General features: G+C 37.5%; 2 long non-coding RNA genes and 1 other non-coding gene across 4 annotated transcripts; 1 reads left to right on the top strand and 2 right to left on the bottom strand.

The window, feature by feature from the left end:
- Positions 1-29,209: 29,209 nt before the first annotated feature.
- Positions 29,210-42,898, bottom strand: LOC145075196 (uncharacterized). 2 transcript variants are annotated; one of them, XR_013692372.1, is made up of 3 exons: positions 42,778-42,898; positions 42,475-42,695; positions 29,210-29,404 (listed from the first exon to the last, which is right to left on the bottom strand). It is a non-coding gene; the product is annotated as an uncharacterized LOC145075196 (long non-coding RNA). The 2 variants fall into 2 exon arrangements; XR_013692371.1 differs by lacking the exon at positions 29,210-29,404 and adding an exon at positions 40,199-40,361.
- On the bottom strand, positions 32,589-32,695 carry LOC145077325 (small nucleolar RNA R71). Its single transcript, XR_013693107.1, has one exon. It is a non-coding gene; the product is annotated as a small nucleolar RNA R71 (small nucleolar RNA).
- A 28-nt stretch (positions 42,899-42,926) lies between the features above and the next one.
- On the top strand, positions 42,927-43,679 carry LOC145075195 (uncharacterized). The gene is made up of 2 exons (XR_013692370.1): positions 42,927-43,064; positions 43,249-43,679. It is a non-coding gene; the product is annotated as an uncharacterized LOC145075195 (long non-coding RNA).
- The last annotated feature ends 28,410 nt before the right edge of the window (positions 43,680-72,089 follow it).

Below are 72,089 nucleotides of genomic sequence, written 5' to 3'. Positions count from 1 at the left end.
AAAGACCATGCATGGAAGGAAAGCACGGAACTTTACGTACCCACCAGATGATAAAAGCCTAGATCTAGTATATTGTGACTTAGTTTAGGGTGTTATGGCCTGTGGACCAAGATTTATGTCTTAAAGGAGTTAGGGTTTGGGTTAAACCCATTAAGAAGGACTAAGGACAGGTAAAGTTGGAAACTTTACCCTTAAGAGTGTATTCCCAGTATGTAGATGAAGTTTGGAGCATAGATCTGAAAGGTAGCCGCTTAATCCTTTAGGATGGCTCATTCAGATAGGGGAACTCGGCGAGTCTAGGGAAGGACCCGACGAGTTGAAGCGGGTTGTCCTGATTATTATGACAGGAAGAACTTGACGAGTCTATAAAGGGACTCGACGAGTTGACTCAGTCAACCACGAGTTTAAGCGTTACAAGGAATCGCCGAGTTGGGAGATAACTCGACGAGTTGGGTTGACTGGGAGTTGTCCTTGACTTTGACTTTGACCAGGACGTTGACTTTGACCAGGGGTAAAATGGTCATTTTACCGTAAGGAGGATTATCAGATCTTGACTAAGTATTATTGTGATTTTGATAGCCAGGGAGACGTTAGAGCAGCTATCAGATATTCCTCACCGTGAGATTTCACAGACAGCTTTGCGAGGTTAGTTTTCCTCCAGTATGAATGAGTCGAAGGCACCAATGTTGGCATGTTTATTTATTTAGAGTATGTTGGACTTCAGTCCGATGTCGGGGTTAGCCTGATGCAGATTATATGTTTTTGGACTTTGGTCTGATGTCGAGGAGGTCTCGAGAAGAGTATATGTATGCTTGTTGTCTTTGTGAAGCATGCATGTTATGTGTTTTGTGTTCCCATGCAAGCCTAATGCCGAGGCGAGCCCGATGCATGTTAGTTAGATGACATATGTTATGTTATGTGTTATGTGTTCCAGTGCAAGGCTGATGAATGTTAGTTATATGTTATATGTTACGTTATTTTATGTGTATATGATATATGATATGTTGTGTATGTGTCGGGGTAAGCTCAATGCCGAGGTGAGCCCAATGCCAGACGTAGTCTGATGCTGGGGTGAGCCCGATGTTGAGAAGGAGTCCGATGTTGGGTTCGTCCTGATGCAGTTGGGCGGTGTCCCATAGTTGTATTATATGTTATTTGATGTATGTGTATGGTATGTGGTAGTTTGTGGGATCTGACTAAGCTTCATGCTTATAGATTTTAGTTTGGTTTCAGGTACTTCAGCTATTAAAGGGAAGGGCTTAGGGTGATCACATAGCACACACCACAGTTTCTATCCTGGGATATGTCCTCTAATAGTTGATACATTGACAGATTTTTATGATCTTTCGAGTTACATGACTTATGTTTTGATGTGAAGTATGATATTCATGGTTTTCGGTAATGATTAAAAATGAAATTTTTGGACCATATTTTTGGGATATTTCAAGTTGGTATCAGAGCCTTGGTTTAGGGATTCAGGCACACTTTCGGGTGTGTCTGAACTCAAACTAAGGAAGTGGTATGCAAATTTCAAGAGAAAACCCATTTTTATAAAAGGATATTTGAGAAAAGAAAAGAGTTTTAGAAAAAGCAAAAAGAATTTTGAAAAAGGAGAAAAGGGTGTGGTGCATGCAATCAGCCGAGCTCAAGTATGTCTCCCAAATTACCCATACAAGTTTATGATATGATATGCTTATCAGTTATATGAGAAATGTGTGTTAGATTAGGACTAAGGATCTAGGAAGGATGCCTTATGTGCCTGTTATATATGTATCAGCTATATGAGAACTGCATGCTAGTACGGATTAGTCAGCATGATAGCCTGATTAGTATATGCTTGATTATGTGTACTCAATGCTCGAATGCTCCTTGCTTTGTGCGTTTAGGAGTTCTAGCTATCTTTTACTCACTAGTAAACGAATACGTTAAGTTACATATTGCAAAGGGTAAATAATTTCAGAAGGTTAGGTCTAGCTCTATTTCGCAGCTCTTGTTTGAGTCCAATCTGTGACAACCCGAAATTTCTTCCGTTCATACCGTTAAAAATAAATCAACTCGGAATTTATTTCTGCTCAGTACAATCGAAGTTTGGGTCCAAGAACGAGTTTTTCCAAGTCAAAGCATAGCATCCGAGTCAAACACGCCTTCGAGAGGAGTGTAAGACCGCAAAATCGAGTTTACGGTTGTACACCCCCACCCCACCCCCATTGACCGAAAACTCTATCCTATATATAGGGCACATGGCCTTCATTTGTCACTTTACATACTTCAAAGGCTTTCTCTCTCTACTCTCTCTCTCTCTCTCTACAACTATCAAGTTTGCTCAAGGAATCCTCAAGAAAGTAAGTGATTCCTTCCTTTGGGTGTTAATCCTTTCCTATATCCATGATTCACTCTTGATTCATCCATGGGTTTCACCTTTTTATCTAGATCTTCAAGAATCCTCAAGAACACCTTAGTGTTTTGGACTGAAAACACCTTTCTTTGCCTTCAAATCGTAAGTATCATCCTCTTATACTTATATCTAGTTAGGATTCTTGTGTTTTGCCTTGAAATCGTCAATTTTCCATGAAGAAAATGTGTTTACGGTCTAGTGTATCTCCTTAGACCGTACACCCTTCAATGACCGTAAACCCATGGACTGTAAACCCTATGACCGTAAACATATGGGACCGTGAAACCATGGAACCGTAAACCCATGGACCGTAAACACATGACCGTACACTCCTGATTACGGCCGCAAACTCCCCATCTTCAATCACGTGTGTTTCTAACACTTAGTTTGAAGTGTTTCCTAGTCCCTAAGGTGGTTTCCTTCCATAACAAATAGTGTTATATCGTCATCTAATACGTGTATGTGGTACCATATGTTAATAGGGTCCACTTGAGTACGAAACATTAGTTGACACTCAACACTCATCACAATCGTACACTGAAATCCTACGTTAAACAGTGAGTTCATACCCCTACGCTTTTTCCGAGTCTTCCATGTTTCAAGGAGGAATACAAGCAAAAGTACAAGAAAACTTGTGCTCAAAGTAAATTATTTTATGTTTAGAATGCTTTTAACACAGAAAATAGTTTTACAAAACAGTTAAGAAATCAACTCGTAGAAACAGTTTTCAAAACTAAAGCAATGAACTCATGAATCCTATCGTAAAATCTGTTATTTTATAAAGGATTCATAAAGATCATAAACAGGATTTTCAATATTATTACTTGTAAATTGTTAGTCTAAAGTTGGAGACACGTCCTTGGTAACACCCCCATAGAATCATGGTGTAGGATTAGCACTTGTAACCAAAATCTCTTGGAGGGAGAACGTGAATATTATGTAGAGGTCTATATGGGACCGACAATCCCGCACCTTACTGCTAGCTACAATTGGATCAACAAGTCCAGGGGTGATAAAGTCATAAAACGATATTGGTCCCGTTACCTTCCATATCAAGTCTAAGTACGGTTATGACACTCGCAACCTAGATAACAGTAATTTACTTTTGTAATAATGAAACAAGTGAACTAACCTCAATGTAATAACTGATTTGATTACTAGAGGGTATTAATAATACCCTTAGGATTTAGTTCACCACGTATTTATTAGTTTTATTTATGTAATAAGGCTAATACACCTCACTTGGAGCAAGAGAGCGCTAAAGAAACATTCAAACATCTTCTCAAACATAAACCCCAACCTTCAACCGAAAGATTTACCATTGAAATGGCTAACAGTGAGAAAGAGAGCACTAACGACGTATTCATAGGCTGTACCCTTACCCAGAAAGATCATTCTTTTCCCATCAATCTTATGTCGGTTTCCATAAAGATTTTCGATGTCATCATCGGCATGGATTGGTTGATCCCCAATCGTGCTAATATCTTTTGCTACGAAAAAGCTATCTGCCTCAATCTTCCCTCTGGTGAAGCCCTCATGATTTATGGTGATAAACTCAGTTCAAACCTCCGCATCATCTTGTGCATCAAAGCCCAGAAACTTCTACGAAAGGAGTGTCATGCATTCCTAGCCCATGTCATTAACGAGAAGCGGAAAGTTAAAGACCTTGAGAGCATCCCCGAAGTTTGTAACTTTCCTGATGTCTTTCCCGAAGAGCTTCCGGGAATTCCTCTTGAACACCAAGTCGAGTTCTGCATCGACTTAATCCCCGGAGCTACCCTCGCAGCTATGTCCCCATACTGCTTAGCGCTAGCAGAAATGCAGGAGTTATCCAGTCACCTCAATGAGCTGCTCAGCAAAGGATTCATCAGATCGAGTTCCTCACCCTGGGGAGCCCCGGTTTTATTTGTGAAAAAGAAGGATGGATCTTTTCGGATGTGCACCGACTACTGCGAACTGAACAAACTCACCGTTAAGAAACGTTATCCTCTTCCTCGAATCGATGATCTCTTTGACCAATTTCAAGGAGCCAGCCACTTCTCAAAAATAGACCTAAGATCAGGGTACCATCAACTGCGAGTCCACGAGAGTGATGTTCCTAAGACAGCATTTCGGACTCGGTATGGTCACTAAGAGTTCGTAGTAATGCCTTTCGGTCTAACCAACGCACCGACAGTATTCATGGACCTGATGAATCGGGTGTGTCGTCCTTTCCTGGACAAGTTCGTTATCGTATTCATCGACGATATACTTGTTGATTCCAGAAGCGAGGAAGATCACAGACAACACTTGAGATTGGTGCTGGAAACTCTAAGGACGGAGAAGCTATATGCGAAATTCTCCAAGTGCGAATTCTGGATTCGAAAGGTAAATTTCCTAGGTCAAGTGGTAAGCGAGGACGGCATATACATGGACCCCCTCCAAAATCAAAGCGATAGAGAACTGGTCAGCACCGAAGACGCCCAGAAAAATCCGTCAATTCTTGGGTCTCGCTGGCTATTATCGTAGGTTTATCTAGAATTTCTTTAGAATTGCCAAACCCCTAACCACTCTGACTCAGAAAGGTGTACCTTTTTATTGGAGTGAAAAGCAAGACACTGCGTTCCAGATATTAAAGCAGTCCCTATGCAATGCTCCTATCCTGTCTTTGCCCGAATGGACGGAGGACTTCGTTTTTTACTGCGATGCATCCAATCAGGGTTTAGGTTGTGTGCTCATGCAGCAGGGAAAGGTTATCACCTATGCCTCAAGACAGTTGAAAGCATACGAAGTCAACTACACAACTCAGGACTTAGAGTTGGGAGCAGTAGTCTTCTCATTGAAGCTATGGAGACATTATCTCTACGGAACCAAGTGCACGATCTTCACTGATCATAAATTCCTGCAGCACATCTTCGACCAGAAGGAGTTGAACATGAGACAACGACGATGGGTAGAGCTAATCAGCGATTATGAGTGCAAAATACGCTACCATCCCGGCAAGGCCAATGTGGTGGCAGATGCCCTTAGCTGGAAGGAATGCTCAGGTCGTATGGTGAAGGCACTGACAATGACCATCCATTCCCACTTATCCGTACAAATCAAAGAGGCTCAGTAGGAAGCCTTAAAACCAGAGAACATGTCGGATGAAGCCTTGAGAGGAATGGAGAAGAACTTAGAGATCAAGGGAGAAAGAGTATATTATTTCATGAACTGGATCTGGACCCCAAAGTTCGGTGGTTACAGAGAGGTTGTCATGAACGAAGCTCACAAGACCAGATACTCCGTTCATCCAGGTTCAGACAAGATGTACCTTGATCTCAAGAAACTGTATTGGTAGCCAAACATGAAAGCAGAGATCGCTACCTTCGTGGGCAAGTACCTGACTTGCGCCAAGGTAAAGGTCGAGTATCAGAAGCCTTCATGTCTGCTCCAGCAGCCAGAGATACTTGAGTGGAAGTGGGAGAGGATTACCATGGATTTTATCTCCAAATCACCCAAATATCCGAGTGGGTGCAATACCATCTGGGTAATAGTCGACCGATTGACAAAATACGCTTACTTTCTGCCAATCAAAGAAACCTTCAAGATGGAAAGGCTCACACGAATCTACATTCAATAGATAGTTCGAATACACGGTGTTCCTATGTCCATTATCTCCGATCAAGGTAGCAGGTTCACTTCGAGCTTTTGGCAGTCACTACAGAAAGATCTTGGAACTAAGTTGGACATGAGTACAACTTACCATCCTCAGACGGACGGGAAGAGTGAGAGAACCATCCAAACTTTGGGAGACATGTTGAGAGCATGTGTTATCGACTTCGGTAAGTCGTGGGACACCCATTTTGCCCTTGGTCGAGTTTTCCTACAACAACAGTTATCATACCAGCATCAAGACTACACGGTTCGAAGCTCTCTATGGCCGCAAGTGCAAATCCCCTATGTGTGCTGGGCTGAGGTGGGTGACACGCAACTATCCAAGGTACAAGTCCTTGACAGCACTCTCACAGGCCCAGAAATCATCCGCGAAACCACTGAAAAAGATCATACAAATCTGTGAACGACTGAAAGCCTCACGAGACCGACAAAAGAGCTACGCCGATAAACGACAAAAACCCTTGTAGTTCCAGACCGGAGACCGTGTTGTATTGAAGGTCTCACCCTAGAAAGGCATGATACGCGTTGGAAAGCATGGAAAGCTAAATCCAAGATACATAGGACCCTTTGAGATCCTTGCTAGGATCGGTCCCGTAGCCTATAAACTTCGGATACCCCGAGAACTTAACAACATTCATCCTGTCTTCCACGTTTCAAATCTTAAGAAATGCTTATCCGACGAAACTCTTGTGGTCACTCTCGATAAGATTGAAATCAACGAGAACCTAAACTTAGTGGAAGAACCAGTTGAAATCATGGATAGAGATATTAAACGAACGAAACAAAGTCGCATCCCAATAGTGAAGGTTCACTGGAATGCCAAGCAGGGACCCGAATTCACTTGGGAGCGCGAAGATCAAATGAAGCAGAAGTATCCGCATCTCTTTCCAAATCCATCATTTGTATTCTATGTTAAAATTTCGGGACGAAATTCCCTCTAACGGGGGGATGATGTGACAACCCGAAATTTCTTCCGTTCATACCGTTAAGAATAAATCAATTCAAAATTTATTTCTGCTCTTGTCAGCATTATCTCGGGTCTAATTAAATATTCTAAACTCAGTACAATCGAGGTTTGGGTCCAAGAACGAGTTTTTCCAAGTCAAAGCATAGCATCTGAGTCAAACACCCCTTTGAGAGGAGTGTACGACCGCAAACTCGAGTTTACAGTCATACACCCCCACCCCACCCCCTTGACTGAAAACGCTACCCTATATATGGCACATGGCCTTCATTTATCACTTTACATACTTCAAAGGCTTTCTCTCTCTACTCCCTCTCTACAACTATCAAGTTTACTCAAGGAATCCTCAAGAAAGTAAGTGATTCCTTCCTTTGGGTGTTAATCCTTTCCTGTATCCATCATTCACTCTTGATTCATCCATGGATTAAACCTTTTTATCTAGATCTTCAAGACTCCTCAAGAACACCTTAGTGTTTTGGACCAAAAACACCTTTCTTTGCATTCAAATCATAAGTATCATCCTCTTATACTTATATCTAGTTAGGATTCTTGTGTTTGCCTTGAAATCATCACTTTTCCATGAACAAAAGGTGTTTACGGTCTAGTGTATCTCCTTAGACCATACACCCTTCAATGACCGTAAACCCATGGACCATAAACCCTATGACCGTAAGGTCGTTAGACCATAAACGTATGGGACCGTGAACCCATGGAACCATAATCCCATGGACTGTAAACCCATAGACCGTAAACCCATGACCGTACACTCCTGATTACGGCCGCAAACACCCCATCTTCAATCACGTGTGATTCTAACACTTAGTTTCAAGTGTTTCCTAGTCCTTAAGGTGGTTTCCTTCCATAACAAATAGTGTTATGTACTCATCTAATACGTGTATGTGGTACCACATGTTAATAGGGTCCACTTGAGTACGAAACATCAGTTGACACTCAGCACTCATCCCAATCATACACTGAAATCCTACGTTAAACAGTGAGTTCATACCCCTACACTTTTTCTGAGTTTTCCATGTTTTCAGGGGGGAATACAAGCAAAAGTAGAAGAAAACTTGTGCTCAGAGTATATTATTTTATGTTCATAATGCTTTTAACACAAAAAACAGTTTTACCAAACGATTAAGAAATCCACTCGTAGAAATAGTTTTCAAAACTAAAGCAATGAACTTGTGAATCATATCGTAAAAGGTGTTATTTTATAAAGGATTCATACAGATCATAAACTGGATTTTTAGTATTATTAATTGTAAAGTGTTAGTCTAAAGTTGGAGACACGTCCTTGGTAACACCCCCACAGAATCAGGGTGTAGGATTAGCACTTGTAACCAGAATCTCTTGGAGGGAGAACGTGACTGTTGTGTATAGATCTATATGGGACCGACTATCCCGCACCTTATTGCTAGCTATATTTGGACAGACAATTCCAGGGGTGACAAAGTCATAAAGAGATATTGGCCTCGTTACGTGCCATCTCAAGTCTAAGTACGGTTATGACACTCGCAACCTAGATAACAATAATTTACTTTTGTAATAACGAAACAAGTGAACTAACCTCAAAGGAATAACTGATTTGATTACTAGAGGGTATTAATAATACCCTTAGGATTTAGTTCACCACATATTTATTAGTTTTATTTATATAATAAGGCTAATACACCTCACAGGGAGCAAACAGGGTTTTTCAAGAAAACTACGTCTAACGATAAAAGGATAGTAGATACTTGTACACCCCAGACTAGAACAGATAACCAATCATCAACTTTTAAGGGAAAATATGGGATTTTCCCGGGATAACTCGATTTCCTATAAACATATTGTTCAACAAGTAACTAATGGATGTTCAAACACAGTTTCTATAAGAAAATATAGTGTTTTCTAGGGAATAACTTTTCAAAGGATCAAAGAAACATTTTTCACCAAAAATAAATACTTATGAACTCACCAGCTTTATGTTGATACTCTTTCAAACTGCTTGTATTCTCAGGGCAACAATAGACAGGTACTTTTGCCAACTTTTGGAGAAGATTGAGCATTGTGGAGTCACGTATTTTACTTTTGTTATATACTATTATGTACAAACTATGTTTTCAAACAGATGTAAATAATCATATTGTAATTTAATGGTTGTGTTTTCTTTGCTTGCAATGATACAACTGTTGTGATACTACGCATGACGTCACCCGCCCCGTACATTTCCGCCGTCTATTCTGACGGTTTGGAGTGTGACACAACCATTGTAGGGTAGGATCTCTCATTCAAAGAATTATCTAGTCCGAGTGATATGTAATAGTATTTGCGAGTTATTTAGCAGAAGATAACAGGGACTTCTTATGCAGCTAATGGCGGAGAGTGGGATGGTGACTAGCCTAGGGAAATCTTAGGATAAGAGTAGCGTGTGAAGCATTAGTAGTAGAAGGAACTTGGTGAAGTCAAGGAAGTTCTTGAGGAAAGTACAGATAGATGTGGAAGGTAGTATGGGCCCATACTACTGAAAGAAGAGGATATTTACTCGATTCATGGAAGGTTTAGATGAATCCAGGGAACTTGTAGTGTATGTGATCCCTTGAGTTATGCTAGTATTCTGATGTTTGTTATGATGTGTTTTTCATAATGGTGGTTTTACGCCCTAGACCAGCAGTTGGCAATTCAGGTGAGGGATCAGGATCTGGCTTTGGCTCTGCAGCTGAGCAGCTAGACGAGCAGACTAGGGAGTTCATCTCCTCAGACATGACGCCTAGCATACTAGACCAGGCTCCTGTGATCTTCGGCACGATCAAGGAGGGCATTCTTGAGCTTTTGGATGAGAGATTGAGTGCTTTCTGCACTGAGGTAGCAACCATGATGGGGTCGTGCACGTTGACTTTTAGGTAGTTCAGAGCTTGTGGAGCTCCCGACTACCATGGGGCTTGGGACCCCATGGCGAGCACCAGATGGTTGGCGGATGTCGCCAACACATTCCGCACCAGCAGACGTCCTGAGGGGGGACAAGGTTAGACTTACGTCTTGTCCCCTGAAGGACAGGGCACGTGATTGGTAAGAGGAGGTTGGACATGTCATGGGTGATGATGCAGCACTTGATGCCATGACATGGATTGACTTTACGACCCGATTCAGGGCCGAGTTTGCACCTGTGATATAGGTGCAGCAGCTTTCCGGAGAGTTTCAGGACCTTGAGCAGACGATAGAGATAGTGGCAGAGATCGCCGCCAAGTTTAGGGACATGACCCTTCTTGTTTTGCAGTACGTGGCGGACGAGGAGATGAAGGATACCCGATGTCATGAGATATTGTGGAGTGATATTCGCCAGTTTGTGAGCCACTCCAGCTGTAAGACACTGGAGGACATGATTGCTAGGGCTCGAGAGAGGGAGTTGGATTTAGAGATGGAGAGGAAGAGGAAACCAGAGGGAGGTCAGTCAGGGAGTTTGGGTAAGAAGCCCAAGGTATTAGATCATAGATCTCGGAGCCAGTAGAGCCACGAATGTTGTGGCAAATGCTGTAGGAGGCACGAGGGAACGTGCAAGGCGGGCAGTTCGGGTTGCTACAAGTGCAGCCGAACTTGTCATATAGGCCGAGATTGCATAGCCACAAGCGGACCTAGTGCCCGAGTTTAGCAGCATTAGGGGAGGTATCAACACCTTCTCCTGCCGCGTTGAGGATTACAGATGGCCATCAGGGCCGAGCTGAGGCGCCTACAACATAGAGTAGAGCTTTTCAGCTTACTGTAGAGGAGGCACGAGCAGCTCCTGACGTGGTGATGGGTATGTATCTTTTTGTTATCCCTTTATCGATATTGTTTGTTACTTATGTTTGTATGTTTTTTTATAGGATCGTTCTTAATGAACGGTATATCAGCTTCGGTAGTATTTGATTCGGGTGTCAACCGATCTTTTTTGTCGCTCGCGCTCAGCAAGCGATTTGTAGTTGCTGCGGGGGAGCCGGGTTGTCCACTGGGTGTGGAGATGGTAGATGACAGGACCTTCAGGGTTACGAGGGTTCACAAAGGATGTACGCTACAACTATTCGATCAGCAGTTTTCAGTAGACCTGGTTCCTATTCCCCTGTGTGGGAATAAGGTTATAGTAGGTATGGATTGGTTGAGCCCCAATGGGGTGGTGATTGATTGTGGAAAATAGCTAGTGAGGGTTCGCACGTCTAGTGGGGGAGAGTTAGTGATCCAGGGCGAGAGGCCGCAGCGCGGACCGGTTTTATGTTCTGCAGCAAGAGTGAGGCGCCACCTTTAGCAGGGTTGTGCAGGATACGTCGCCTATGTCATGGATACTCGGGAGAAGGGTAAGGCGACAGCTGATAATGTACCGGTAGTACGAGAGTACCCTGACGTATTCCCCGGAGGATTTACCTGGGATACCTCCGGAGAGACAGGTTGAATTTAGGATTGACTTGTTCCCTGGTGCGGCTCCGATAGCCAAGGCACCATATCGGTTGGCTCCTCCCGAGATGCAGGAGTTGTCTGCGCAGCTGCAAGAGTTGCTAGACAAGGGTTTTATCAAGCCGAGCAGTTCACCATGGGGATCCCCGATCCTGTTTGTGAAGAAGAAGGACGGGTCACATCGCATGTGCATAGACTACCGAGAGCTGAACAAGGTAACAGTGAAGAACTGTTACCCACTTCCAAGGATAGACAATTTGTTTGACCAGCTTTAGGGAGCATCTTGGTTCTCGAAGATTGATTTACAGTCAGGGTATCACCAGATGTGAGTCAAGGACGATGATGTGCAGAAGACCGCCTTTAGGACTCGATATGCTCATTATGAGTTTGTGGTGATGTCGTTTGGGCTCAGCAATGCTCCAGCCACATTCATGGACCTCATGAACTGTGTGTGCAGACCGATGTTGGATCGGTCTATAATAGTCTTCATTGATGACATTTTGGTTTACTCCAAGACTTAGGAGCAGCATGAGGAGCACCTGAGAGAGGTGCTGGAGACACTGAGGAGGGAGAGACTTTTTGAGAAGTTCTCTAAGTGTGAGTTCTGGTTGCGCGAGGTGCAGTTCCTTACGCATTTCATCAACTAGAAGGGTATTCTGGTCGATTCGGAAAATATAGAGGCCGTGATGCAGTAGGAGATTCTGAGGTCTCCAACTGAGATTCGGAGTTTCCTGGGTTTGGCAGGGTATTACAAGAGATTTATTCAAGACTTCTCCAAGATTGCAGTTCTGTTGACCCGACTGACCAAGAATTCGGTGGTTTTTCGTTGGGGACTTGAGCATCAAGCAGCCTTCGAAAAACTCAGATTGCGGTTATGCGAGGCACCGATTCTGACCTTGCCAGAGGGAGTTGATGACTTCGTAGTCTATGTGATGCTTCAATTATAGGCGTGGGAGCAGTGTTAATGCAGCGGGGTCATGAGATAGCTTATGGCTCGAGACAGCTGAAGCCTCACGAGGCTAACTATCTGACACACGATTTAGAGATAGGGGCGGCAGTATTCACCCTCAAGATTTGGTGACACTACCTCTATGGGTTCCGTTGTACCATCTACATGGATCACAAGAGTTTGAGGTACCTCATGGATCAGCCAAATTTGGACATGAGGCAGCGTCGGTGGTTAGATGTGGTAAAGGACTACGATTATGATATCCTTTACCACCCAGGCAAGGCCAACGTAGTGGCTGATACCCTGAGCCGCAAGGTGGTAGTGGCCTTGATCTGAGACCTCTGTCTGAGGATAACAGTGATTACTCTATTGTTGGATCAGATCCAAGAGGCGCAGATCGAGGTCCTGAAAGAGGAGCGCCGAAAGTGCGAGCGGATTATAGGCCAAGTGGCCTCCTTAGATTATGACAGTCGTGGGTTGTTGACCCTGCATAGGAGGGTCTGGGTACCATACTAGGGCAGAGTACGGCAGATACTCATGGATGAGGCCCACAAGTCCAGGTTCTCTATCCATCCCGGGGCGACGAAGATGTATAGAGATCTTCGACCCGATTATTGGTGGCCCTACATGAAGCGGGATGTAGCCTGGTATGTAGAGAGATGCCTGACCTGCGGGAAGGTCAAGGCAGAGCATCAAAGGCCTCACAGCAAGATGCATCCATTAGACTTCCCCATCTGGAAATTGGAGAACATTAGTATGGATTTTATCACTAAGCTTCCCAGGACCGCACGTGGGGTCGATGCGATTTGGGTCATCGTGGATCGGTTGACCAAGAGCGCCCACTTTATACCGATCCATGAGAGCATCTCATCCGAGAAGTTGGATGAGATTTACATGCGAGAGGTAGTGGCACAACTGTTGGATAAGGTGTCTAAGTCTGTAACTATATTTGGTATCAACTTGTCCCGACCCGGCATGGTCCATTTGGGTTGCACTTCACCTAACAACTTGTAAGTATATACTTTTGAGAATAAGATGTTAATGATATATTAATATATTATTGGTTATAATATATTAATATGATATCATAATTATTTAATTAGTATTGATCAAGAATTAATTTTGAATTAATTTAGTGATCAAAATGGAGCTAATTAAATATGGACTCTTATTTATATATATGGATTGGGCTAAGATTTATTTAGGATGGGTTAAGAGTATATGGGGTCCATGGATAGTCCATGGAGCTTTTAACCCATGGATCCTAGGTAAATGATATTAGGGTTTAACCCTAATCCTCCATACTATATAAAGGAGTCATTGGTACTAGAATTGGCACTAGTATGTGTGAGCATAAGAGTGAGCCGATTTCTACAAGTGTTCTTATTCTCTCAAGAGCTTCCAATTTGTTTTGGTGATTTGTGACACCACTTGACGCATCCACACTAGTGGTGCTAGTCTCATAAACTCCAAGCAATCAACCATAAAAGAAAGGTATGTTATTTTACTTTAGTTTTGTATTACAAGTACCCCACAACATGCTAGTTAGGTTGTGAACCTTGGAAATCAAATTTTCATGTATTTTAGAGAAAACATAGATCCAAGGTTTCTAGGGTTGCATGTACACCATAGGAGTGTTAGTATGCTCAAAACCCAACAGTGGTATCAAAGCCTAGGCTTGTTTTCTTGATACTTGATGCAAACTTGTTGAAAAAGATGAAAAATCTGCACTCTGACGCATGAACTCGCTGATTCCATGGGGGGACTCGACGAGTCCATGACCAAACTCATCCTACTCGTCGAGTAGGTTCTTGCACTCGACGAGTAGGAGCCCCGAAATGCAGTTTTTCGAATTTTTTTGCTGCTGGAAATGAACTAGAAACATTAACCTAAACTGTTTTGGTGTTTTAAAACTTATTTTAGATGGTGTAATGTTTATGCTAATCCATTTACAGTGGCTAATATCAAATTTTCATGTTTTATATGTGTTAATATGATTCTTGAAATTTTGATATGAATGTTCATGTTTTTATGAGTTTTAGAAGATCATAGGAATTATGTGTAATTTGCTTATAGTGTAATTCTTGATCTTAATCGCTAATGATGGAATCCATAACTTGTCCTCAAGTTATGGATAACCAAAAGTCACTTCTTTAAAAGTGTCATTAAAGAATAAGAGGTTACATAAAATGAAGAGTCTTCTTTTTATGGACCATTTAAACTCATAAGTTATGAAATGAAATGTCTTCAATAGTTTCAATACTTGCCCTCAAGTCTTGGAATTTGTAAAGTCTCACACATTAATACTTTAGTTCCAAATAGATCCTTGGAATTTTAAAAGTTTAAAATTCAACCCTTATACTTCTATAATAATAAAAGTTTAATCATTATATATATGTATAAGAATAAGTCAGTCTTACCGCAAGTAGGCCTCATTCACGAAGCTGATCTATAAGGGGGTATAAGGTTATTGCCTATAAAATGGAAGCTTAATGGGTGTCCACTCTCACCCACCGCTTCCTTGACTGGTGGAGGGTCGTTAGCCGAACGGGTAAGATAGGACCTTAATCCTCATTAAAAGTATAATGAAATTATAAAGTAACTAAACCTTTATTAATTCCCAATCTTAGTTACTTTAGGAAAATGTGAAATAGGTGCTAACCCATTAAATTACACTTTGTACCTTACCAAGTCGTTATTGGAGCGTGTGTGGTTAACCGACACACTAACAAGGACTAGTAAGAGTTGGAAAGGGTGACTTAAGTTTTATCATACATCGGTGGAGCGCGTGTGTTTAACCGGCACATCGATTAGGTGTTAAAATTAAGGGTACCAAGTCAATTTGCATGGTTATTCACACCTTGTTTGTGATCCTCGGCATCCCAATCAAAAACTTGAGAGGGCACAATCGAGATTCAAACATTCCATTGAAAGTTCAATGTATCTCAAAGGATCTAGGAGTTTCAAATCCATTTCGTTTATAATGGTGTAAATTGGTAAAACGTCATTTACCTACCTTCAAATATTTCATAGCTTGGATTATGACATCCCTCTTCCAGGTTATGAAATAGTTTGTGGGGTCCTAGCCTTAATATTTCATTTGGGTGACTTATTAACGATTCTTCATCTAATTAAACTTGTCCTTCTTTCTTTCAGATGTCTTCCAACACTACTACTGGCTCAAACCCTACAGAATCCTTTACCCTCATGAAATTATGTGGGAAACTCACTTTTGATGGGTCTAACTTCCATGAATGGATTAGAAACATCAGGATGATTACCCACTATGAGAACAAGGAATATGTCCTTGATAAGGAGCTTAAGGTTATCAATGAGTTCACTGCTACTCCTGAGGAGGTTGCGGAGTACACGGAACATGAGAGGGATGCTACCAAAGTGTCCTGCATCATATTGGCTACCATGACTCCTGAACTCCAGAAATCCTATGAAGATTTCTACCCCTATGAGATGCACCTGGATCTAATGGATAAGTACCATCAGAGCGCGCGTCAAGAGAGGTATGAAATCATCTCCTCCATGATAACGTCTAGGATGAAGGATGGTGAACCCATCACCAATCACTTTCAAAAAATGCAAAGGTTCGTGGACTGGTTGCTAAAGTTCAATGTGGACTTCCCTGAGGACTTGGCGATTGATATCATTCTCCATTCCTTACCTCCAAGATATGATCAGTTTCATATGACTTATTATATGAACAAGGAGGAAGTTACACTTAGCAAACTTCAAGGACTTTTAAGGACCACTGAAAGTGGCCTTAAAGGTAAATCAGTTGTTACTTCTACTCCTACCCATACAGCAGCCCCTGTTCTGGCAATTGGGCAGGGAAAGGGGAAGAAAAGGAAGACCCCTTCGAAGGGTACCAAGGGAAAGTACCTGGATGGCTCCTCTTCAAGTGGGACCAAGAAAGGTCTCATTCCTCCTTTTTCAAACCCAAAGGAAGCATAGTGCTTCTACTGCCACGAAAAGGGGCACCGGAAGCGAAGCTACCCCAAGTACTTGTAGGATGTGAAGGATGGGAAAGTTAACCTCCCCCCCCCCATACAGGTATTTATATTATATTGTTTGGTAACTCATTGCATACTAAATCTTGGGTGCTTGATACAGGTTGTGGTATTCACATTTGTACTGATTTGCAGGGCCTAAGAAGTAGTGAAGAAGTGGAGCACGGGAAGATAAACCTAATCATGGGCAATAGGAAAACATCACATGTGACCAAGATTGGAGTTTATTCTTTATTGCTTAATAATGGGTTAACTTTAGATTTGAATAAATGTTGTTAGTCATCAGAAATGGCGAGAAATGTTATTTCCCTTCATAGTTTGTACAAACAAGGTTTCACCTTTTCATTTGATTATAAAATTGGTGTTATTGATGCTTTTTATAATGATGTGTTTTATTTTAAAGCATTACCTTGTGATGGTGTATATGAAACAGTGTCGATTGTAAACTACTTAGGAAATAATATATATCATATTGATTCTTCAATGAGCATAGATAAAGCATCCTTGTGGCATTGTCACCTTGGACATGTTGAAAAGAAGCGCATAGGCCAACTCCAGAAGGCTGGAGCTTTGGAATCATTTGACCTAAAGTCGGATGATAGTTGCGAGTCTTGTTTATTTGGAAAAATAACAAAGTCACCCTTCCCTGGTACTTGTGAGAGGGGTGAGGGTTTGTTGGACCTCATACACACAGATGTGTGTGGACCCTTCAAATCAGCCACAAGGGATTCTAATCGGTACTATGTGACTTTTACTGATGATTATAGCAGATATGGATATATCCACTTAATCAAGAATAAGTCAGAAAACTTTGAAAAGTTCATAGAGTTTAAGTAGGAAGTCGAGAATCAGCTGGGGAGGAAGATTAACATGCTCCGATCCGGTCGGGGAGGAGAGTATCTTAGTATTGAGTTCCTTGACTATCTTAAGGAAAGTGGGATAGTGTCACAATTGACACCTCCTAGGACACCACAGCTAAATGGTGTTGCCAAGAGGCAGAATCAGACCTTATTGGAAATGGTTCGTTCCATGATGAGTTGAGCTTCATTACCAATATCATTCTGGGGTATGCCTTAGAGACTGCTGCCCATATCCTCAATCTAGTGCCTACTAAGAAGGTTGCCAAAACACCTCACGAGATGTGGACTGGGAAAGTTCCCAATCTAGACCACATCAAGATTTGGGGTTGCGAAGCTTTTGTGAGGTGCAAGTCTCATGACAAGCTTGAACCTCAAAGTGAGAGGTGTATTTTCATCGGCTATCCACAAAGATCCTTTGGTTACCTCCTCTACAGGCCTAGTGAAAATGTGGTCTTTGTATCAAGAAGGGGAGTCTTTCGTGAGAGAGAATTCATAAGCCAAGGAAATAGTGGGAGGCAAATTGACCTTAAAGAGCTTCAAGAGTCAAGCGGTGAAGAAACCTCAAACACTATAGACAAACCTGAGGAGGAAACTCCTGTTGAGACGATAAACGAGTCTGTACCTCCGAGGCGTTCCACTAGAGTTAGGAACACACCTGAATTTTATTATGGTTATCACATCACCACTGAAGGTGATACATTTATTAGTGATGGTACACTAATAGATTTGGATGAACCCAATAATTACAGGTCATAAGACAGTTGGGTGCATATGGATCTTCAAAAAGAAGACTGACATTGATGGGAAGGTACACACCTACAAAGCAAGACTGGTGGCAAAGGGCTTTACTCAAACTCCGGGAGATGACTATGATGAGACCTTTTCACCAGTAGCAAACATTAAGTATATTAGAGTTTTGATGGCCATAGCTGCATTTCATGATTATTAAATATGGCAAATGGATGTCAAAACCGCTTTCCTTAATGGAAAGTTGGCTGAGGATGTTGACATGGCTCAGCCAGAGGGTTTTTCAATGCAAAGTACCCTAATAGGGTGTGTAAGCTTGAGAAATCCATTTATGGATTGAAATAAGCATCTCGTAGATGGAATCTTTGCTTCGACGAGAAAGTCAAAGAGTTTGGTTTTTCGAGGAGCGAAGATGAGTCCTGTGAGTATGTTAGGGATAGTGGGAGTATAGTTAGCTTTCTGGTGTTGTATGTGGATGACATACTACTCATAAGAAATGACATCCTAACTTTGTTGGAGGTTAAGTCCTGGCCTCGGAAGTGTTTCGCTATGAAAGATCTTGGAGAAGCTGCCTATATCCTAGGGATAAGGATAATGAGAGACAGAATTAAGAGACTAATTGGACTTATTCAGAGTACCTACTTGGATAAGGTGTTGAAAAGATTCAACATGCAGAATTCCAAGAAAGGGGACTTGCTGATCCAGCACAATGCCAAGCTGAGTAAGACTCAGAGTCCGAGTACAGAGGCTGAGATAGCTGAGATGAGTCGATTTCCATATGCTTCTGTTGTTGGCTCGATCATGTATGTTATGACTTGTACTCGCCCTGATGTAGCCTTTGCTTTGAGCATGGTTAGCAGATTTCAGGGAAATCCTGGCATGACGCACTGGACTGCGGTAAAGAATATTCTCAAGTACCTACGAAGGACTAAGGATTGGGTCCTTACCCTTGGTGGGAGTGATGACTTGAGAGTGATTGGGTATAGTGATGCTAGTTTTCAGACTTACATGGATACTTTCCGCTCTTAGTCAGGCTGGGTCTTTACCCTAAATAGAGGAATAATTACTTAGAAAATTTCCAAACAGGAGACAGTAGCTGATTCTACTTGTGAATTAGAGTACATAGCAACGAGGGAAGCGGCAAAGGAGGCGATATGGCTGAAGAACTTCATTAGAGACCTTTGAGTTATGCCAGCTATACAAGAGCCTATGGAAATTTTCTATGATAGCAATAGTGTGGTTGCCTTAGCCAAGGAGCCAAGAGATCACGCTAGATCTAGACACATTGATAGAAAATAACACTTCTTAAGACACAAGATTGAAGAAGGACTCCTCGTAGCGAAGAGGGTATCGTCAGAAGAGAACCCTGCAGATCCCCTCACGAAGGGACTGAGTAGGGTTAGGCATTTGCATCATGCAAGAAGCATCGGGCTGAGGGACGATATTAGTTTTCATAATTAGATTTTTGAAACTTGTAAAATGTAATTGACATTTGATGATTAAAAAAAATTGTTGTTTATTTATGAGTAAAGTGTTACTATCCTATGTTGATCGTTTACCATTGTTTCAATTTTGCATGTTTTGACTTCTAGAATAATTATCTTATTCAAACTCCCCACGGTCGGTCATATGTTGGAAGTAGATATGAATCAAGACTGTCATGAATTTGGCTTGTAAGATTTGTCTAAGGTGCATTAGACATAGCAATGGTTGCTACAACATTCATGAGTGCTCATAAGTCCTGAGTATTGGATTAAACCCACGCTCGCTTGTATAACTTCATGGAATTTATCTCGAGTGATCGCGAGACGGTAATATCATATATATCTTCAAACCTAGAGATATGAGTTGTTGACTATGAGTTGGTTATCCATTGATTGTACGAAAACGCATCAGTAACTTGATGTCATAAAACGTGCTTTTGTGCATCATTTAACAAGTAGTTCGTACAAGCATATGAGTCGAAGTTTATCTTTTCCTTCTAGCAATAGAAGCGATATTTGGGCCCCTGGATGATTTGGTTTTGACTTATGTGCCGGGCCCGGTCAGAACCTAATTGATGTGTTAAATTTGGTTCTATGTCAGACAAATCAGATATCGAGAAACAAATGTTGGACAATAAGTTAGACCACGTTCCATGTGTTTGTCCGGCTGATATCTTTAGAACAAAGGAATATATGATCACTTATATAAAATGGCGCTTCATAGTTCAACAGAGTTTTAAAGAGCTATGATTGCTGGTTGGTTTCTGAAGTTATACTTGCAACTATAATTATTAGACTTATCCAAGTGGGAGACGGTTGGATAAGGTGTCTAAGTCCGTAACTATATTTGGTATCAACTTGACCCGACTCGGCATGGTCCATTTGGGTTGCACTTCACCTAACAACTTGCATGGATATACATATGAGAATAAGATATTTATGATATATTAATATATTATTGGTTATAATATAATAATATGATATCATAATTATTTAATTAGAATTGGTCAAGAATTAATTTAGTGATCAAAATGGAGCTAATTAAATATGGACTCTTATTTATATATATGGATTCGCCTAAGATTTATTTAGGATGGGCTAAGAGTATATGGGGTCCATGGATAGTCCATGGAGCTTTTAACCCATAGATCCTAGGTAAATGAAGAGTCATGGGTATTAGGGTTTAACCCTAATCCTCCATACTATATAAAGAAGTCCTTGGTTCTAGAATTGGCACTAGTGTGTGTGAGCATAAGAGTGAGCCGATTTCTACAAGTGTTCTTATTCTCTCAAGAGCTTCCAATTTGTTTTGGTGATTTGTGACACCACTTGAGGCATCCGCACTATTGGTGCTAGGCTCATAAACTCCAAGCAATCAACCACAAAAGAAAGGTATGTTATTCTACTTAAGTTTTGTATTACAAGTACCCCACAACATGCTAGTTAGGTTGTGAACCTTGGAAATCAAATTTGCATGTATTTTAGAGAAAACATAGATCCAAGGTTTTTAGGGTTGCATGTACACCATAGGAGTGTAAGTATGCTCAAACCCCAAAAACAATATGGAGTGCTTGTCTCGGTAGTGTCAGACCGAGATGTCCGTTTTACTTCCAGATTTTGGAAGCGGTTTCACGACAAGATCGGTACTCGTCTCCATTTCAGCACCGCTTTCCACCCCCAAACGGACGAGCAGAGCGAGAGGACGATTCAGACTCTCGAGGAGATGCTTCGAGCATGCGTTTTGGATTCTGATGGCAGTTGGGATACGTATTTTCCATTAGTGGAATTTTCGTATAACAACAGTTACCTCGCCATTATTGACTGACCTCCCTTTGAGATACTCTATGGGAGGAAGTGTAGGAACCCCGATTTGTTCGGGTGAGGTCGGTCAGAAGGTCATGGGGAGTACGGCGGTAGTACTCAAGACCACAGAGCGAATCCATCAGGTGTGAAGCAGGCTCTAGACTACTCAAAGTTGGCAGAAGAGTTACCCCAACAAGCGGCGTTTAGACTTGGAGTTTCGGGAGGACGATATGGTCCTCCTGAAGGTGTCACCCTGGAAGGGTGTCATACGGCTCCAGAAACAGGGCAAGGTGGGCCCCAGGTATATTGGTCCCTTCGGAGTCATGGCCCCGATGGGTAAGGTAGCGTACAGACTGGATCTTCCCACCGAGCTCAGCCAAATCCACAACACTATCCATGTTTCCCAGCTACGGAAGTGCTTAGTGGATGACACGGCGGTTGTACCCTTAGAGGACATTCATGTTGGTGACAATTTGAATTACAATGAGAGACCGGTGGCGAATTGGATCACAAGACGAAGGAGCTGAGGAACAAGAGGTTCGAGCTAGTGAAGGTGCAGTGGCAACACCGCAAGGGCTCGGGGTGGACTTGGGAGCCCGAGGAGGAGATGAGGGAGCACAACCTAGAGTGGTTTTCAGACGCAACATACTTCTAGGACGAAGTCTAAGATAAACGGGGGAGAATTTTAACATCCCGTTCCTGGTACGCATTTAATTTATTTAAGTATTTATTTTGTAAGAGCTACTCGACGAGTTGGTAGCCCTAACTCGTCGAGTATATGCCAGATTGGACGCGTTCTTTAAGTGTTCTACTCGACGAGTTGAAAACCTTGACTCGACGAGTAGGTCCATCAGGAGGAAACCCTAATCTTTAGGGTTTGCAGCCTATTTAAGCATCATATCATTTCTCCGCCCCAGCCTCCATCACATCCACAGTCCAATCTCGAAACCATAATCCACCTTGAGTGATCTTGAGCTATTTCTTTCCACTTTTAGTGTTATTTGTTCCTTTTGTAGCTTGTGGAAGAAGAAGAAGATAGAAACCTCAAGGGGGAAGAAGTAGATCCATGAACTACACTCCATTTACCACATTTTCTGGTAATCAATTCTTTAACTTAATCCTTCTCCTCTTAGATCTATTTTTTTCCATTTTATGAAGGTTTAGTTTCAAGAACCTTGATCTTTGGGATTGGGACGTCCCACGTGACTTACATCTCAGATTTGGAGTCTAGGAAGGGTTCCATGGCATAAAGGTGCAAACTTTATGACCATGGAAGCCCCATGCAACCTTGTATGCAAGAAACATGGCCTTTTTAGCCCTAAAATACCATGCATGGAAGGAAAGCTCAGAACTTTACATGCCTAACAGATGATAAAAGCCTAGATCTAGTATATTGTGCCTTGGTTTTGGGTGTTATGGCTTGTGGACCAAGATTTATGTCTTAAAGGAGTTAGGGTTTGGGTTAAAACTATTAAGAAGGACTAAGGACGGATAAAGTTGGAAATTTTACGCTTAAGACTGTATTCCCAGTATGTAGATGAAGTTTGGAGCATAGATTTGAAAGGTAGAAGCTTAACCCTTTAAGATGGCTCATTCAGACAAGGGAACTCGACGAGTCCAGGGAAGGACTCGACGAGTTAAAGCGGGTTGTCTAGATTATTATGACAGGAAGAACTCGAGAAGTTAAAGCGGGCTATCCCGAATATTATGTGTATATGATATATGATATGTTGTGTATGTGTTGGGGTAAGCCCGATGCAGGGCAAGCCCGATGCTGGCGTGAGCCCGATGCCAGACATAGTTTGATGCCGAGGTGAGCCTGATGTTGGACAGGAAACCGATCTCGAGTTTGTCCCAATGCAGCTGGGCAGTGTCTGATAGTTGTATTATATGTTATTTGATATATGTGTATGGTATGTGGTAGTTTGGGGGAGCTCACTAAGCTTTGTGTTTATAGTTTTCAGTTTCGTTTCAAGCACTTCAGCTAGCAAAGGGAAGGGCTCGGGGTGATCGCATAGCACACACCACAATTTCCAGCCTGGGATATTTACTCTGATATTTGATACATAATTTGATACATTGGCATATCTTTATGATGTTTTGAGTTACATGACTTATGTTTTGATGTGAAGTTTGATATTCATGGTGTACGGTAATGATTTAAAACGAAAATTTTGGACCGTATTTTTGGGATGTTTCATAATTTGAATTTGAATCAACTTTAGACACAAAAATCATTTAGGTAATTAGGTATGTATATATATATATATATATATATACACACACACACACACACTACATAGCCCATAAATTTTGGGCCCTATGGAAACGTGGGCCTGACAGTCGCCTAGGTTACCCACCATCTGGACCGGCCTTGGTTCAAGAATGAAAATGAAAAAACAGGAGAAATTTACCATGTAACGATGTAAATTATCAAACCAAAATTTTCATTTTTCTAAACACAATAAAACATGATATATATATATATATATATATATATATATATATATATATATATATATATCACACAAGCCAATGCACAACTCAAGCAAGCACATAAGACCCTCTAGTCACACATAATTACCACTCTAGGTAAAGTATAGTGAGAAGACTCACCTCTCCCAGCGCCTACTCGTTGAGTCGACTCTCGGACTCATCGCGTAGATCATTAATCCCACGTGGGCACACCCGACTCTACTCGGCGAGTTGTGGCACCAACTCGTCGAGTTGCTCAATAAACCTAAAAAATAAATAAGTGAATAATATACATGGGAATTCGGATGTTACAATTCTCCCCTATTAAAACAGACTTCACCCTCGAAGTCATGCTCCGCAAATAATTCTAGATGCTGCTCCCGCATCTTCGACTCCGACTCCCAAGTCAAATCGGACCATCTCCAATGTTGCGCTGGACCTAAACCAGTGGCACCTTCTTGTTCCTTAGAACCTTCACCTTTCGATCCAAAATCACGATCGACCTCTCAATATAATTCAGGCTTGCATCTACCAGAAGTCTTCTAGTGGTACTACTGTCGTCTCATCGGCTACACACTTCCTCAACTGGGACACATGGAAGGTGTTAGGGATCTGACTCAACTCCACAGGTAGCTCCAACTGGTATACTACTCTACCCAGTCTGGCGGTCACTCTGAAAGGACCAATGTATCGGGGTCCCAGCTTACCCCGCTTCCTGAATTGGATCACCCCTTTCCATGGAGATACCTTCAGGAGCACAAAATCTCCGACCTGAAATTCTAGCTCAAATCGCCGCATCTCCATATAACTCTTCTGGCGACTCTGTGCTGTCAGTAACCTCTGCTTGACCTACTGAATCTGCTCGGTCGTTTTCAGCACTATCTCCGTGCCACCCATCACTCTCTGTCCCACTTCTCCCCAACAAATGGGAGTCCGACGCCTCCTCCAATACAGAACCTCAAAGGGAGGCATACCAATACTCGAATGATGGTTGTTGTTGTAAGAAAACTTACCCAGTGGTATGTAGGTGTCCCAACTTCCTTTAAACTCCATGACACATGCATGTAGCATGTCCTCAAGTTTCTGAATCGTCTGCTCACTCTGCCCGTCCGTCTGCGGGTGATACGCAGTGCTGAAATGCAAGCGCATGCCCAATTACTCATGAAATTTCTTCCAAAACCTGGAAGTGAAACGCACGTCTGGATCCAACACTATCGAGATCGGCACTCCATGCCGAGCTACCACCTCTCTCACATAGATCACGACCAATCTCTCTGTAGAGGAGCTCTCACTAATAGCAAGGAAGTGAGCACTCTTCGTCAGTTGATCCACAATCACCCAAATCGCATCAACTCCACGCACAGTCCTCGGTAACTTGGTGATAAAGTCCATCGAGATATTTTCCCACTTCCACTAGGGAATCTCCAGAGGCTGCAATGGACCATGTGGGTGATGGTGCTCTACCTTGACCCGGCAGCAGGTCAAGCACCTCTCAATTACCCAAGCAACATCCCTCTTCATACAGGGCCACCATTAATCTCTCTTCAGGTCCAAATACATCTTAGTGGCCCTGGGATGGATCGAGAATCTTGATCTATGTGCCTCCTCCATCAGTATACGCCAAGCTACACCTGCATATGGCACCCAAATCCACCCTCGGTTTTCCGTCACGAAATCGAACACCTTCCCAATCACCCGCTCCCCCTTGCGATTCTCCGGTCTCATGGCCTCCACCTGGGCCTCTCGAATAGTGTCTATGACTTGATTCATCACCGTCATCCTCATACACACATCTCGGATTGGGGCACTCATTGCTCTGCGGCTCAGGGCGTCGGCTACTACGTTAGCCTTGCCCAGATGATATAGGATCTCATAGTGATAGTCTTTCACCACATCCAACCATCTCCTTTGTCGCATATTTAAGTAGGGCTGGTCCATGAGATACTTCAGGCTCTTGTGGTCCGTGTATATGGTACACCGAACCTCGTACAAATAATGGTGCCAGATCTTGAGGGCGAACACCACCGCCCCCAACTCTAGATCATGGGTGGGATATCTCGTCTTATGAGGCTTCAACTGCCTCGATGCATATGCTATCACATGCCCTCTTTGCATTAGAAATGCACCCAAACCGGATATGGATGCATCATAGAAAACCACAAAGTCCTCCACTCCCTCGGGAAGGGCCAACACTAGGGCTTCGCACAATCTCTGGCGAAGAGTCTCAAATGAGGTATGCTGCTCGGGACCCCAAGTAAAAGTTACACCTTTCCGGTTCAATCTGGTGAGGGGGACGACAATCTTAGAGAAATATCTAATAAATCTCCGATAATAGCCGGCCAATCCCAGAAAACTTATGATCTCGGTGGGGGATCTCGACACCTCCCATCTCATAACTACATGAATCTTGGCCGGATCAGAGAAAATCCCATTCTGATTAATGAGGTGTCCCAAGAACTGGACCTCTCGTAACTAGAAATCACACATGGAGAATTTGGCATAAAGCCTCTCCGATCTCAATACTCCAAGAATCTCTCTCAAATTCTCCTCGTGCTGCTCTCTGGATCTCGAATACACCAAAATATCGTCGATGAACACGATCACTGATCGATCCAACATAGGCCTGTACACCCGGTTCATGAGATCCATGAACGCTTCCGGTGCGTTGGTGAGTCCAAAAGGCATCACCATGAACTTGTAATGCCCATAACGAGTCTTACATGCCGTCTTCTGAATATCCTCCTCACGGACTCTCATCTGATGATATCTCAACCTCAAATCGATCTTGGCAAACCCAGATGAACACTGCAACTGATTGAATAGATCGTCGATCCTCGGAAGTGGATAACGGTTCTTGACCGTCACCTTGGTCAACTCCCGATAATCAATGCACATCCTGTGTGAACCATCCTTTTTCTTGAAAAAATGGATGAGTGTTCCCCGCGGCGAGCTGCTCGGTCGGATAAAGCCCTTCCCCAACAGCTCTTGGACCTGTGAGGATAACTCCTGCATCTCAAGCGGCACAAGGCGATAAGGTGCCTTGGCGATAGGCGCCACTCTCAGAACCAAATCAATCCGGAACTCCACCTGCCTCTCGCGAGGCACACCCGGTAACTCGGCGGGAAAAACATTCGGAAACTCGCTCACTATCGGAACCTCATCGATAGAACTTGGTCTCTCAGTAGCAACTCGTGTATCCATTACATACGCTACAAAACCCTTGCAACCCTACTGTAGACTCTGCCTCGCTCTGGCAGCCGAGCAGAATGTTGACCCAGATCGGGTACCCTCGCCATACACTGTAAGCATTCCCCCAATAGGGTCACATATGGTCACCAACTGACACTCGTAGTCGATCACATCTTCGAATCGACTCAACCAGTTCATGCCCACAATGACACAAGCATCACCCATCACGATCGGTACCAGATCTATCGGGAACTCAACACCAAAAATCTCGAGCACACATCCCCAGATCACATCAGTCGCAAACACCACATGCTCATCGGCTATGAAAACTCTCAGAGGTCGACTCAACGCCTCTCGTCGGATATTGATGTGATGACTAAATGCTAATGATACGAAGGATGGACTCGCACCCGAATCAAATAACACCAAAGCAGGTACAGAACTCACAAGAAAAGTACCTAAACATATCACAATGTAAGCACAATATAAATTTGAACAGAATAAATAAATGAACACATACCGGCCACAACATCAGGTGCTGCACCGACCTCCTCTGCTGTCGGCTAAAAGGCTCTCCCGTGAACCCTCGATACCTCGGACTTCACTGGCCGGCTCTCTGTAACTTGTAAAGCAACAGGGGTAGGTCTATGTGTTGATCCCTGTAGCAGTTGTGGGCACTCGGCCTTCCGATGGCCGGTCTGGTTGCAGTGAAAACAGACTGCAAACCCCTTGGGTCAATCCCTCACGATATGCCCCTCTTTGCCACACTTGTAGCAAACACCTGCTCGACACACCCCCTCATGACTCTTGCTGCACTTCCCACAAGTGCGGCCCTTCTGGCGTCCAAGTCTCGAATCAGCGGGCTTTGCCCCCTTGGCTGTTGGCTGAAACTATGTCGGTCGCTGATCCCTCCCCTGAGACTCCGCCTCCTCCCTGGCCTGAGTCTCTAGCTCAATCTCCCTCTTTTGGGCATTTTCCTGAAGCTCAGCAAATGATCGATAAGTCGAGTTCGCCACGAAATCTCGAATATCCCTCCTCGGAATGCTCAAATACTGCTCGGTAGACACATGCTCAGGGCAGAACATCTCCTTCTCATGGAACTCCTGGGACAACCGTCCCCTCTCTACCGGGGGAAAATACTCATCTCGTAACATCGCAGTAAACATATCCCATGTCACTATAGTGAGCTCTACAGAAGTGTAACTGGCTGTCACAAACTTCCACCAATCCTTCGCTCCCAAGCGAAGCTGGTTCAGCGCGACCCGAACCCTCAAATGTTCCGGACAGGAACAAGTGTAGAAACACCCCTCGATGTCATAGATCCATCTCATCACATCAATCGGATCCTTATTCCCATCAAACTCTAGTGGCTTTGTGTAGCTGAACTCCCGATACAGCAACGAGTCACCCCCTGCGACCTAGCATCAACGACAGCTGCGGTGGCTGCAACAACAGCCTCCTCGGTAACAGCAGCATATCGCTCATCAAACATCTCAATCAAGGTGGTCTTTATATAGCCAAACGTCTCCGGAATGGCCTCTCGGATAGATGTAACCACCTCCTCATGAATCATCATGCGAATCTCATCATCGGTAACTCCACTGTTCTTAGGGTTGTGGCGCGTACCCACCATGATGTCTCTGAAACACAACATAAAATAATCAAAGACTCGCTCGAGTATACTCACACTCGATCGCTCACCCCCTACTTGTTCCTTAGCATCCTAAGGATTCTTACTTGGACTGCTCACCGATCCGATGCTTCCAATAGTACGGGCCCAATACTACCTTTCACACCGCATCTGTATTCATCCCAAGTCCTCCTCCTAGGATCACATATCGCAAGTACTCTATATCTCGCCGAACACATACTACTCTCTTAGTAAACCTCTCATAAGTTCCTCTCTGCTACATACTCGCACTCAAAGCAAATCACAGGTAGCAGTAACTCCTAGGCTAAGGCATCACAAATCAGGCCACTCTAATCCTAAAATATGAAATACCTAGCCTACTCTCTAGCATGCATATTATATCTCATAATATCACATAAATATCTCATAACATAGAAAGTAAGGGTATTTTGGGAAATCACCGTTTGGGCTCTAGCTTATTATACACACTGCTCTTTCTCATTTTTCTCTTAGAAACTCTTACTTGTTTTATAAAACTTCTTTCTCTTGAAATTTTTTCTCAAATCCTCAGTTTGAGTCCAGACATACCCAAAGGTGCATCCGAATCCCTCAAACCAAGGCTCTGATACCAACTTGTAACGATGTAAATTTTCAAACCAAAATTTTCATTTTTCCAAACACAATAAAACACATGTCACGTTTCAGCAAAAACCTAAAGTATCAAATATCAGTACATTTTTCAAAAATCATTTATCACGAATCTAGGATCCAAAGTAAATATAACTCCAGCTCAGATGTGTGTGTACAATCAAGCCGGTGCCTTCCCGCGATCCTCGGAAGTACCTGAAACACATAACACTTAACACGGTAAGCACGAAGCTTAGTCAGTTCCCAAAAATACCACATAAAACACATTAGCCACTCGAGAATATAACTCTGTAAGACCCTCCGGTCTATGTGTGTCAATGGGACCCTCCAGTCCCAAGGCTCGTTGGACCCTCTGGTTCGGTCTCAGTGAGGACCCTCTGGTCTCACAGCTCGTTGGACCCTCCGGTCCGGTCTCGGTAACACATAACGTAGCGTGTATATATATATATATATATATATATATATATATCACACAAACAGATGCACAACTCAAGTAAGCACATAAGACCCTCTAGTTACACATAATTACTACTCTAGGTAAAGTATAATGAGAAGACTCACCTCGTAGTTAGCAAGTAAAAGTCTCATACTCAGAATCCTCGATCTAGCCCCCGCCTACCAAATAGGATAATTATCTCTAATTAATACCCTACTCGAACTCAAATACATTAAAAGTTGTTCTCTCTTTCACTGTAGCCTTAGGAATGGGTAAAAGACCATTTTACCCCTCCCTGATCTTCATTGTTCCATTTAACCAAACCTTAAAGTCCACAGATGTCAAACTCAAGTCAACAGCGCTAGTTGACCTGACTCGCCGAGTGCACTTGTGCAACTCGTCGAGTCCCAACGTTCCTCAATAGTCTCTTAAAAGACTAGCTCGTCGATTTAACCCCTAACTCGTAGAGCTATCGCATGGTCTAGCTCATCGGGACAAACCCTAACTGACTCGTCGAGTTGGCTCATCCACTCAGCGACTCCATTTAGACTCAATTGTATTCAGATGATTTCATGTCACACTGATATGTGCATAACTAGTTCATATTAAGTATACATTTTTATTCATTTATTAGCTAAATTATTGCATATTATGAACAAAAGGTACTTAAAAGTGTTAAATTATGTTTTTCAGTCCAAAGATGAAGCTCGGAAGCGAAAGGAAGCGGGAGAAACAGTTAGAAGATCGAGAATGAAATAAAGAAGAAAAACATTAAAAATGGCACCTACTCGGCGAGTCAGATCGGCTACTCAGCAAGTCCAATCGAAGAATCGAGAAGATAATGACTCGGGATCCCAGAGAATTATCACAATACGAGGAATGTGAGAGGGACTCGACGAGTCACCACCTGACTCAACGAGTCGATTCGTATATTTAAAGATAATTCCACAGATCGATAAAAAGGAGTTCTGGGACGATTCAGAAGTACTTTGCTGCGATTGAGAAGCCAGAGAAACCCTAGAAGACAACGAAGGGAGCTAGAATTCAATTCCGGAGAGTAATTGAGGCAAAATTGCATCATTCCATTTATTCTTTTGTTTTATCATTATGGTTAAGCAATTTGACTTTGTTTGTTTGCTGTTATTTACTTCAATTATGAGCTAAAACCTTTAGACTTCTGTTTGGGGATACAAAGTTGACAATATGGTTTGATTGATTGGTAGGATTAATTCCAAGTTGGTGAATTTTTGTTATTTTAGCTTGCTAAAGAACCTTGTGTGTGAATAATAATTAATTTTCTGTTAATAGGAAGATAATTGATTAGCATGAACATCTATTGATTATTAACCTCATATGCTATGCGATCACTATGCTATATGTCTAGGATTAATGAATATGAAACTAGAATTAATAAGAAAATTGAGTAAATTCATGTGCAAGCTTGTAAGATGACCATCAAACAAGGAGTTAATTAAAAGAATAAATTAGTTAACTATTGCAAGTCTAACTTAACCCGAATAATTAATCTAGTGAATTTAATTAAATTAAACAATTGGCCACTGTTTAAGTTAGTTTATTTGCTAAGGATTAGGGTAGTGAATACGAATCTAATCACTTGAATCGGTAACCAACGACAGAATTAATCCATTGAACCATTACTTTGAAATCAACCATAGAGTCAACCAAGTTGAACTAAACAGAAGTTCCTTTCCAATTATTGAATCTAGTTAAGTCATTATTTTCTAGTCTTAAATTAGTAATAGTTAGTAAGTTTCTAGTCTTGTAAAACTAGAGAAAACCCCTACTTCTTAATTAACTTAGATAAAATTAGTTTTTAATTTAATTTGTCGTTCCTTGTGATCGATACCCTGCTTATTTAGCTATACCACAATTGATAGGTTCACTGCCTTTTGTGTGTTATTTGATAATTAAAATTAGGTTTAAAACTAAGTGAGTTTACACACATCAAGTTTTTGGCGCCGTCGCCGGGGAACGGTTCTAAAATTAGTATTAAATTCTAGTTTAATCGATCCTTTGTGTGGGATTTATCTTACACAAAGTTATTTACAAAGTAATTCAGTAAGTAGAATTAGTTTATAAAAAAATTCGTTTTTTAGAATAACTAGAAGGTTTTTGTTTTTGCCTTGAACTCGCCGAGTGCACTCGTGCCGACTCGGCGAGTACATCGCTGTTTCAATCTTTATTTTTTATTTCGTTTTTGTTCTTTTTACGCGTTCTGTTTCTTTTGTTTTGTTTGTTTACAGTTGTTTCATGACCCGAGGATCTGATACACCTCTGGTCCCTCCTTTGGAAGACCCGGAATCTGCACTAAAAAGAAGCAAAGGAAAAGTCGTTGGAGAAACCACATCTTCAAAGAACTCACCACTCAAAAACTTAAAATCGGTTTTCAGCAAGAAGAAGAGCAGCAAATCAGGAGCATCCAGCGCCTCGTTGACAGTTGAAGAACCAATTCAAGAAGATATCGAGTACGAGACCGAGGAAGAAGAAGAGCATACTTACGAGCACGAAACCGATTCCGAAGAAGAGTTAGCTATCACAATGGCTAACATTGATGAAGTCCCCATGGGGAAATGGAAAAAAAGGATGCGTGATGACACCGGGCCGGGGCTTGTGCAACCCGCAATTCCCGCGACCGCTACTTTCGAACTAAAAGGCCATATTCTCGCCCAACTCAAGGAGATTCATTTTTACGGGAAGGATCACGAAGACGCTTACAAGCACTTGGACGAAGTGAATGATGTGGCCGATTACTTCAACGTCCCGAATGTTCCACGTGAGATCCAACTTCTTCGCATGCTTCCTGTCACATTTAAGGGAGCTGCAAAAGATTGGTTAAAGTCACTTCCTCCCGGATCGGTCACCACATGGGCCAAGATGAAAGAAGAGTTCATAGACCATTTTTGCCCGCCCTCCAAGATAGCCAAGCTAAAGAAAGCCATTGCCAACTTCGAGCAACAACCCGGAGAATCCCTTTATGAAGCTTGGGAAAGATACAAGAGCCTACTTAGAAATTGCCCACACCATGACCTTAATAGCCAACAAGAGGTCTCCATTTTCTATGATGGAGTCAACGTCACCACAAGACAATTGCTCGATTCTCAAGGCCCGCTCACAAAGAAGGCGCCCCCGTTAATTAAAGAATTAATTGAAGAATTCTCTAAGCACTCTAGAGAATACCATAATCCGAGACACGAAGTAAGTCGTGGGGTAGTGAACTCGGCAAATGATAGCATGGCGGCGGTGATAGCTAAGCTTGATAGTCTAGATCGAAGAATGACAAAAATGGATCAAGCAATCCATGCTATTAGGGTAGGATGCGAAAATTGTAAGGATTGTGACTTGGATGAGAATGGAAATAAGAAAGCTCAAGTCTTTTATTCAAGTGGTGATCGATATGATGAAAATTGGCGGAAACCTAAGAAGGATTGGCTACCATACGAGGAGTATAAGAAGGCAAAGGAGGAGAAATACAAGCAGAATGAGAGGGGACTATACCAAAAGGAAGAACCGGTAGAAAAGAAAGCCGATTTAGAAGAGTTATTCACTAGATTCATAGCCACGTCCGAAAAAAGACATAGTGATCACGATGTTGCCATACACGAGACCAGAAACATGCTTAGGAATCAGCAAGCATCAATTCTCAACATTGAGAAACAGCTGGGGCAGCTTGCGCATTAAGTGAATGATAGAAGACCGGGTCAACTTCCAAGTAACACCGAACCCAATCCAAAAATGGAGAATGTAAGTGCAATAACCTCCAGCAGTGAAGAAACATTCACAGAAGCACTGCAAATCTCCAAGAAGAAGGTAGAAAAGGAAGAAGAATCGGATCCAGCAAAACCCAATCCGACTCGCCGAGTCACTCCAATGGACTCGACGAGTCCATACGTAAATGATAAAACTGCCAGTTCTTTGAAGCCTTATAATCCTCCTCTACCATACCCAATCAAAGCCATGCCTGCAGAAAAAGTAGAAGCATACAGAACCTTCATGACGCATGTTAAAGCTTTACAAGTTAATGTGCCATTTGTGGAAACAATGCTCCAAACACCCAAGTACTTCAACTTGCTTAAGGGCCTTTTTGCTGCTAGGAAAGATTTGGCTGAAGTCGCGGAAATATTGATGAGTGAGCTACCTGAAAAGAAGGGTGATCCGGGAAATATTGTGATCCCGTGCCAATTTGGTAATGAAGTTTCCACTCGAGCATTAGCTGATTCGGGGGCAAGCATCAATTTGATGCCTTTGTCATTCTTTAAGAAGTTGAATTTACCAGAACCAAGGCCGGTGAATATGAAGATCCATTTGGCGAACAAGACGATAATTCATCCACAAGGCGTTTGTGAGGACCTCCTAATAAAAGTGGACAAGTTTATTTTTCCAGTAGACTTCGTGGTAGTTGATATGAAAGAAGACCCCGAAATTCCAATTATTTTGGGGAGATCATTCTTGAACACCGCGTGTGCTTTAATTGATATATGTGAGTCTACATTGACATTAAGGGTGGGTGATGAATCTATAATGTTTAAAGCTATTCCAGAAGCCAAGCAAGAAGAAGAAAAGAATGAAGAAATCTCAATTATCCAATTGGATGATGAGATATTACAAGAAGAGCTTGCACGTTTGCTAAAAGAAGATCCAAGCAAATTTTTGATACACTCTGAAGAAGATGTAGATGTTAATAAGGACTTGGAAGAGTTAGAAAAGCTACTGGAAGGAGTCAACTCAGAAAACATCCAAGAATTGATGGAACCCGATCAGACTCGCCGAGTCACCTTAATGGACTCGACGAGTCCAGTCGAATTTGACAAAGACTTGGCCGACTTAGATCTGTTTGTTACTAGTTCTTCACATACCTTGGATTTAGATAGTATTCATGATTCTTTAGAAGAACAAACAGCAGAAGGAGGAAAGGGAAGGAAAGTTCAATACGCCGATGTAGCATGTCTTGATACGATTCCTTTTGAAGATGGGTGGAGCACAGAAAAGGATGAAGAGACAAAGGAAAGGAGGGTGGAAGATGATCAACCATTCAGTACTAAACCTAAAGCACGAACCATCACGAAATATGAAGTGATTAAATTTAAAGAGAACCAAGTGCAAGAGAAGGTGAAAAAGAATGGGGTAAAGAAGAGAAAGAGGAAAAGGGAAGCTCAATCCGCTGAGGGTGATGCTGTGAAAAAGAAAAGAGATGCATTGAAAAGGGCTTACAAGAAGACGATTCACGCTTACAAGACCAAGTACAAACCACAAAGGACTAGGCGTGCATTCCCGATGCTCGAAGATGACGAAACGTAGACGGGAAGGAGTCTAGCTAATGACTCCTTAAAAAGAAGCGCTTGGCGGGAGGCAACCCGTTATATAGAGTTTGCTTTCTTTTACTTTTTAGTTTTTTTAATTTTTCTTTCGTTTTTAAAATGTTAATTCTCCAATTCATCGGACATGTCTGCTTGAGAGTGTGCATGGGCTAAGTGTGGGGTGAAATGATTTTAAATAAATAACAAAATTTCGAAAATTATGAATTTTTGCAAGAGACTCGCCGAGTCTGACCATGACTCGACGAGTATATATGGATTTCAGAAAAAGTTTGACTTCGCAACCAGACTCGCCGAGTCTGACCCCGACTCGACGAGTCGGTATTATTTACAATAAAAAAAATCAAAATTACTTTTACATCCGGTAACTAGGGTTTTAACCCTAAGAATCAGTTTATTCTCACACACACTCGTCGTGCGCCTCTCTCTCAACTTCCTCTCAAGCATTCATCTTTGTTCTTCAAGTTTTCTTCAAATTTCTCAAGTTCAATCTCAAAAGGTAATAAATTTCTTCTTGTTTTCTGTTAAGAACGTGATTGTAAGGCCATCTATGGTAGCAATTGCATGAAAAAAAAACCCGTTTTTGAAAAGTAGTAAATTTCTAGGGTTTTGATTTTTCATGAATTATGTTGTTTTGAAAGCTTATTCTGGCCTTAATACCTTAATAATGTATGCCTAGACAATACCCTTGACGAAATTTCCAGGTTTCATGGTCTAATTTTCATCGACCCGCCGACTGACTCGTGTAGTTTGCGCGACTCGTCAAGTCGATCCTGGACTCGACGAGTCGAGTCGGGGAACATATGCGAGATGTTTTTAATTATATTCTGTGTTTTTCTGGGTTATGTTTATTTGTTTTGCAGAAGTCATGTTCAGAAGGGGGCAAAGTTCCAGTGGCAACCAAGGGGATTTTCCATGGCTAAACTTCCCACAAATCGAGTCCGCTTCAACATTGAGGAAGTGGAAGAAGAAGCTGGCTGATATCAAGAAGAAAGAGGTCTATGTGCCCAACCGGATAGATTGGGATTGGCTGCAGAATGTTCGCTATGAGGAGGAGTTAGCTCCTTATCTTGTGAAGGAGTTTCATCATGAAGACGAAACAATGGTTTGTGACGGGTGGAGCCGGGTCTTCCGTATTCAAGAGCCGGTTTATTTGGAGCTTTGTTTGGAGTTTTTCTCCACGGTATCTTTCACCGGGGGAGTGGATGCTTATCACCCGTCCAGCTTCAGTTTCTGTCTTGGGGGAGAGTTTCATCAATGCTCTATGGTGGATCTTGCCTGTCGATTAGGGGTTTATGATCAGCCCTTGGTCTCAACACCCATCTTTCGGGCCTTTTTGGCACAAACCCATATGGTCTTTCCCGAAGGAGTTACGAGTACGGGCTGGTGGAATACTATTGGTAACAAGGTCTATATTCCAAAGTCGGCACGAGAAGGGAGCATTCGATCCCCAACACACCACCTCATACACCGCCTCATTTCATCCACCATCAATCAACGAAAGGATGATGACAAGGTTTCCAACCTTGACGTTTTCTATTTATGGAGCATCATTACACCCGGCGTTTTTTGCAACATTCCTTGGTGTCTAGCTTCATATCTCTCGGAGAGTGCGGTCAAGGATCGCAAAACTTCCCGAATCAATGGTGGGATGTTTGTCACCCGGTTGGCCAACTCATTCGGGTTGATGAACCGCGGTGCGTGGAACTTCATGACAATGATCCCTACACCTCCGCTCAATCCAATTCTTTTCCGGAGAGCGAGGATTATTGAAGATTATGGTGGTGGCCACTATGCCATCCCGAATAATGATCCGGTTGTTGGTCCCGAAGCACCGGGGAGGAGGGTTCGTTCAAGGAGAGAGCGGGATGTTGAGGAGGAGCCACCGGTGATTCCGGTTGAGAATGAAGATGTACCAATGGATTGGTACAATATGGAGATGAGGCGACTACAGGACCAAATGGCGAGGAGCTTGAATTTTAGCAACCAATCTCATATCCGACTTTTTGACCACTTTAACATTCCACACATAGATGGTGGTAACTTTCCATATATTCCATCATGGGAAGAGGTGATAAATGCAAGACGAAGTGGGGCTGGAGGAAGTGGAGTAGGGCTTGATGATGATGATGAGGAGGATTGATTTTTTTTTATGCATTTTTATTGAACAATTTTTTTTGTTTGTTTTTTTTATTTGGTTTGTTTGATGTTTTTAAAACTTGCTTTTGATGTTTAATTGATGTTTGATGTTTTGACAATTTTTCAGAATTGAATTAGGAGTGCTAGCTTCAAAAAGGGTTTAGAGTTATAGAATCAAAGTGAGAAAGAGAGTCAAGAAAAGGGGAGCGTTAATATTAAGTCCGGTCCTTAGAGATGTTGGCAAGGGAGTCTAGAAGTGAATAGAAAGTATAGAGAGTTTATTGGAAGCTGGATCAAGATGCAGAATTATATTATTTTCATTCAGTAACCAACTCGTCGAGTGCACTAAACTGACTCGACGAGTCGCCCTTAATTCTCACAAATGCGAAGATTTTCCCGAAGTAACTCGACGAGTCTGGTATATACTCGGCGAGTCGTTTGGTTTCATGTCGAAGGGGCTGCTGATTTGATGCTGATTAGAGTACCACTTGACTATCTATTCTTTCCATATTTATTCCTGAAGATCTTACACTGTTTTCCGCGTATTTGGAGTGACCCACACGAGACGAGACACCCAAGGCATGGATACCATGTCTAAAGTCAATTGAAGTTGGAGCTGAATAGGAAGTGATCAACCTATCCACTGCTATCCCAGGGGAGTTTGTTCCAATTCCCTCTTTATTTTTTTTTTATGTTTTTGTCCATACATAATATGCAATGAGGGCATTGCATCAAATAAGTGTGGGGTAGGGGGTTGGTATATTAGAAAATTTAGAGTCTTAATTTAGGCTAATTTTAAAAATTTTGCATACCAAAAATGTTACTTAGGATCTAAATTAGAAAATTTTGGTAAAAGTAAAATTAGGACTCCATGTTAGAGTTGTGTTGATGATTGCATGAAAACCCAAATGTTTAGTTGAGCCTATATACGTTCTAGTGCATTTGTGGCTTCCTTATTCCAGTGAAATCATGGGACAAAAACACGACCCTGCTCAGCCCGAGGGATGCAATATGTTTAGCAGCCTAAACTTGAAATGTATCCAGGAAGATTGTTATCGTTAGCCAATAAAGGTTGAGGTTGAGCGCCCCTGCTTAAGCATGTAGGGATTTGAGTGAAAAAAGTGAGTTACATGTTAAAAAAAAAAAAGAGAATTACAAGAGAAATTGTATGAATTTTGGAGCAATTAAAGTGAAGATCAAAAGATCAAAATTCCAAGAAATCCAAAAAGTTGAAGATACCCGAAAATCAAACAATAAAGGTGGTGAATTCAAAGAGATAAAAGCAAATATCAAAGAAGAGATGAATTCAAAAAGAGCTCCATAGTGGTATCAAAAAGTTGTAATTCTAGATTATGTATGCTTGGGTTGCTCAATTAAAAACACCTTGAGGGTAAGAGGTTTTCTGCGGATGGATTCGGAGGGTTGCATAAAATGAGCATAGTTCGGGATGAGTGGGCAAGTGTTTATGAGGATTGTGAGTATTTGGAGTATGGGAGGTCTTTAGGAAAAATTTTAGACACAAATGCATGCGTTGCGGTCTTGGCATAATGGCTGGTTTAGATTGGAGTTGTTATATATGATTCTAATATGTTTAAAATTCAGTTTTGCTTGGGGGCAAGCAAAAGACAAGTGTGGGGTATTTTGATATGTGCATAATTAGTTCATATTAAGTATACATTTTTATTCATTTATTAGCTAAATTATTGCATATTATGGACAAAAGGTACTTAAAAGTGTTAAATTATGTTTTTCAGTCCAAAGATGAAGCTCGGAAGCGAAAGGAAGCGGGAGAAACAGTTAGAAGATCGAGAATGAAATAAAGAAGAAAAACATTAAAAATGGCACCTACTCGGCGAGTCAGATCGGCTACTCGGCGAGTCCAATCGAAGAATCGAGAAGATAATGACTCGGGATCCCAGAGAGTTATCACAATACGGGGAATGTGAGAGGGACTCGACGAGTCGATTCGTATATTTAAAGATAATTCCACAGATCGATAAAAAGGAGTTCTGGGAAGATTCAGAAGTACTTTGCTGCGATTGAGAAGCCAGAGAAACCCTAGAAGACAACGAAGGGAGCTAGAATTCAATTCCGGAGAGTAATTGAGGCAAAATTTCATCATTCCATTTATTCTTTTGTTTTATCATTATGGTTAAGCAATTTCACTTTGTTTGTTTGCTGTTATTTACTTCAATTATGAGCTAAAACCTTTAGACTTCTGTTTGGGGATACAAAGTTGACAATATGGTTTGATTGATTGGTAGGATTAATTCCAAGTTGGTGAATTTTTGTTATTTTAGCTTGCTAAAGAACCTTGTGTGTGAATAATAATTAATTTTCTGTTAATAGGAAGATAATTGATTAGCATGAACATCTATTGATTATTAACCTCATATGCTATGCGATCACTATGCTATATGTCTAGGATTAATGAATATGAAACTAGAATTAATAAGAAAATTGAGTAAATTCATGTGCAAGCTTGTAAGATGACCATCAAACAAGGAGTTAATTAAAAGAATAAATTAGTTAACTATTGCAAGTCTAACTTAACCCGAATAATTAATCTAGTGAATTTAATTAAATTAAACAATTGGCCACTGTTTAAGTTAGTTTATTTGCTAAGGATTAGGGTAGTGAATACGAATCTAATCACTTGAATCGGTAACCAACGAAAGAATTAATCCATTGCACCATTACTTTGAAATCAACCATAGAGTCAACCAAGTTGAACTAAACAGAAGTTCCTTTCTAATTATTGAATCTAGTTAAGTCGTTATTTTCTAGTCTTAAATTAGTAATAGTTAGGAAGTTTCTAGTCTTGTAAAACTAGAGAAAACCCCTACTTCTTAATTAACTTAGATAAAATTAGTTTTTAATTTAATTTGTCGTTCCTTGTGATCGATACCCTGCTTATTTAGCTATACCACAATTGATAGGTTCACTGCCTTTTGTGTGTTATTTGATAATTAAAAGTAGGTTTAAAACTAAGTGAGTTTACACACATCACACACCCTCGACCGACGGCGGAAACGCCGAGGTGTGCAACGTAAACCAGTACTCATAGTTATTGAACATACATTGAACAGTACAAATATTATCTTTTATTCTTACCGAAATGGAAATTACATTGACAATAGTTATTGCTGAAACGCTACACACGCCTAACAATCCGGCGTTCACATTTGTATGATAAGAATATCGGAGAATCTTCTGTACAAACACTTCCGACCTTATAAATAACCTGAGAATACATGCATTAAGATACGTCAACAAAAGTGTTGGTGTGCTCTACAGGTTTTTACACAAAGTATTTTTACACCCAAAAATGTTTTATAAAATTTATCTGGTTGACCAGCTTTTATAAACACATATTTTTCTATCGAAAGTATAAAATAATTGAGTCATAAAAGTATATTTAAACTCATTTAGAAATGTCATTTGCACAAATCCAAAAATACACCTTTTGTAAAATATATAAGTAAACCAAACTTATAACAAATTCTTACGGCTCTCATGACCGAAATGCTCTTTATATAAAAATTTTGAAAAACAATTTATATAAAATAAAGTCATATCTCATTTTGTGAGAACATAAAATAACCAAATTTACTCTTAAAACTTTGTACAAATGTTCGTATAGTTTATATATAAAACTCATAAGTTTCAAATTTTATAAACTTTGTAAATCTGTGTCGTATTATTAATTAAGCATTATCTTACTTAATTTGGAAATCGACACTTAACCAGTGGGGCAAACTCATTCCAAAATACTTTTCAATAATCGGTAAATTATAAACACATATTTTTACCACTCGTATAATTTCAACGACAAATATTAACCATTCTTTTTACGATTCTATTCTTTAAAACGTCACTGCTTACGGAGAATTGTGACGTAGACAGAGGTAGTTAACAACCTAAACGCTCTTACACAGTCGGCCCAAATTAGGAGGATTGACTTAATCTAGACATATACTTCTTCGAGTAAAAATCTTCAATATAACAATTTGTCTATAACCGACACTATTCGTCGCTCCTCCACAAGCCACATAGGCACAATAAACAAGCCACACAGGCACAACATAAATAAAAATGGAGGAATCGAGATCATTACTAACGTTTAAAAGCAGTCATATAGTAACAAAGAAAGAAACACTTGACGACTGTTGTCTCGTCAGACGAGGTGTAGCTAGCAACCACGGACGGAAAATAACCATTCACATAAATCTTTTCATAAGAAATAGATCTACACCAAGGTTCTTTATTATAAATCTATGCCGTGTACATAGACCTACAGTATATGATTCCTCATGGATTAACGGTTATAGAGCTAGATGTCGATTCCAGGATTGGATCCTTACAAAGGAAAAATACACCATCATAAAACTCTCTCTTTCACCCCTTTCGATACATTCCTCCCACAAACACACACGGGATACACAATCCACAAAATCCATGATGATAGTTCTTCAACTCATAAAATTCGTCGTTCATTAGGGTCACTAACGCAAATCTTAGATTATTAAGATTTTCGAAGCTTAGTGAAATTAGTTAAATAGTGAAATTAACGTAGCGTTCGACTATTGTGGCGATAATAATTTGAGTAGTTCCTTACTTCAGCCAATAAGGAGGATGTTCGTTCGCGTAGCCGAATACTCACTTATGTCGATGTTCGATAAGTTGCATAATTTATATGATATATAATTTAATAGGTAATAATCCCCAAAAATCCAAGAATTAATTATATTATCATATGTGATGAGCTTCGGATCACAACTGAATGATTTATATTTTTATAATAATTATAAAGATAAATTATATCGTTTACGTAGTAATCGTTTCCACATTATGATTGGGAGTTTGATCATAATAATTTAATTTTGGTATAGTTTCAATTAATTATTATATATTTGTCAAATCTTCATTTATAGTCTTTTAAGAAAATGTGCATTTACTTTGTACATGATTATATCGAATAACATATATTGTTATGTATATAATGTCTTATTATGATTTCTCAATATTTTTCGTGTATACGATGAGTATTATAGTTTATGATTCGTCGAATAACTTATATCCTCGTATCAAAATACTTAAAATCTTGTGATTTTTCTTAATATTAATTAATATATCACAACAAGGTATAATTATATCATTTATAGCATTCTACTAATACTTATATAATTTATTATTGCTTTATACCTTTTAGATTGTTATTTTCATAAAATCTTAACCAATAATAAAGTATGATATTATTTTATGTATAAAACTTGAAAATCTTCAAAGCTTTAAATAGACACTCATGTATTCTCCCCGAAAATTAAAAATGTAAAAGAGGGGCCGTAGAAACTCACATTCGATGCGTGATCTCAATCTAGGCTCACTTCATGAAGCTTGTCGTGAGAAGCCGCAAAGTAACCATTCTTGGACTTTAAAACATTTCCGGGTTTGTTTTGTAAAATATCAACCCAAAAGAATTTCTTTTTGCAATGAATTAAACCAAAAGGGGCTATTTTTGATCTTTTAAAACAGCATAAGGACAATTTTGTAAAGAAGAAGTCCAATATGATTTGCCCTGAAAATATTTAGGTCAAGGGTTAGTTTTAATTCTAAGTATTAAACATAGGGACTTGTTTTGACTCATTCTCCAAATATACCAAAGGTTCTGATCAGGGAAGAGGAACGGACGAACAAAAGAAACGCCCAGTCATGCGCCTCTCATCTGTCGAGCGGAGGAAAAGGAAATCGAAACAGCGATCAAGGGAGGGTAGCTCGGTGGTTCATATTTCGAGCAAAGAGGAGGAGTAGCCTATCTCCGGCGAACCTCCTCAGGGTTCTTTCTCATCGCTAATAGCAGGAAAACGAAAGGCAGCAGCAGTAGCGACTGGCGGCGGTGGAGCAGGTGTCAAGGTGGCTGTTCGGTGGGCAAGGCAAACAGCGAAAGGTAGGATGTTCTGGTCTTTTGTGGATTCGACTAGAGAGAAGAGAAGATACGAGGGGCTGTTGTCCTCATTGATTTTCGGAGATCTCCACCTCCTGTGGAGTTTTTCTGTGATTGAAATTGAAGAAGAGGGGAAGACAGAAAGCAGAATCAAACACTGATATTATGGGGTGTTTTGTTGTTTTAGTTGACAGGAAATAGAAAGAGGAAGAAAACGGGGATGCTGCCCCTCTTGGTCTCGCTGGAAAACAGCCACCACCACCGGTGGTTCTTGGCAGGAAACAATGGAGATGAAGGGAAGGGCTGATACTTCTTCAATGGCCGGAAATCACCACTTATGGTGATGTTCTTCATAGCCAACGATCTCAACAGCAAGGAAAGAAAGAAAGCAATTGTTTGAGGTGATCCATTTGGTTCAATCATTAACCCCAGGAAGCTTTGTATAATATGTAGTGTGTACTCTTGGCTAAAGTGTAGTGTAGAAGAAACATCACTTGTCAATTCTTTTCATTACTGTATTCTTAGCTATACTTAGAAGCAATGTAGAAGGAATGTATTGTTTAAATTATTGTGTGTATTAACATGTATTTTCTATATGTATAAACATGTATTTGTGTATTATTGAGTGTTGTGGTAAAATATGTAGGTGTAGATACTAAAGTCATATTGTTATAATTTAAAATCAATTATGTTTGACTTTAAGTGTCAAAAGTACAATGTCATATTTGTAATATTTAGAAAGGTGATAATTTCTAACTTTCTTTATTCATGTGCTTTTAATCCGGATATCAAATAGTTTTTCTGAAAATGACGAATGATAATCTCGATTATAAGGTTTCCAAAAAGTCAAACGGATATTAAATCCGATAAGTAGAACTCCGGTAAAATTCGTTTAAAGTTTCGCGATTTATAGGATCCGATTCAATCTCAACGATAAGGGTTTTGAGATGTTCTAAAAACAATTATGAGTATAACATATTTAATATACATTATAAGCATAAATTTTCACGCAATTGGTCTTTATTGCATAACGGTTTGCGGTGGTTTGACCGCCAAACTCTAACCAATTTTTACCAGTTACATTTCAAGGCAGAAAACTCCCTTACACTTTAGATCTAAGCTCTCAAGGATTGAATATCACGAAAAGCCACGACCTTTACATTCATACATGGCACTTTAGGGCTAGAAATGCCAAGAACATGCTTGAGAAGAAGTTTCTCATTCAAGGAGCTAACATGGATGAATAAAGCAGGGGACTTTTGACTCAAGGGACCTCACAAGGTCCAGATCTAATGTGTAACTCTAAAAAGATTCTCAAAGCCTTCAAAGTCCGCAAATAAAATGGAAATGAAGCCCTAACTCTCAAATCATGAGATCTACTCATACTAATGGAAAAGATACGAATTTTATACCTTAAACAGAAGCTCCTTGATGTTTATCAGCAGATCTAACAGCCTCTTCACGATCCTTGTTTGAAATCCTCCTCCTCTCTACCAAAAATGCACCAAAGTTCTCAAATAATGGCTCAATAGTCTCTCAAAAGCTCAAGGGTGTGATTAGGGTTTCTCTCAGGGAAGGGAAGCAGATAGGGAGCCACAAATGAGGCTATAAGTGTCCTTATATAGGCCCCAAACCCGGGGATTTATTGTTTCCTCTCCTAGCGCCTATTCGGCGAATCGAGTCTCGGACTCGTCGATTAGATCATTAATCCCACGTGGCCACACCCGACTCTACTCGGCGAGGATGTTACATACGGACATTCGAGGACGTTGGCGGAGGAAGACAATCAGAGGAAGGCGTTGGGATGAGACAACACTTCCAAGTACCGTGTTGGAGAGAGAGAGTTAGCCATACATTCATATAATATTTAATGATTTTATCTCTTTCTTTCTCTCTCTCTCTCTCTCTCTCTCTCTCTCTCTCTCTCTCTCTCTCTCTCTCTCTCTCTGTGATACTATATTATAAAACATCATAGTTTATAACCCATGAGAACCACATTTATAAAATTAATTAAATTTTCATATTAAAAAATTAAAATTTTTAATCAATTATTTTAAATAAATTATGTCTTTAGAGATATTTTTTAGTTTTATAAAATTATAATCGTTGATTTAAATAAATACGTGAAGTTATATCACCTTATAATCTATATTAATTTTATTTTACTTTTATTAATTTAATATAATTAGACTGAAAAAGTTCAAAATTTTAAAATTTAAAATGGAGAATTAATTATTAATTTAATGTAATTAGAGTGGAAAATTTAAAATTTAAAATTAATAATTAATATGTTGACAAGTGACATGATAGATGACATATAATATTAATGAGGAGTTCTAATAGTATGACATTTGTCATTAGGAGAATAATTTATTCATTTACTAGGCGAATGTCTGTGCGTTGCGCAGAAGCATATATATAGTTGAAATCTTTACAAATATATATTTTTTTAGATATAACAATAATGTCGTTGTTAAATTTGATATAATAATTCGTATACTAAGTTGATATAGTATATTGATTATTTTGAATTATATGTTAATATATACATCTAGGATGACCTCTACCTGCAGGTTACTCATGAATAAAATTAAATATAGTATATGGTTTAATATTATTTATAGTTGTTGTTATTCTTAATTCATTTTTAAAATTTATTTGTTTAACGTTTTAATTTCTATCAGTGTAATTATTTAAAATATCAAACATTTTTTTAAAGGTAACAATATAATCATTTATATAGAGTTATTTTTAACTATTGTTATTGTAAGTTATTTTAAGCTACTTATTTCAAAACTTTTAACGATTATAAAATATTTTTAGGAAATATTTTAGTGAATTGATATAACAATTTAATTTTTGTATTTAACACTACAATTTATCACTTTTCACTATTCACAAAATATTCTTTCGGTTTTTTTAAATGGAACTAAAATTTTTATTGAAGTTGATCCTGTAATGTTATATTTAAATTAACAAATTAAGTATTTTATCCATACAGTTTAAAAATTGTTGCTTGAAACTGATAATGGTTTACATACAACGACATATTAAATCTAATAAATTAAGTATAATATGTTAAAAGTTAAAGACATAACTTTATAAGTAGAGATAAAAATATTATTTTAATATTGAAATTTAGTTTATTTTTTTATTATAGTTTAGGTTTGATACTTATTTAACCTTATTAACCAATTTATAATCATTATTAGAAAGACACTACAATTTATCACTTTTAACTATTTACAAAATATTCTTTGGGTTGTTTAAGTTTAAATAAATTTTATATTTAAGTTGATCTTGTAAGGTTATATTTAAATTAACAATTTAAGTATTTTATACAAATTGATAAAACGTTTTAGCTTTAAAATGATAATAGCTTACATACAACATATTAGACCTAATAAATTAAGTATAATATGTTAAAAGTTAAAAAAAAATTATAAGTAGAAAAAATATATTTTTTTAATATTGAAATTTAGTTTATATATGATTACACTTTATATTTGATATTTATTTAACCTTATTAACCAACTTATAATAATTATTAGAAAGAAATTGAAAAGTCATGGGAGTTTCAAATAAATGTGGTGAAAGAAAAAAATGCATGGGAATTTCAAATGAATGTGGTTCAAGAAAAAATGAAAGCTTTATAAATATATAATGATAATGATAATGATAATGAAATGATAATGATAATGATTAGAATAAGGATTAGTTATAACTTGAATTTTAAAAGGTATAAGTTATAAATCTTTTTGTACAAATCAATTATACATAAATATCATTATTATTTGATAATTGAAATTAATTTTATGCGTTTGATCTTGTAGTTTATTCTTACATATGCCGACAATGTAACTTGTAAGTGGTTTTACATTTGTATTTTACGTTCATTTCCAAAGATTGATATATTGACAATTAGTTTTTTTTTATCTAGGTATTTTTCATGGGTAGAAATGGATACATTAGAATGCAAAGAGAAATATATGATAAAAAAGGAATTTGTGGCATGGTAATGGAATACTGAGAATTCATTGATTCTTCATTGTTAGCATTCTTTCATTCGCATGAGAATATTACATTGTTAAAAGAATGTTTACAAATTTGGAATTGTAATTACTTTTGATTTTTATCGGAATATCTATTATTTCTTCAAAGAATGTTTACATTCCTCAAAAGACTAGACATCTGCGCAAAGCGACGTCGATAATAACTTGTTTGTCGCGTATTTCTTATAGGAAAGTAATTATTAGATTTTATTATTAGTTATTATCTAATAAAAAAATTACCATTTTTAAATAAAATATTTATGTTTACTACTAGTGTCTAGTTTAAGGAAAATATATATATATATATATATATATATATATATATATATATATATATATATATATATATATATATATATATATTCTAGATGTGTGTCCGCACAAAGCGGCGATGATAAATAGCTATTTTGCCGAATAATTTTCTTACGGGAAAATAATTATTTGATTTTATTATTACTTATTATATAATAAAAACATTACCTGTGTTAAATAAAATATTTATGCTTATACCTTATATTTATATTATATGTTTATATATTTGATTTAAAGTAATTAATGGCGATGTCTAGTTTAAAATATGTAAATTAAATTATATACATATATTTAGTATTTTAAATTGGTCATTTTGCACTAAACTTAATTCCTTAATAGTCTTACTTAATTCAAGTCTTAAAACTTTTGTTAAGTATTAATGATTTATTTAGGCATAATTTATTTGTATAAAAAGTTTTGTAATTTATACCTTTTAAAATTCAAGATACATCTAATATGCTTTTTAATATAGTTTAAGATATATATATATATATATATATATATATATATATATATATATAGAGAGAGAGAGAGAGAGAGGGAGAGAGAGAGAGACACACACACACACACGAATTTAATATATATTTTAAACTTTTCGTTGTTGCTCCACATTAAATTTCTTAATTACCTTCCTTCATTCAGGTCTTCAAACATTTGGCAAGTATTAATGAATTATTTGTGTATAATTGATTTGTATAAAAAACGTTGTAACTTATACCTCTGAAAAATTCAACATATGACTAATTTGTTTTATAATATAATATAAGATTCATAAATTTACAATTTACAATTTTATATTCTCACCAGAATGATTCTTAAGGAAATATTTTTTTAAATGTATATAACAATAATAAATTTGTTTCCTAAAAATCTAGAATTCATTATTTTGTTTCCTTATATAAAAATACACAAAATGTCCAAGTTATTCCTAAGACATTTTGAGATTTGAATTCTTAAAAATAATAATAATAATGTACTAATATTCTTTTGAGAATGATTTTATTTTTCATTGATCCAATGTCTAGGATTTAGTTACATAGTTATACAATAGATGCTAGTTACAAATGATCATAGCCCTATATATAGGGTTATGTTCATGTGTTCCTTACATTTATTATATGTTAGAATACACCAATAGAAATTTAGTAAAATTTAAATTATCAGTTTATCAAATAAAGATAGATATTAAATGATTTCCAAAATTATATGTATATTAAATGATATCCAACATTATAAATTTTTATGGAAATTAATTAAATTAGTCATTAATATCAACAATAACAATTTTTCAGAATGAATTCACATCTAGGTTTTCATATATGAGTTATAGTTTTGTGTTAGGACCCACTCACTTAAAATGCAACAGAGTTGCATGGAAAATGGAGAACGAGAGTGTATTCTCGTAGAATACACTTTTATTTTACTAGAATACATTCCTATTCTGCTAGAATACACTATCATTCTCCATGTTCCATGCAACTTTGTTGTATTTTGAGTGAGTAGGTCATGAAACAAAATACGAACCTATACATGAAAACCTATATGCGAACTTATTATGAAAGAATATTATTGCTGACATTAATTATAAATTTAATTAATTTCCATAAAAGAAAAATTATAATTATGGATATCATTTAATATACATATAATTATAACAATCATTTAATATTTAACTTTATTTATTAAATTATAATTTAATTTTTACTAAATTTTTATTGGTACAATCTAGCACACAATAGATATAGGAAATATATATATATATATATATATATATATATATATATATATATATATATATATCTTGAAATTAATAGTATGGTTTAAATTTACTTTTAATTAAAAGAACATTTATGAAATGTGAAAGTGACACATAAAACCATTTTAATGGTATGTATTAAATCTATTACCTTGTTCAATATATATATATATATATATATATATATATATATATATATATATATTTTGAAATTAATGGTATGCATTAAATCTGTTACCTTGTTTAAGTATTCACCGAACATATATATATGTATACCGTATCTATTGGAGTGATACGCAAAAATTCAATACAATCCATCTCTTTTACATAAAAAAATTAAAAATGGTTCAACCAAGAATTCCTTGCCAAATTCTCTTGATAATTGTTCTTTGTACTGGTAAGTTTTTTACATATGGATTCCTTGCCAAGTAGTAAATCTCTAAGGATTTTTATTTTAATGGTTCACATTCATCTATAAGTTCCTATATCTTTTCTTATTATTTGTATGTGTATAGTTTCATGCAAAAGTCATGGCCTCATGGTTCTCCATTAAACTAGAATTATTACTTCATTTCCAGTTTTGAATTACATTATTTTATTTAATTTACTATGGTATAACAACTTATCAATATAGGCCATATATGCATGACAACAGTAAAGTTATTTGAAAGTATTTCTTTGGCCTTGGTTGCAGCACTGTGTTGGATACCAATGATGAGCTCAATGTTGGAGACCGTTAACGGGTCAGTGGTTGTGGATAATAGAGAGAGAACTGATCCAAAGCATTACTACTGTTGTAAAAGTTTTAATAGGCCGTCATGTAATCCACAAGTTTGTAACAATGACTGTACAAATAAAGGTTGCGCAGGTGGGATTTGCAAAATAGAGGGCACCTTAAAATGTCATTGTAGATGCTAAAGCATATTGGGATTTTCTTTTGATTGGAAGTCGCGTGGTGAAATAAATAATATAAGAGATCTTTTATGTATTTATTTCCTATTCATAGAGTGAAATAAAAGAGTAATTAATGATTGTAAGTTACAGTAATGTGTTATGGGTGAGTATTATTATGTTCTATTATCATCTGATCGAGTACGGTTTGAGTTTGTGTTAATTAGCATCACATTGGTCACATTTCATCAGAACTATGAGAGAAATCAACATTAATTATAGAAAATGTGAACCAATTCCAAAGGTAAGGAAAAGAAAAAGGGAAACAACAACATAAATTAAAACATATAATCAAGAATGCCAAATAAGTGGTCATAATTAAAAAAATGAAACTGTAGATCAAATGGAAGTTGCATATCTATTGATGATTTACTATTGTACTCATTTGTCAACAACAAAAATATATTGAAAAAGAACTAGTAGTGATTAGCTAAAACAACAAAGATGAGCAAGCATCTATAGTGTTCCAATGCCAATTTTTTTTCTGTTCGAAGGTCTAAAAGAAGAAAGGTCAGCGACTTTTACATTGATGAAGCTTTATTCTCCATTCGTACACGTACTTATATATTATGGCAGAAATTTAGCATTTATTGTACCTGCTCTTCACAAAGATTGTAGGGATTGTAAATATTTTGGTTATATCATGTAATAACATTTTATAGGATAAATAATATTAATTTCTTTGTGGTTCTTTTTATTAAAAATAGTCTTTCATTCATAAGCAATCAATACATATGAAGCTAGGTGTAGTATTCTTATTTATAATAAATCAACAATATTGATAACATTAGCTTCCAGCAGCACTTCCTTGTCATGGATAACGCCCTTCATAAAGTATCATCATTCTCAAATTTGGAGTGTTGTACACAATGGAAGACAATTCAAACGTGTATCAAGATGACAAATGTTAATGAAGGTGAAAAAATCTAATAAGCATGGCAATTTGGTTTACCCAAATATGGACTTCTATTTTTGAATTTGGGTTATGCAGATAATTGAATTTTCAGGATACCAATTATTCAAAACATCTTCACCTATAAAAAGTTATTATATATGTTTTTTTGTTATAATATTCTTTTGGTCGGATTTTTGGGTGGGACCTTATTAACATTTATAATTTCATGTTGCTTAATTATATACGTGAGATATGAAGTTTGTATATATGATATCATATTTCATCTTTTTGATTTTGAAATATTTATTTACAATTTTTGTGTAAGTGTTTTGTTGAATTAATATATCTAAATCATAGGGAAATTTTATGATTAACAAAATTTCATATATTCTAATTCTGCAATAAACATTTGCAATTTTTGTGTATGTGTTTTATTGAATGAATGCATCTAAATCAAATCAAAGTTTTACCATTAACAAAATGGTTTAAAATATGTTACCTAAGCATGAATGAATATGTCTATTAATCAAACTAAGTAATCAATTTAACGTATCCAAATTTTTAAAATTGTTATTCCACTTACACGAATTGCCATCTTTATTAAAATCAACTATATAGCCTCCATGGAAATCAAGTGAATGTAACAGGAGGATAGTTCTAAAATAAAGATATATGAATTGTCCCTACAAATAAAGTACTTCTAATTATTACAGAAGGATGACGATCGTTATAAAATAGATAGATATCACAATAAAAAAGTTTATAAAATTATAAAAAAGTTTATAAAATTCTTGCTTTTGTTGAGGGAAGGATTGTCATGTGATTAAAATGGGGATAGTTTTTGCTTCTAAAAAAAATCCATGTGATTTTATCTATATATGCCAATAAATAAAAATTTTAAGCTGTTTGATTATTGAAATTAATTTTGTGCATTTGATCTTGTAGTTTATTCTTACATATGCCAACAATGTAACTTGTAAGTGGTTTTACATTTCTATTATACATTCATTTCCAAAGATTGATATATTGACAATTGTAATTTTTTTATCTAGGTATTTTTCAATGGGAGCATAACAAAGAAATGAATATACTAGAATGCAAAGAGGAATATATGATAAAAAAAAGGAATTTGTGGCATGGTAATGGAATAGTGAGAATTTGTTAATTCATCGCTGTTAGCATGCTTTCATTTGCATGAGAATATTACATTGTTAAAAGAATGTTTACAAATTTGGAATTACAATTATTATTGTTGTCTAGCTTTATATATATATATATATATATATATATATATATATATATATATATATATATATATATATATATATATATATATATATATATATATATATATATATATATTACATGTGTGCCCGCACAAAGCGGCGATGATAAATAGCTCTTTTGCTGAATAATTTTCTTACCGTAAAATAATTATTTGATTTTATTATTACTTATTATATAATAAAAACATTACTAGTTTTACATAAAATATTTATTTATATATCTTATATGTATATTGTATATTTATACATTTGATGTAGAGTAATTAATAGCGATATCTAGTTTAAAAAATGTAAATTAAATTATATATATGAATTTAATATGTTATATATATATATATATATATATATATATATATATATATATATATATATATATATATATATAGACACACACACGAATTTAATATTTCAAGCTTTTCATTTTTGCTCCACATTTAATTTTTTAATTACTTTTCTTAATTTAAGTCTGCAAACTTTTGACAATTATTAATGAATTATTTATGCATAATTGATTTTTATTAAAAATTTTGTAACTTATACCTCTTAAAATTAAAAATATGAGTATTATGCTTTATAATATAATATAGATTCATATATTTACAATTTACAATTTTATATTCTCACCAGAATGATTCTTAAAGAAATATATATTTTTTTAATGTAAATAACAATAATAAATTTGTTTCCTAAAAATCTAGAATTCATTATTTTGTTTCCTTATATAAAAATGCACAATATATGCATATTACCCCCAAGACATTTTGAGATTTGAATTCTTAAAAGAAAATAATAAATATAATAATATTCTTTCAAGAATTATTTTATTTTTCATTGATCAAATGACTAAGATTCAGTTACACAATTATATAATAGATGCTAGTTACAAATGAGCATAGCCTTATATATAGGGCTATGCTCATGTGGTCCTTACATCTATTATATGTTATAATATATCAATAGGAATTTAGTAAAAATTAAATTATTATTTAATCAAATAATGATAGATATTAAATGATTTTCATAATTGTTTGTATATTAATTGATATGCATCATTATAATTTTTTTTATGGAAATTAATTAAACTCGTCATTATTGTCAGCAATAACATTCTTTCAAAATGAATTCACATCTAGGTATTCATATATGAGTTATTGTTTTGTGTTATGACTCACTCACTTAAAATACAACAAAGTTGCATGGAAAATCGAGAACGAGAGTGTATTCTCTTAGAATACACTCTTTATTTATTAGAATACACTCTCATTCTGCTAGAATAAACTTTTATTCTGCTAGAATACACTCTCGTTTTCTATGTTCCATTCAACTTTGTTGTATTTTTAGTGAGTTGGTCATGAAACAAAATATGAACCTATACATGAAAACCTAGATACAAATTTATTTTGTAAGAATATTATTGCTGACATTAATTATAAATTTAATTAATTTCCATAAAAGAGAAATTATAATTATGGATGTCATTTAATATACATATAATTATAGCAATCATTTAATATTTATCTTTATTTGATTAAATAATAATTTAATTTTTACTAAAATTTTATTGATGCAATCTAGCACACAATAGATATGGGAAACACATGAACACACACACACACACACACACACATATATATATATATATATATATATATTTAAATTAATGGTATGTATTAAATCTATTACCTTGTTTACGTATCCACCGAACCTATATATGCATACCATATCTATTGGAGTGATACGCACAAATTCAATAAAATCTATCTCTTTTAGTTTAAAAAAAATGGTCCAACCAAGAAGTCCTTGCCAAATTCTTTTGATCATTGTTCTTTGTACTGGTAAGTTTTTTACATATGGATTGCTTGCCAAGTAGTAAATCTCTAAGGGTTTTTATTTTAATGGTTCACATTCCATCTATAAGTACCTAAATCTTTTCTTATTGTTTGTATGTGTATATTTTCATGCAAAAGTATTGTCCTCATGGCTCTCCATTAAACTAGCAACTAGCATTATTACTTCATTTCCAGTTTTGAATTACATTATTTTATTAATTTTATTATGGTATAATAAATTATCAATATAGGCCATATATGCATGACGACAATAAAGTAATTTGAAAGTATTTCTTTGGCCTTGGTTGCAGCACTATGTTGGAGACCACTAATGAGCTCAATGTTGGAGACTGTTGATGGGTCAATGGTTGTGGATAATAGAGAGAGCACTGATCCAAAGGATTACTACTGTTGTAAAAGTTTTAACAGGCCGTCATGTAATCCACAAGTTTGTAATAATGACTGTACAAAAAAAGGGTGCGCGGGTGGGATTTGCAAAATAGAGGGCACCTTAAAATGTCATTGTAGATGCTAAACCATATTGGGATTTGCTTTTTATTGGAAGTTGCGTGGTGAAATAAATAATATAAGAGATCGTTTATTTATTTATTTCTATTTATAGGTTGAAATAAGAGAGTAATTAATGATTGTAAGTTACAGTAATGTGTTATGGGTGACTATTATTATGTTATATCATCATCTGATTGAGTATGGTTTGTGTTTGTGTTAATTAGGATCACATTGGTCATATTTCATCAAAACTATGAGAGAAATCAACATTAATAATAGAAAATGTGAACCAATTCCGAAGTTAAGGAAAAGAAAAGGGAAACAACAACGTATAAACAACATAAATTAAAACCTATAATCAAGAATGCCAAATACATGGTCATAAGAAAATGAAACTTTAGATCAAATCTAAGTTGCATATATGTTGATGTTTTACTATTGTACTCGTTTGTTAACAGAAAAATGTATTGAAAAAGAACTAGTAGCGATTAGCTAAAACCACAAAGAGGAGCAAGCATTTATAGTGTTCCAATGTCAATTTTTCCTGTTCGAAGGTCAACAAGAAGAAATAGTCAGCAACTTTTTCATTGGTGAAGCTTTATTCTCCATTTATACATGTAGTTATATATTATGGCAGAAATTTAGCATTTATTGTACTTACTCTTCACAAAGATTGTACGGATTGTAAATATTTTGGTTATATCATGTAATAACATTTTATAGAATAAATCATATTAATTTCTTTGCGGTTCTTTTATTAAAAATACTCTTTCATTCATAATCAATCAATACATATGAAGCTAGGTATAGTATTCTTATTTATAATAAATCAACAATATTGATAACATTAGCTTCCGTAGCATTTCCTTGTCATGGAGAACACCCTTCATAAAGTATCAGCATTCTCAAATTTGGCAGATAGTGTTTTACACAATGGAAGACAAGTCAAAAGTGTATCAAGATGACAGATGTTAATGAAGGGGAAAAATGTAATAAGCACGACAATTTGGTTTACCCGAATATGGCTTCACTATAAGGAAAAAGACAATTAGCGGCAACAAAAGTCGCCGCTAAAGGGTCTCAATGTTGTCGGTAATGGTAATAGTGGCAACACGTCGCCAGTAATAAGTTGCCGCTACTGCTACGTCGCTAATGATCAATTTTTCGCCACTAAAGAGTATAATCACCGCTAATGCCTGTGTAGCCGCTAAATAGAATAGTCTCCGCTAATGATGAAGTTGCTGGTAATAACAAATAACATTTTTTTTTCTTTTTTTAATCAACGATTTTGGTCGCCGGTAAAAGTGTCGCCGATAATTACATAAAACGACAAAAAGTTTTATAATTCTAACAAGTAGCAAAGCGTGACAATGAGTGTAATATACAAATAAAGCTCCTCCCTACATACCATCATCTTTGTTCCCATCGTTTCCTCAATTATACTGTGATTGAAAAAACAAATAAAGCTCATCCCTACATGTCGGGTCATTGAGTATTGCCCGAAGATTTTCCAGCTACATAATAAATAACAACATATATAAACTTATAAGTTAAATTATCAAACATAAACAAAAACTATCAAAGTACATTGCTATTTTAAAATTAAGACAAAAAGCCAAAGTGTGTTGCTATTTCTTACACTTGGGTCAAAAACCCAATTACCAAATTTTTAGCAAATAATCGCCACAAACCAAAATTACCAAATCAACATGTATTTTATGATTCCAAAGTAGATTGTTATTTTTAAACTAAGACAAAAAAACCAAAGTACATTTCTATTTCTTGCTCTTGGGACAAAAACCCAATTACCAAAGCTTTTAGCAAATTATCACCACAAAACCAAAATTACCAAATCAACATGCATTTTATGATGCCAAATTAGATTGCTATTTTTAAACTAAGACAAAAAACCAAAGTACATTGTTATTTCTTGCACTTGGGACAAAAACCCAATTGCCAAAGCTTTTAACAAATAATCACCACAAAACCAAAATTACCAAATCAACATGCATTTTATGATGCCAAAGTAGATTGCTATTTTTAAACTAAGACAAAAAACCAATGTACATTGCTATTTCTTACACTTGGGACAAAAACCCAGTTACCAACACTTTTAGCAAATAATCACCACAAAACCAAAATTACTAAATCAACATGCAAAGTAGATTGCTATTTCTAAACTAAGACAAAAAACCAAAGTACATTGCTATTTTTTACACTTTGGACAAAAACCTAATTACCAAATATTTTAGCAAATAATCACCACTAAAAACCAAAGTAGATTGTTTTAACTGTGATGGTTGTGGTGATAATTGCGATGGCTGTGAAATAAGCAGGAGAGCAAAAGGTTTACGGATGATGCCTCTGATGTGGCCACATCGCTCTCCTAATACTTTCTCAAAAGCAGCTCTTTCTTGAATGGGTGTTAACTCACTTTCACCTTGGGTTTGTTCTAAGAGCTCTTCAACTAACCGATTTTGTAATTCACAAAAGTGAGTAACAATTAAGTATAAATAAACACTTAATTATATGATTAAATTATAATTAAATACTTACATATTGTTGTTTCGCATCGGTAGTAACAAATACACCATCCCTATCTATCGGTATGAGCCTTGCGAAACGTTTCCACTCTCTTAAGGTTCTGTTTAACATTAAAAATTAGATTATATTTTAAATAATTAATTATGTGTATCATACGTTACCTTCTTATAACAAGTACTGCTATACGAGCTCGACCCCCCCCCCCCCACGATTCACGTTTGTTTGCATTTGACGAACTTTTTTGTTCCTGTCTGAAGCAATTATGTGTTTGTCTGTTTGGAAATACTTAACTGATTTCTTCCAGTTATTAGCATACATATCCTCTGGAGGGTTGGCTAATGCTCTTGGGATATTATCATACCCTCCGACTGCCAAAAAATATTCTTTTACGTCAGCTTTATGGTCTCGATAACCTTTTAACAAAGCTGCTTGAAAACTCTCTGTCAACATATTAGCTTCCACATCTTGGTACATCTGAAAATATTAGTTTGATCGAAATCAAACTTTGCCTACAAAAAATAACCAAGTAAAAACCAGTCATAATTAACCATATAAAATATTTTTAAATAAATAATTACCCCTAAATGTTGTATTATAGTGTCCTTTGTTGCAGGGGAAACTTTTTTCCAAGTCCATTTATCAAAAGGGACCATATGCCACATTGTTTTTCCAACTTCTCATGAAAACATGTATTTCGGCTCTCCTACGGGATCATATGTTATATCCCTATCATAATCCATGGTAATTGGTTTGCCCTTATTCTATAAGAGCGCTCATTCGAGCTTTATATTTTTGGCTTTGCCTCGGACTCTCCTATATGCACGTTGCTCAACTGCAAATATAATTAAAATTTATTGGAACAGTATTTAATTTATAATAACTGAATAAAAATAGTAAATAAAACTTTATAATAAGACTTACGGTACTGCTCATGATGACCAACACCTCTACCACTTGGGAAAAGTGGGTCCTCAGCTCCAGCACCCCCATGTTCATGGCCCATAACAACAGCCATGGTATATACAAACAAAAGCCATATTGACATCATTTCCTGAAAAATTATAAGATATACAAATAAGATCTTTATTACAAATACATATTACATAGAAATAAACATTTACATAGGAATAAACATTTCTATTTAAACTAGGAATCCAAATAAAGCTCATATTACAAACACGTATTACATAAGAACTATTCTAATCAGAATCTTCCTCATATCCTTCAGTGTCTTCTTCGGTATCATATTCAGAATCGGTCTCATCGTAATCAGTCTCGCAATCAAAAATATCATTGACTCTACCAGTTGGCGGAGGAACTTCAGTTGCACTTTCTGTTGGATTAGTGTCTAAGCTCATAACTATATTTGGTATGTACTTGACCCGATTGTTGCATGGTCCTTTTGGATCGCCTTCACCATAGCAACTTGACAAGATGATTTATGGAGAGAGAGAGAGGATATTATGGTTTATTAATATATTATATGAATGATATATTAAAAGAGAAATCATATTGTTTAATTATTGGTCAAGAATTAATTAAGAATTAATTTTGTGGTTGAAAGAGATTAATTAAATAAAGGGGACTAGAATTTTCGATTATAAGATAATTGATTTTGGGCTATGGATCTTGTGGATTAAGGGAGTGGACGAAATTTGGGTGGAAGCCCACCTTGAAATCATCCAAGGGCCCTATTCCAGAAGGTTCTTGGAGCTACTTAGGGCCTAAGCTATCCAATTAGGGTTTTGACAGAAACCTTAGCAACTCAGCTATTTAAGGACCCCTAGGGCTTCATATTTCGGCTACCGGAAGAAACCCTAGAGTTCTTAAGAGCCGATTTCGTGCCTAAATTTTCTCTTCTCAATCATCTTCTTTCCTTGGTGTTTGTGAGTCATTAGAGGTATTACAATTGTGATAATAAGCTCTTGAAGATTGAAGATTCTTGCTACTATCAAAAGGTAATCAACTAAACTTGTTTTAGTTATAGATTTCAATTTTTATAGTATGCTAGATTAGGGTTTGCAAGCTTTGGATAAATTTGCATGTACAATTGAGAAACCTAGATCCAAAGCTTTAGGGTTTTGTATGTGCACATAGGAATGTTCTTTTGCTCAAAACCCATCAGTGGTATCAGAGCCTTGCTTGGTTTCTATTGTATTTGATGCATGGTATGTTTCTTCATTGCTTGAAATCGATTTTTCAACCTTCTGCCTGACAGACTCGTCGAGTCCCAAGATGAACTCGATGAGTCAGATGAACTCGACGAGCCCAAATGGGGACTTGGCGAGTCGGGATGTTAGACAGATGGATTTTCGGGATTTTGGCTTATTTTGACTTGGGATAATTACCAAAAATGTTTTTAATTAATAAAATCCGATTTTATTGATTCCATGTGATTATCTTAGTCAAAATAAAAGATATTTATCATTTAATTAGATAATTTTGCCTTATTTGATAAAACCTAATTATTTGAATTATTTGATCAATTATCTTGCATGAAATTGGATTTGGTCAAAATTAGATAATCACCAATTAATAGTTTAATTATATTATTTGAATTTTGATCTAGATAGTTTTGAAATGTTTCAAAACTTGCCCTCAAGTTTTGGAATTTAAATTTTTTATTAAAGTATAATTTTGAAATAATTAAATTCCAAACCCTAGAATTTTACAAGTTTAAAATTCACCCCGATACTATTATAATATTATAAGAATAATTATTATATATGTATAAGATTGTAAGGTCCTAGAAACAGGATCTTAACCAGTGATCAAACAATCTAAAAATCAATTAAGATGAGAATTAAGTAGAAGAAGAATGAATCAAAGCTTGCACACGTTTGTATTCAGAAAACATCTGGTACAACTCTGATAATGACCGTAAACTCAATGGATCATCAACAACCAACAACAGACACAGACTGATCCTATATACAGAAAAGAAAACATGACCGTAAACTGACTTGGCCGTAAACAGGTTTATGGCCGTAAACACACCAAAAACACTTCTATTACAATACTCAAAGCACAAAATGACCTATACATCCAAAAGCCTAGCCCAAACCATAACATGGACCCTTCAATCTCCCCCTTGGTTTGGGGCTAGCTGTAACTCAGTCCTTTTCAATTATAAGGACATCAGTCCCTCCCATTGCCCTTTGCCACATCTCCTTTGGAATAATCTCGGCAACCATTGTTGTGTACTCTATCGCAACAGGCTCGAAAATATCTTCAACTACCTTGATCTGATGAAGGGCCAACTGATGAATATCCCACTTGCCAAATTGAAGTAGGTCTCTTTTGTCGTATAGGCAAAAGCAACCATCTTGGAATTTTATGATAGCAGTCGCAGTTGTTTCATCATAGACCCAGTAATGCATTTTAGCGAGAGATCCATCATTAAAGTTCTGCAGCACCGGAATCTGCCTGACTTGATTGGTTGGTGGCCACATAACAGTCTGAAAAGGCTTATTTGTCTTGGGATCCAGTACCTTAGGGAAGCTCTTAATAAATGACTCAGCAATCTTCATACCAGAGAATCCCTTCTTTACTTGATCCTCCAAGAATCCCTTGAAATGATTTGCCTTTGGATCTCTAGAAGGATTTTCAAATGGAGCACTTGCTAGTTCTTAAAGATCAAACCTAGTCCAGGAACTGAAATCATGGGAGTCTTTGTAGTACTACACATTTTTGCTTTTACGTCTCACTAACCACATGTTTAGCCCATCATGAAAGCCCCATGAGACAATTCCTGTCCTATCTCCATACTTGTGTCCAAATTTCTTCCTTCAAAGTCAGTGACAGTGATTTTGGGTTGATTTCCAGGAGCATTCTGATCAGAGATTTTCTTGAAAAGAAGTTGTTCTTTCTTGTCAGAAGCTGCTAGCTTGGGACGCTTGAGTGAAACAACGTTTGGTGCTTGAGCAGGTTCCTTGTCAAAGCGATTGACAATCGTAGTTCTTCTTTGAGTGGGCGGGTCAACAGGGGGTTCTTGAACTTGTTGATCAGTAGACTGGCCAGCGTTGACATTGTGAACTGAAGACTTGAATTTGTCGTCAAATTCTTCTGTCAGCTTCTTCTTAAGATCAAAGTAACTTGCAGTCAAGGCTCCCAGATGGGTTTGCATATCCGAAATTTGCTGAGTTTTTAGGGTTTAATCCGTGTTAAGATTTGCAACCTGAATTTCAAGTTGGACCTTTTCAGCTTCAACATCATCCACCCAGATATCAAGCTCAATATTCTTCTGATTCAGCACACTGGTTTCCTTTTGAAGTTCAGTTATGGTGGGATCATCCTCTTTTGAGTGGCCTTCCTCAATAAAAATTCCCTTAGCTCGGGAGGAAGGAACTGAACCTTGTTCGTGGGCCAAATGTAGAGCAAGTCTCTCAGAGGCAACATCATGATAGTGCCTAAGAGGAGATGATCCTGAAGGGACTGAGGACCACCAGCTTCATAAAATGTGCTTGGTCCAACATTGATAGTGTCATAGAAAGTGTCAAGATCTTCATTTGACAAGAGATTTTCATTTCCTCCAAGGTTCAAGGAATATCATCCTCGTCAAAGCGCATAAGATCCAAATCTTCAAAGGAATCAATCTCTTTGTTGAAATCACTCTCAACCTGTATAGAGTGAAGGTCATGCTCTTCAGCTACAATGGCAGCATGTGTAGCTTCATCATCTTCGTGATCAGAAACTATAATGACATCATCTTCTGAAGACACCTGTTCAGAAGATACACACTCTAAAGATACTCTGTCAGAAGACCCGTGAGATTCAGATGGCTCATTCAACTCAACAAACTTGCCAAACTTCACCAGGGCAAACTTTCCTTGAAAAACGACTTTTCCTTTTCTATTTTGTTTGATCAACCTAACAGTGTGTGGACCAAGAGACTTCATATCCAGGGTTTCTCCATCTTTGACTATTTCAGGAAATTGCATATCAACGAACACCTGAATAAACCTGGGATACATCAAGAATGTGTCTCTAGTCTTCACATTGATGTTCGCAACAAATTCATTTAGGATAAACCTTGAGAAGTTGAAATTGATTCCTGCAGCAAGAGCGGTAATGGCTCCTGTGTTTCTTAATGAGATCTCATCAGCACTAGTCCGTCTTCTGAATATGCAATTCACAAAGATGTGAGCCAAGAATCTCTAGTACGGTGGCAGTAATTTCTTTATTGTGGGAGGAAATTCACCTTCATAGCCCATCTTGTCAAGAATTTCTTGAGCTTCATCAATTTCAATTTCAGTAGAGAAGGTACATTGATCGTCAATTTGTAAGGAGTCTCTGATTGATTGCTCTGTTATGATAACTTTCCACCCTTTTACATCAGCTTCAACAGATATAGATCTATCATTTCATCTCTTCAACTTAACAGATTTCCAGAACTCCTTGATGATTCCTTGATAGACTACCGGATTCACGGTAAGAGCAGTGGCCAAGCAACATTCCCTTAACCCATGAATCATTGACTTGAGCTCTCCATGAGTAGCAGGAGGTTTAGCCAGAAGGATTATCAGGTTGTGACTGATAGCAAATTTGAGCTAGGCCATTTCAGTCTGCACTAAAACAGGCCAAATGAGAAAACAATATATTTAAATATTTAAAATTGATGTTTTACTCATGTTTGCAATTTAGATTGGCTTTTAAGTGAAACACAAAAAAATAATTTTATTTAACCAAAAGGGAGTTCACGGCCGTAAATGGCATGGCCGTAAACTGTCGGACCGTAAATGCCAACAGTTGGTTTTTCTTCGATTATAGCTTCAAAACACGTCGATTTAATGTGATAATCTCATATCCATGATCATAATTGGCATACTTACAGTTTCAATGGATCAATTTCTCAAAACTTCACAAATTGTTTTTTGAGGAAGAGAGAGAATCAGGAGAGTTTACGACCGAGAACTTAGAAAATGAGAGGGTGGAGTTGATTTCGGATGTAAACTCCCTTATATACCCGGTTGAAAAGTTGGGCTGCAATCCACACTATATAAAACGAAGTCCGATACCCCAAATTTTTTTAAAAATAAAACATTTTGAGGATAATAAAATAAAAATAAAAATAAAAATAAAGTAAACTAAAATAAAACTAAAATATAAATTTTTTATCAAAAATGAAAAGATTAAAAATTAAAAATAAATTAAATTAAAAATTGAGAATTAAAAATGAGTCTTGTTTCATCTATTCCGATACTAAAAATAATTTTGTAACACTAGGATCAAAGTTATTAGACAGCCTTAGTCCGCTTATCGGTACCTCTACCTTCATGTCTATGTCTGGTTGATCGCCGATATTGTGGTCCACTTAAACACGAAAGATTTGTGATAAAATTTAGGAGAGACTATAAGTGACAAGACATTAAATCCTATGAACTTAGATAATTTTCCTAAAAGACCATTCAGCTGACGATGACCACGAATATTGTTGTCCACCTAAATTAAGCAGCGAGATCTACAGACAACCTATAGGTGTTCAATTTTAATTGTATTAGAATGTGTTTTCCGCTTCCTGATATACCCCAATAATCAAGGACTTCCTGAATACTCCTTACTTCAGGTGAGTAGACAATTATTAAGGAAGAAAATAGATTTAGAAAGCATATCTTGTTCACTCAGGTCGGATCTTTTCCAATCACGCAGAGAGTGAAACATATGACTAAGTAGATTTTAGAGGGATTGAGAAGTAGAAGGTTGCATATGCTATGTACCAGGTCGGATTGTTAATCACGCAAAGGAGACAACATATGGCTAACAGGTAGGAAGAATAGCATAGAAGAAGATGCAGAGAGACAGAGTTGCATATGTTACAGTCCACGTCGGATCTTTCGATCACACAGAGGAAGTAACATATGACTGACAGTAAGAAAGAAAGAAAATAACTTTCTACAGACCTAATTTATCGGAATTCCCCAGTCGCCCCATCAATACCGGAATTAAGGACAAAGTCCGCACATCGAGGAAAAGTTAATCCACAGTTCTAAATACAGATCATTTAATATATCTGCATATTTCCATGTATATCTCTCTACTAAACCTACCCAAGCGTCGTATAGTCAGGCTACATGGAACTATCTAGGTCAAGATTTGTCAAGTCTCTAAACTTCCTTAAGTTCATCTGATCCTAGTCAAGTTCGTTTTACAATCCTTCGTGCCTACCAGCGCATCGAACATATAGCGCATACAACTTGACTTTGGCACCTTACATAGATTTAGATTGTTTGTTATCACATGATTATATCACTTCCTAGCACATCACTTACAACCAAAAACTATTAACAACATATTTTTTTAATTTTCTGATTTTCTAATGTTTTAGGGTTTTTGGAGTATTTTCTAAAAAAATAAAACAGAAATAACACAAATTTTGGATTTTTGATTTTCTAATTTTTGTTTCCCCCTAAATTTGTGCATGGGTGAGAATGAAATTAAAATGCGTAAATTTAAACTAACTTAAAGCAAAAATTATTGCTCAAAACGTAGCATTTTCAAAAACCTCACAAGCACAACGAATCGAGCTTTGTTAAACGGCTTTGTGAATAGATCCGCCATATTATTAGCAGTGGGAACCTGTTCCAGCCGAATGAGCGAACGCTCATAACAATCTCTGATGAAATGAATTTTGATGTCAATGTGCTTGGTTTTCGAGTGCTGGACTGGGTTTTTAGCAATCTGAATTGCAGCCTCATTATCACAAAATATAGGGGTTTCTAAATAATTCAAACTGTAATCCAACAGCTGATGTTGGATCCATATAGCTTGAGAGCAACAAACAGAGGCAACAACATATTAGGCTTCTGCTGTTGAGGTTGAGACGGTGTGTTGTTTCTTGACTGCCAAGACACCAGCCGGTCAGCAAGGAATTGACACCCTCCTAATGTAGATTTCATGTCAAGCTCAAAGCCTCCATAATTACTATCAGCAAATACATATAAATCGAATTCAGAATTTTTTGGATACTAAAGACCAAAATTTGGGCTGTCTTTGAGATACCGAAAGATTCTTTTGATAGCAATAAGATGTGAAAGTTTAGGATTAGCCTGATAGCGTGCACATTGAAAAACTGCAAACATTATGTCTGGACGGCTTGCAGTTAGATACATCAACGAGCCGTTCGTCGATCTGTAGTGAGTTTGATGTACGGATTCGCCATCGGTATCTAGAGTCAGCAGGGGTCTCTCAGCCATTGGCATCAAGGCAGGTTTTGCGTCTTGAAACCCGAACTTCTCAAGTATATTGACCACATACTTTGCTTGATGGATCAGGATTCCAGTTGATCTTTGTTGGACCTGAATCCCCCAAAACATGGTCATTTCGCCTAACGAGCTCATCTAGAACCTCTTTTTCATCACTCCTTCGAACTCAGTGTAAAGATGTGGACTGGTAGACCCGAACATAATGTCGTCAACATAGATTTGGACTAGAATCTGATCATTACCCACATGCTTGATGAACAAATTTTGATCGATATTGTCACGAGAATATCCATGTTCGAGTAAGTGCTTTGTGAGAGTTACATACCACACTCTAGGAGCTTGATGTAACCCATACAACGCCTTGTCCAACTTGTAGACGTGATTTGGAAACTTCGAGTTAACAAACCCACGGGGTTGATTAACGTAGATTTCTTCCTTCAACTTGCCATACAAGAAGGCTGTCTTGACATCCATCTGATAAACAGTGAAGTTCATATAGGAAGCATATAAGCGAGCCACCGGAGCATAAACCTCAATGTAGTCAAGACCCTCGATCTGTCTAAACCCACGAACCACCAATCTTGCCTTGTTGCGCACTATGACTCCTGAATCATCTTGCTTATTGTGGTATACCCATTGTGTGTCAAGAGACCTTTTTCCCTTAGGAAGTTCAACCAGCGTCCAAACCCCGAGTTTTTTAAATTGATTTAACTCTTCGTGCATAGCATCTACCCAGCTGGGCTCATTCAAATCCATTTCAACGTTCTTTGGCTCTATTTGACAGATAAAGCAAGAATAGAGACATTGATTAACATCTCCACTATGGCTTCTTGCTCTAACACCATCGCCTAACTAGCCAATGACATTATTGATCAGATGATCGCGTTGAATGCGACAAGGTGTCTCCTAGCTGATGTCATTGAGTGAAATAGGAAGATTGTGAATGTTAATAACTCCATCATTTACTGAATGATCCACTTCGGATGAAATGATCTCATTACTAGGATCTGCCACAAAATCATTTGCAATTTTCTTAGGAAAGAGAAGTTCCATAAAAGTTTGAGTAACAACGGAAGCATCTTTGGACATGAACTCTCTTTCATCAGGAGTTAGAGGTGTAGCATCAGCATCTGGAGCATTTTGTTGACTCGGAGATTTTGGACAAGTAATTGGAACAGATGACTCCACCGCAGGAATTGCAGAAGACGCTATCCGTGGTCTGTAAACAACTTCTTCATCTTCATCTTCAAGTATAGTCTTCGAACTAGAAGTAGAACTAGATAAACCATCTGAACACAAATTGAACGATTTTCACAATGATGTGTAGTCAAACAGCCAATCAGGACCCACTCTAGCATCCGTTTCATTCTCCTCCAACCAGCGCACATCGAATGATTCTAAAATTTGCTTTGTTCTTTTGTTGCAGACCCTGTATGCAATACGAGCAACATACCCCACAAAATAACAGTCATCAGCTCTGGCATTAAACTTCGGGTTGGACTCCAGGTGAAGAAGGGTACAAGGGCAGCCAAATACGCGGAAATGACTGATAGATGGCTTGTGACCATATAGAATTTCATATGGAGTCTCCATTTGGGCTTTGTTGATCAAAACACAATTCTGAACATAACAGGCGGTGTTGATCGCCTCAGCCCAAAAGAAAACAGGTAATCTAGAGTCACACAGCATCGTCCTTGAAACGTCTTGCAGTGTTCGACTCCTCCGTTCAGCAACACCGTTTTGCTGAGGCGTGCGAACTGAACTGTATTGACGCATGATACCCTTTTCTGCGCAAAAGTGATCAAGAACCGCATTATTGAATTTTGTTCCATTATCAGTTCGAAGTGCCTTCACCCGGTTATTTGTTTGATTATATATTATTACGATGAATTTCTTGATAAGATCAGATACCTCAACTTTGTTGGATAAGAAGAAAACCCATGTGAAATGCGAGAAGTCATCTATCACAAAGAGACAGTATGAATTTCTGTTGATGCTTAGGACATTGACTAGACCAAATAAATCCATGTGCAACAATTGGAGGACTTGGCTGATTGAATTTATCTGTTTTGGCAGACGTGGTTTCCTGTGATGCTTTCCTTGGGCACATGACACACACTTTTCAAATGTTATGATGTCTCTGACAGGCAGGCCACGCATGACCGAGTCGTCGATGCCACATCATAGCATTTTGTTCCGAGACTTTTGAAAAGAGGCAGGTGACTTGCTCAGGAATATTTCTATTAATGTCTATAATGTATGCATTTCCATTCCGCTTTGATTTAACAAGAATCCACTCATCCGGGATGACAATTCTTGGCTTTAAGATCATACACTTTTTATCAGTAAAATTTTTTGAATAACCCTTGTCGTAAATCTGAGAGACACTCAACAAGTTATGCTTTAACTCGGGAGCGTAGTTGACGTTCTCAAAACTCAGCACTCCGTTTGTCACAGTTCCTCTCTGAGTGATTTTTCCGCCTTCTCCGCCAGCAAAGGAAACGAATCCCCAATTAAAAGTCTGAATGTCAGTTAATTGGGAGATGTCCCCTATCATATGTCGGGAGCAGCCGATGTCGACATACCAAGGTCTGACTACATTCCTCCGCAACTGTCCCTACAAGATGAATGGAATTATTTAGATTTGGGGACCCAGGTCATTACTTTCCTGGGTGGACCCTTTACAATCAAAGATTTATCTTTTAAACCTTTTACTTTTGAATCATCATGTAAACCTTTTTCAGAGGATGACAATGATTGGTTAGGAGTTAATTTGGGCATCCACTGTTATTTAGGTTTCTTAACAATCACTGGTGGTTTTGAAACATTTTTCTTTTCAGTTTTCTTTGAGCATATGGATTTTCTACCAGAAGTGGTTGAAGATCCAGATCCGCTCTTTGATGAAACTGATCTCGGCTGAGCCTTGTTCGATTTTGGCAAGCTGTTTGTGACTTTGTTATTGAAAATTCGTTTGTTCTTTTGAAAAACTGCCATTTTCTTATTTTGATTAGCCTTCCAATCATCATCTTGAGAACGAGCTCTTGAGTAATTTCTAGTTAATGACCTTCAACTAGACTCGTTCTCTCCTCTTCGTGTACAAAATCCCAATTGAAACAATTCCCAACGATGTGACCAGCAGTACCACAATTGAAGCAAATCTGGTTATTGTTATTGGAACTGGTTCTGCCTCTTTCTTATTTATTTTCTTTAATGACACTCTTACTTTTTCTACAAGAACATGTGCAAGAATCAAATTGTTCGATAAGTGAGGGTGAATCAGGTTGTGTGATTTGTGAAGTGGGTGTACTTGTAACAGAAACATCAGGAGCATCAGGAACATCAGGATTATCAAACAAGTCATCAAATATATCAAAAAAATTCAACTCAACATTATCTGATGCAGGAGCATCACAAGATGTATCTTTTATTTTAGCATCAGAAACAAAACAATTATCATTTGAAACAAAGACAGTAGGTTCAGACACATTTTTATTTGTAGAAAATATCCTACAACTTCTTGCTTTGAATGAATTAAGGATTGATCTGCATGGGAAGTAGAAACATTGGTATTTTCAACATTAATAGTGCCTCCTGAAACAAAACCAACTGGTCTGCCATAAACCATGAATGGTTCATTGGCAATCTCCTCTTTAGTCAAAGGGTGATACTGATATGTGTGATTGAAAGGAGGAGGTACTTTATCGTATCCTAAGCCCTTTTGCTGGTTATTTTTAAATTGCAGACAATGATCTATCATGTTCGCAACTAATTCGCTTGACACATAAAATTTTCTAAAATCAAAATTTGCAGTTTCAAATTTGCCTTTTAATGTGTCAAGCTCAGCAGCTAGTTCAACAAGTTGTCTTTTAACATAGTCATAATTTTCACATTTATTACTATAATCTTACTGAAGCCTCCTAAAGTCTTTGATTTTTTCTTCTAATTCAGCCTTTACAGGTTTCTGTCCTTTCCTGAGTTGATAACCTTCATATCTCAGGTTCTCGTTCTCTCTCTACGTAATGATTATGTGTGCTCAAGAAGATTTTTAACATTATCAATGTATGTTTGAGAATAGGAAGATGAACTTACCTCTTTTTTTTTCATATTCTGAAGTAGAAGATACCATTAAGGCAACCTGCAACTCCATCATTTCTTCTTCAGGATCAACTTCAGCTTCTTCTGCAGAAGTATCATTGATTTGAGCCAAGTGAGCGTTTTCAGGTCCTGAAATATTTAGTGCCTGAATCTGGTCCTCCCAGTCAAAAGACTGAGCAAGCACTGCTAGATTAGCAGTCTCACTATTGGCAGCAGCATTTCCGCGACCATTTCCCACTGGAACCACTGTTTGATCACCACTTACTCTTCTTTCTGGCTTTGGACACTCACGAACAAAATGACCCGGCTTGTGACAATTGTAGCAACACAACTTTCCCTTGTTAAACCCTACTTTCTTATCCGCATTCATTCCCTAGTTATTCTTTCTTGTCTTCTTAGCAAATTGCTTTGCCCTGAACACTGCCATAGCTATCTGCCAAGTAATATCCATTTCTTCCACATCCTCTAGATGAATTTGATCCAGCTACAAAAGCATTGTAGCAATTGACAAGTCTACTAGCAAGAGCTAAGTTCTCATCAGTTTCTTTGGAATGAGGAGCTGGAGCCATAACTGGTGCATTAGAAGAGGAAGTAGCATGTGGATCAACAAAAGAATGACTTTGTGGATGAGGCATAGATGATGAGGCGACAAAGGGTGCAACAGATGGAGTAATAAAGGTTTGATTCTGAGGTTATTGAACAGAAAAAGCTTGACTTGAAGAAGAAGTAAAGGAGGACAAGGCATCGTTCGAAGAAATCCCAAGATTTGCAGTCGAGTAGGAATTCACATGATTAATCTATCGTTGCTAATCATCAAGATCACAAGCTTTGATGATTGACATAGTTTCTGCAAGACTAAGATGATTGAGATCTTTTGTCTTCTTGATGACAGCCACGTTCATATCCCACAACTTCAGAAGTGAATTGAAGAGCTTTTTATTTATCTCAAATTTAGTCAAGAAGATCCCAACTATATTCATCTTAGTAGTAAGTGTAGTAAATCAATGCAACTGAGCTTCCAGGGTTTCTCCAGGGATATAATTGAACATGTTGAACTTTTTTCTTAACATATCCTGACGACTCTCTTTCATGACTTCATTTCCCTCGTAGACCTCAATTAAAGCTTCCCATAGTGCTTTGGATGAAGTGTATTCTCTGAAACCTTGAGCTATATCGGGAGATAAAGCCATAGTCAAAGTAGCTAGAGCCCTTTCCTGTTCTTCAATCTTTTCAAAATCCTCATCAGTGTAATGTTCAACTGCTTTGTCAATCTGTTGTCCACCCGCAATAGTGGTATTAATTCTGATTGGTCCTCTGAGAATGCTTCGCCAAACCTTGAAGTGTTTCATTTTGATGTATTTCTCGATTCGATATTTCCATTTTGGGAACCCTTCTGCAGACAATAATCATGGAATACGGGTGGTTGTTCCTATAATGGAATCCAGTTCATGATGAAGTGCTTGACTTTGAGAATCCATTTTTTTTATTTTTTATGTTTTAATTGAGAATAAAAGTAAAAAATAAACTGAAAGAAGTGTCAAACGGCATTTTACGGCTGTAAACGGAGTTTACGGTCGAGTTTATAGTTGAGGAGTTTGCGGTTGAGGGGAGTTTACGGTAAAGGAAGATTGCGATTATCTGTTTATGGTCCAAGAATATTGTCTATTTACAGTCAATGAAGATTGCATGTTTACGGTCAAAGAATATTTCATGTTTACGGTCGTGAATGGGAGTTTACAGCCGTAAACACTTGACTGTAAATGCCCAGAATTTGATGAAAACACGGAGTTATTTCAGATTTGATCCTCTTTTTCCATGAACACACCAAATCCAGTCTCGAAAAATGATAAAAACTGAGCTTCTTTGATCAAAAACGTGATTGAAATATGATTTGACACCGGACTTGCTCTGATACCAATTGTAAGTGTAGATGTATGTTGTAAAAGTCGAATAGTTTGTATTGTAATGATTCGCATTTATATGTTATTTTACTAAGTCAATTTTGTATGCGAAGTGTAGAATGCGAAGCGTAAATGTTTAGACTTAGTATATTTTTTGTAAGTTCCCTATAAATAGGGACTTAGGCTTGAAGTAGAGCAACGAGATTGAAACACAATATTTCTCTTCAGCTTACTTTGTAATCAGTCTTAATAAAACGAGATCTGATTAATATTTACTTCGTGTGTTCATCATCTTTCATCATTCAAATCTATTGTTTCTATTCTTAATTCTCGATAACAATTCTCTTCAATTGGTATCAGAGCAGGGATTCAAACTGCTTAGATCTGATTTTCGTATAAGAATCATTTGCTTTTTGAGTTGCAAAATTTACTCAAAATTTTCCGCGCAATTTTGGTTTTGAAAATCACTTTTGATCTTCAGATTTGAATCGATTCTGTATTTGAATTGTTAAGTCGAGTAATCGATTAGTCATTTTTGATCAATTCATTTGATCGAATTCTGAAATTCATCAAGTTTTCAAGTTTTCAGATATTTTCTGTGTTCATCAATGGCGAACTTCAACATGAATACAATGACTTCTTTTTCTCACTTGCTTGGTTCCTCAACCAAAATTCCGATGTTGATTCCAGAATACT

The sequence above is a fragment of the Lactuca serriola genome, chromosome 9, assembly GCF_051521515.1.
Source record: "Lactuca serriola cultivar US96UC23 chromosome 9, Lser_US96UC23_V15, whole genome shotgun sequence".
Lineage (NCBI taxonomy): Eukaryota > Viridiplantae > Streptophyta > Magnoliopsida > Asterales > Asteraceae > Lactuca > Lactuca serriola.
This window is presented reverse-complemented; position numbering and strand designations above follow the sequence as displayed.